Raw genomic sequence first — 72,089 nt, forward strand, 5'->3', positions numbered from 1 at the left:
AAGGATTGTTCCCTCCATACATATTGCAAATGTTCTATGCCAATTTTTGCCCTCTTGGAGAAACTCGCCAGAGTGCTGTCTTCACGGAGCAAGTCACTAAGTCACAAACGGGTTAGAGCTGTGGGCTTGTCACTCCATCCCAAGTAACTTTGGGCTTCCCTTCATATCTTGGCAACCATCCCAGTGTGCGGTGGCAGTACTTTGGTCATTTTCCTACAGTTCAGGATCGTCTCATGCCTGCCACGACACATCACATCTCTGTTGACATGGACGGCTGCCTCCTGCCTGTAGGAGAATACCCATTCATTGGTTACCAGCAGTTGGGATGGCCAGTATTATTTATAGATATCAGGGATTGCAAGCCCGCTGTAATATACTCCTTTTTGCAGTTTACCCAGTGCTATGCGTGGCATATCTCCGTTCCTTAGGTATAAACAGAGCTCCTTGTCTTTTTTACTAAAGTACTCTGAAGGAACCGGGAATGGCGTGTTTTGAAGCACATATAGTAGACGCGGAAGGGCCATCATTTTGTAGAGAGCAGCTCTTCCCATAAGCGACAGTGGTAAGGTAGGCCACTGTGCCACGCCGTTTTGGAGACTATCAAGTTGGGGGACTATGTTCCTGCTCATAAACGCTCGGGATCGCAAGTGACATAAATCTCCAGATATTTAAATCCCTCTAGCACCAATGGTACTGTGCACTCGGCAGGGAGCCGCAGCATTAGTTCCAACAAGGGAAAAATTATGGACTTATTTGGTAGCCTGAATAGCTACCTAAGAGATCATAAATTGTCAGTATTCTGATCACCAAGAAATATGGTTGTGTAACGTATAGGAGGACATTGTCAGCATAGAGGGAGGCATGCCACTCCTATCCTCCGTTTGCCCTGATTCCAATATCAGTGGGTACTGCTGAATCCAGGCCGCAAGCGGTTCGAGTGCCAAGGAAAAAATCATGGGCAAAAGTGGGGAACCAAGCTCAGTTCCGTTTTTTAGGGCAAAGAGAGAGGATTTTGTCCTGTAGATATGCACCCACGCCAAGGGGGTCTGATAGAGAAGTCTGACCCACCTGAAGAATTACAGCCCGAATCCCAGTCTGACTAATGTGGCGAAGTTCTAGGGTCATTCTTTACTATCAAACGCCATTTTGGTGTCCAGGGCCATCAGCACTGCCTGCTCCACCTGGGGCGTGCCAGTCATGTGGAGCACTCAATAAAGACGTCTCACATTAGAACAGGTGCTCCAGTGCGGCATGAAGCCAGACTGATCTGGATGCACAATGCTAGGGATGAATTTGCATAGTTGAGTCACCAGGGTGTTTGCCGGAAATTTCCCTTCATCTTTATAACCGCAATTGTGGCTATTCATTGGTCTTCTGGCGAGTAACCATTTTCAAGTGCCACCTGAAACATCTCAAGCAAGGGTTGGGCTACCTTGTACGTTAACCCTTTGAACATATCTATAGGCAGGCCATTGGGCCCTACAGCCTTCCCAGACTGAAGGTCGCTTATGGTCACTGTCAATTCCTCTTCTGTCAGATCTGCCTCTAGGGCCTTCCTTGCATCACTGGAAAAGTGTCTAAAGTGTAAGGTGTTTTAGGAACTCTTCACAGTCAGCGTCTATCCTGACGCTCGTGGGGATGTATAGTTCCTCGTAGTTTGTTGCAAAGATGTCAGCTATGGCTGCTTTGGTCTTTTGCAGGTCACACTTCTTGTCTTGGATACCCAACACCTAGGATCGGTGTCTGTCTCTTTTCTCTAGCCAGGCCAGGAGTTTGTTGGCCGTGTCTTCCACATCATATAACTGCAGCTGCGCCGCTAGTGTATGTCTGCAAGCTGCGTTTTTGGCCAAGGCCCTAAGTCCTGCTGGTGCAGGTTTAGCTGGTGGTGCAGGTCAGCCCCTCTTTCCACCAAGGCCCTTCTCTCTATGGCTTCTATATCTTTCTCTATTGTCTCATATTCAATCTTGGTTTATTTCTTCCCCCCACCCACCCCCTATATGCCCCTGGATAACCGCCTTGAATGTTTCCCATAGCACACAGGCATATTATATAGTCCCCTGATTCTCTTGGAAGTAGAAATCCATAGTGATTCTGAGTTTCACCTTGTTATCCCTATCAGTGAGAGAAGCCATGGGTCAAGCTTTGGGATTGAGTTTGGGTCACGTGCAGGCCCACTCAGCAGGAATCCAACCGGGAATGATTAGAGATCCTGCATGCTTAATGTGTGGCTGCCCGGTAAGAGCCCATTTGGGCACGGTGGGTAAAAATGTGATTGAGTCGGGAGAAGCTTCCATGTGTAGCGGAGAAATATGTGTATTGTAGTTGTTGTGGGTTGTGCTCTCTCCACAAGTCTGCCAGGCTCAATGCGGACACGAAGACCGGTAGTGGTCTCGCATCACCTGTGTGGAAGCATCGTTACTTCTGCCCATCCCAGGCTCCATGACATCATTCATATCTCCCCCGGTATAGGGGTACCCTTGGGAATTTATAGGAGTAGGGCACTTACTCTCTGTAGAGTTGCAGAGTGCAGCCTCGGAGGACCATAGAGAGAGCAAACATTTAATGTGATGCCCTCCCAAGTTCCAGACAAAGATACATAACACCCTTGAGGATCGTGTCAAGTGTGTAGAGGAGTGAACAGCAGAGTCTTTCTGACAAGTATACCTACTCCTCTTGAGTCTGAAGTGTCACAGTAATTTATAAATAAAGAGGTCCAGAGCTTTATAATGGTTACCTTGGAGGTGTGTTTCCTGCAAAAGTATTAGGTTAGGAGCGTGCCACCGCAAATATTGAAGTACTAGTGTACATTTAACTTTGTTGCCTAAGTCGTTGACATTCCATGTCCAGGCATTCAATTCTCGCTTTGTGTTCCCTGCCATTGGTATGTCTGCATTGTGTGAGTGGGGTTGTATTTTCTAAGGGCAGTGGTACCCTGGTCCGATCCATCACCTAGCCTACGTTGCAGCAGCACTCTTCCTAGCCCTCTATCAGATGTAGGGCAATGTAGATGAGCCAATAAACTAAATAACAAAACAAAACGTTTCAAGCCCCTGAACTTCCCCGTCCCTGCGTCCCTGCGTCATCAGTTTGGAAGCATCCACAGCCCCAACTTGCAGAGTGCCTGTCGTCCTAATACAGACATCTAACAGCGAGGGTGCGCTGCTTTCGCCAACGTGAACAGGGTTAGGATTGGTGTACCCAGCATTGCATCCCCCTACATCCTGTACATAAAACAGCTAACAATATCTAAGTGTCCTGTGCCCTATATCGTACTCACAGACGGTGGTCGCCACAGCCCAGGCATATATGTCTCTATCAAAGGTTCAGTGTTGGGTATTTGTACCCCTCCTCCTCCCATGTCATGCCACTATTTTATCAGTATCAGATGACCTTGCAGATATTCACTCATGGGCTCATGTGGGGGCCTCGAGGTCCTGGACCCCCAAGGTGGTCCAATCTTGGCACTTTGGGATCACTGTCAAAGGGTGGAATCTTGCGCTGCCTGCCCCCTCTCCGACTAGTCACTCTCCAACCTTTTATCCAGTCCCACGCTTCATCCGGTAAAGTGCTGCGCCTTGCCATCTGCCACTACTTGGAGCTTGGCTGGATACAACTTAATGCACTTGATCTCCTTATCTCGAAGCAATTTCTTGATGTATTCAAAGCTTTGCCTCTGATGCTGCACCTGGAGGGTGAAGCCAGGAAAGAATCGGATAGTCGAGTTCTCAAAATGGTGGTCACCATGGGTGCAAGCCGCCTGGGGGATTGCGTCCCAATCCCTGTAGCTGAACACTCTGACTATGATTGTGTGCTGGGGGGCACCCGGGCACAGTGGGGGCCCAGCGCCCTATGTTTCCTCTCAATCGAAAAGTATTTAGACAGTTTCTTGGGGCGGAGTGTCCTTGAGATGAGGTCGTCCAAGAAGAGATCAGCAATTGGCCCCTCCGTGTCCCCAGGGACTCCCACAACGTGGATGGTATTGCGCCAGGCTTGCCCCTCTTGGTCTTCCAGGTGGGCCATGGTAATGGCATTCTCTTTTGTGAGCATTTCATCTTGTTCATCCAGACTCTTCATCTGGGAAGCAGACAATTAATGTGCACTTCGGCTACCTTTTTTAGGATTATTTTGGATATCTGCTCACAGTAGATTAGTATGCACTGCGACGGTGTCTAGCTTAGAGTCCAGCGTGCCTTCGAAGTTCCTCCCCTTTCCCCAGTCTCACCGGGACTTGCAGACTGGTGAGTGGGTGAAATGCAGGGAAATGCCGGCTCCTCCCAGCAGTGGGCTCCTCTGAATGGGGGTCCCCAATAAATCGCCTCCTGGGCGGGCTGACAAGCAGTGGAGGGAGGGCACCATGCCCATCCAGGCGATCGCTTTCAGTCACAGCTAGTGGGTGTGACAGCTCGGGCAGCGGCCACGTCTGGCCGCCCCTGTTTTTTTTTCCAAAGCCCTTAGGATAGTTGCAGTCTGACAAGTAGGCCTGGGCAGATGATCAAAGCTAGAGGAGGGGCTCAAGCAGCCAAGCCACCAGTCACAGCCTCCACCCCCTCGAGGACCCGCCACTTCAGTGGGCCAAGGACTCAGGCTCATGTAAGAGCTGCAGGCCACTGCTGTGTCCCCTTCTCAGTAGTCCTTCGGCAGAACATGGGCGGCCTGGTAGCCAGTTACAGTGCAGGTCTTTGTGATCAGGCCAGTGGGCCCAGTTGGATCTTAGCTGGGGGAGGGGGCATAGGCTGCCGCGCCCCCAGTCATGCCCCCCCCCCCCCAGGGCCCACTTACTTCGATGGTGCTGATGGAAGCTAAGGGCCACCTCCGAGTCCCAACAGCAACGGCCTGCTGGTAGGGCGCAGCAGGCCCGGCAGCTGGTGTCAGTCACGATCAGCCCGCTTTGTAGGGTCCACAGGCTCTCGCACGCTAGGGTGTGGCGGGGAGGGGGATCAGTCGAGCTCTGGTCAAGAGTGGACCCGGCAGCAAGCCTCTGCTGTAGTAGATGAGCCACGCGCCTCCCAGACCACGATCCGGTTCTCCGCTCCCACGGCTTCCCCGAGAGTCAGGAAGCCTGCAGATGCGAGCCAGAGTCCCCACAGCAGTAGGCAGGCAATTTGTAGGCACAGGTCGGACGGGAGTCGGACTTCTGGGGATTAATCATTGGCGGCTGCGGTGCTCACTCAGTGTTCGGCCATCTTGGTTGGTGAAGTGAAGGTATATTTCATTTTGGTTATAACACCTTAACATATATATTTTTAAAGCTCATAAATTCACTTTAAAAACACAGTTAAAATGCAATTAAGTTTACAAACTAAAATGGAAAAGCCACTGCAATTCAAAGGTTATGGTTCTGACCGTAATTCATAACTCCCACTATAGCCATTGGTTTGTACTGTGTTAATACCCATAAATGCTTCTGTTTATTTTCATGAATTAGGCACTGCAACCCAGAAGATAGTGGATGAGGTTATGTCCTGTCAAGAAAGAGTTAGACTCAGCTTAAAGATTGCAAGCCAGCATCATGGCATTGACTCACACTAACCTCTTTTAGGCAGCAGTCATTATCAACTATCTACTCTAATCTCTTTTTCTATGTCCTACACAGTGCGCTTCTTATAAATGAGACAGTGCATGCTCTGTGTGCTCTTTTTATTCCGTGGGTTGGTAGCTTAGTTGTAGTTATGGTTCTGGGCTGGAGTCTCCTGTCCGTTCCTGGGCCAGCTTCATGTCCAGTTCCCGGAGCTGGCTCAGGAAGCCCTTATTAGGGTAGATGGGACGCTTGGCCAACACAGTCTCCAGGGCCTCGACAAGGTTCATGTCTGCATAGATCATCAGGAAGGCGAGAACCAGGGTGGGTGCACGGCTGATACCCATGGCACAGTGCACTAACACCTTACCTGCAGAAATACCAGAAAGACTGATCAGATCAGGGAGAGATGCATGAAGGGGACTGGAGCAATGAGCAAATAGGCACAGTTAAAGACAGAGTGGGGCAAGGAATATAGAAACTGGGACATTGTGACAGCCAAGAATAGGAAGGATTGATATAAAAAAGGCAAGAGAAGGAAGAGACGAGGGTGGTAGACAACCAAGACTAAACCTAGGAGAGATGGAAAGGGCAACAAGGCAAAGAAAGAATGGATACCTCAGTGAGAGGGAGAGCAATAATGCAGCAAAAGGTGCAGGGAGAGAACTGACACCATACTAAAGAGAAGTTAAGGTCAAGTGGAGAGAAGGAATAGGAAAGCCAAGCAGTAGAGAGGCAATCCCGACCTCATCTAGGAGTGCTAGACAGAGAGTCAAGAATGGTGCAAATGGGAGGAAGGAGATAAACCGAAAGAGGGAGAAGCATGGGGAAAGCTGAAAATGGAGAATGAGGGTGGAGATAAATGGAAGCAAAAGCATGAATGGAAGAGAAAGGAGCATGGAGATTTGGAGGAGCAGAAGGGATAAGGAAAAAAGCAAAGACGAGCACAAATAATGGATTTGCTATGCATAAATAAGAAGAGAAGGCCGATGTGCAAGTAAGAAGTACGGGAAAGGTAAGGTGGTCGTGGGAGGCTCAAGGAGAAAAGGGTATAGGATGGTTAAATATGGGCGGGAGGAGATTGAAAATGGGGGGAAACTGTGGGAACAGCGTGAAGATGGGGTTGATGGTCAAGGACAGAACACAGACCAGTGAGAAATGGGGAGGGGGGGAGAGCAAGAACAGAAGGGAAAGGAGTGGGGTAAGGAGGGATATGTCTTAATGGTCTGGGACAAAGGCAAGTCATTGTAGGAAAACCAGAAGCAGATGGAATTCTGGAAGAACTGGAATAAGTGGAATCACAGGAGAGAGTGAGAATAAGGACTCTTGGGATGGAGCAAGTAAAAGAGAGCTTGCTTGGGACAGTAAGGCTAAATGGGTGGTGGGGAGTAAGACTAAAAGAAAAGGTGTCCAGGAAGAGAATCAAAAGAATGCTTTAAGCAAAGGAAACGAGTAAGAGAGATTGAGTTTCTCAGAAGTCACAGTTTATGAACCAACATTCATTCAGTCCTTGATCATTCTCTTTGGAAGATTACTCAGACCGGGAGGTACTTCTACACCTCCTCTTGTGGCAGAGATCACTCAGACCACAAATTTGATACTAAGATTATAGAGTTCCTGCCATCTCTTTTTTGATTGGAATAGACCACAGGTTTCTATTTTCCTATTCATAAACAAAACACCTGGCAGCGTCATACTTTGAACTCCAGTTCGGTCAAATTACCAACATATCAGTGGTTTTGGAGAGAGAACAGCAAAATGTCAAAACAGTAGACAGCCTAAACATTAACTTGGTAAGTAGCCAGGATGACCAGGTATGCTCAGTTTTCCCACCAAATGTCATATCCACCTGCTAATTGGTTACCCCTACAGCAAGACATCAAACCCCACTTGGAAAACCAGGCCTGCTGAGAATCAATTAGCCCTCCCGCCTCACAGTCAATTCCTCCAATGAACATTCATCCCTCAAACCAAACAATCAGTCATCCAGCTGAAAGCTAACTTAATCTGCAAAATATATATATTTTTGTGCATATTTATATAGCGCAAACTCGACCCAAAGCGCTTTACATGAGCTCCAGTTACGTTACACAAGGACACATTCATTTTTGGTAGGCACGGGGAGATTATGTGATTTGCCCGGAATCACAGGATATGGAGTCGGCCCGAGGCTCGAACCTTGGTTTCCCTGCTCCAATATCGGCAGTCTAGGGTGGGCCTTGAAAGTTAATGAATGGTCCGCCCCCCGCGGCGCCACATTACATAAATAAGTTTGCTGTCTTTCAGCGCAGCGGCAGTGCGTTTACTGTAACTTTTTACATAATCCCGGGCCGCACCCGCACCGATTTGCAATCGCATGCGCATCGCATGGAAGGCGGGGTGGGCCTTGAAAGTGAATGGAATGGCCCGCGGCGCCACATTATAAATACGTTTGTTGTTCCGGCCTCACCGGCAGCTCATTTTTATAATCCCGGGCCGAGTCGCACCCGGCCGCACTGATTCGCATCGCATGGAAGGCGGGGTGGGCATTGAAAGTTAATCCATCGCCTCGGGTGGACATAGCATGCATGGATGCCATTGCCAACTAAACAAAATAATATATTTCCTGGCTTCCAGTCCAGCCCCGGGCCAGCCGAGAGCTTCATAGGCCGGCCAATGCGGCCATCAAGCATAGGTGCGTTAGCTTGAAATTGAATTTACTGTTTTAATATATACAACGCCTGAGATTTTATGGGTGCATGTTTTTTTTCTTTTATGTAGCGCTGGCATTAGTGGATTCATAGCGCTTGAGTGTCCTATAATACAGGTTTAGTTCACCAGCCTCAAAGCGCTGGTAAAAGAGAGCCGTGGTTTATCAAGTCAGGAACAATGATGGCTATTGTGACCAGATAGTGATTTCTCCTGTATCAGTCTGAGGGGGGGGGGCGAGGTTCCACATTCACCAACCATTACGCTTATGTCTGACAAAAAAAACGTGGTCAAATCCAGACTGCTCATGGTTTCATGAGTTCACAATCCACTAGAATTGGGGGTCCATTTATTTATGCTCATTTGGCGCCCGACTCCTCCTTAGTGTTCTAAAATGTTCCCCAGGCCAGTGTAACCACGCTTAGCGCCAGACACTAACTGTTTCCCCTGTGTGCCGCTTAACCACTGCACTGATGACATGTGGGTTAGACGGTGACCATTGTTGTCCCAGAGAAAGGAGCCAACACACACAGTCATTCCCAATCCTCAAAAGTGCTGCTCGGTTCCCCTCGATAGCAGTAAGGAAGTGGAACATACTACTGTACATATGTGTGCTATGTTTTCATCAGCACAGTCCTCCTTTGCAATATTCTATGTGTGCGTGCCCCCCTAAGGTGTTACCCTATTTGAAGAATTTGTATATAAATAGTTAAAAACAGCATGCGCCGCAATCATAAACTCATTTGCATGTGCAAGTCCTGTATCTCGAAGTCTGTTATGAAGCTCTGTGGTTATACGGAATAAGCAGCTACCTATGTTACATGGCATCCCTTTATTAATGTAATAACTGCACTTTCACCATTGTTTTATTAACTTTCCTGCTTTCTCAAATTTGCTTGAAAAAGCACCATTTGTCCACTCTTTATAAAAACTTTTCTTAGAGGGAGAACCCCCCCCAAAACCCCCGTAGGTTGTTTCAGCTCGCTCGCTACGCTCGCTCGCTGGGGTGCAGTATGACAAGATTTTTATGCCTCACCACTTTCGAATGCCACCAGCCGCCACTGTCTAGCCGTGAGACCACATCCTCTCCCCCACTATGCACCGATTTGGAGAAGTGCTCAGCACCGTCCCCTGCCGAAGGTCCAGCCCTCACACCGGAAATCTCAGAGCCTTTAGAGATGCTGCTGCCTTGGCTACCCCTCTGAATCCTCGCACTCATTGCAGCACTGCGGCCGCTCAGCAAAAATGTTTGTTTTTGAAAACAAACTCCCAAAGCCCGAGTTTGTCTTTGGAATTCAAAAAGCTAATAGCACTGACAATCTGGGGTTTTTCTCCAAAGATGTGGGGGTCATTATGTTTTATTATTTTCTGTTGAGGAACAGCAAAAAAAGTATGTCAGAGCAAGTATGTTCTAGGTGGAGCTGTCAGTCAAAGGTTCCTGCTAGTGGAGCCAGCAGGGGCCACCGCCGGCAGAAATTTGACAGTTCGCCTGACTCTAAATTGAGTAGATAAGCTGACATTTTAGTTACCAGGGTAGACGGCCATGTTTGTGGCAGAGTACTCAGTCTACTAAACTCCAAATAAGCTAGTTAATGCTCAGCCTTCCAAGGGCCAGGTGCCTGTGTTTTGTGAGGCAGGGCACTTGTAGACCGTCTCTGATGCATGAGGTCTGATTAGACCGTAATTTCTTGCCCCCTTCGTGTAGGTACCACTGAGCTTTATTAACAAACTGACAGACGTTGTGTGAAGATATTGATGGAGATTGTCGTATGGTAGATGGTACCTTCAGCCAGTCAGCACAGATGGGCAGTTTTAATGATATTGGTGTGGCCTGTCTCCTCTACTTATTGTTGCCAGCAGTGGGTACTTCGTTTTTGTTCAAGTCAGTGGTTTATTCTGATAAGGATGCCCCAAACAATGAAGAATATTACAGAGTCAAACGGCTGCTTCGTCAGCTATGGACAGCTTGCTTTCCTATAGGCTGAGACGGGAGATCTCTAGTACTGAATCATGTTTTTCTGTGCCCATCATGAACATCCCATCCTCCTGAGCTTAATAGTTTTAATTAAAATCCTCAAAAATTCTTTCAAAAGAGAAGAAAAAGGACGTCTGAAGGTCAAACCAACCCTTTGCAGCAAGCCTGGTATGGAGGAAATGGCCAACGCTCTCCTTAGTACAGGTCCTTCATGCGGGAAAAACCCTACGGTCCCTTGACACTGCATCATCTGGGCCAGAGTCAAAGGCCTCGCCTGTAGAAGCAGGCACCTGTCTCCCAAATGACCCAAAGCCTTATATGACATCTTGAGCCAAGTCTACCTTTTTTATCAACTTCACATTTCATGCTGTAAAGTATAGGCGAATATATGTAATAGGAAAACCAAACTTCATGTACCAGAATGCAAAATGATGTTTGTATAAAGTTGAGGCTTGGTTGATTGAAAGTCTTGACTAGGACCTGGAGCTACTTGGCAGCTAAGAGATTACATAGAGAACATGTGGTAATCTCTGAATATTCTATAGGACCTTACTGGTTGTTTCTTCCTCTCAGGCTTCTGATTGGTCATGTGGTAGCTTATCTATTGAGGGGGATTTGCTCATGGTCTTTTCTGAACACTGATAGAAAGGACTGGTTCCTAGGAATTGTACGAATAAACGTATTTCATTCATTACTTGGATGACGTGTTCAGTTGTGAAACACAGTGTTAACCGAGGGTACCAACTAGTTGTGGCTTTTTCAAAACAATCATGTATCATGAAGGAAGATGCCAAATCTAGTGATCCTCAGCAAGAGTTTGTGAATTCACGTGTTTGACTGAGGAGGAAACACGCATGTCACTCGGACCCGTGAAAAAATGGGCGAAGTGTACTGTAATAATTAACAAGTTCATGAAAAACTTGGAGAAGAAATAAAAAAAGGCCTTCCAACAGATCTCTCTTCCTCTTGTCTGCAGCTAGGAATATTCGGCCTACATTAATGGCTTTTCATCACAGTGTATACAAAGAAAGAGAGAGAGACACACTTTCAAAGGCGGCAGCAGACAGCATCATGTCGGCTGCCACGGAGTATACCCACTGACTTGAACACCTGCCTAAGTACATTGGCACATGCCCATGTCTCAGTGGGATTACAGTTCAGGAAACAGGAAAGTGGTAACCTCCTTAGAACAGGTGGCATCTCAAATATCTTCCATTGGTACTATGGTGTGGATCGAATATCCACCAATGACTTCATGCCACTTGACAATATATTGTTCCAAATGTCAGGTCAATTCTGATTTCTTGGCACTCTTTGCCAAGAGCCTTGTAGGACTCCCAGGCATACATATGTCAATCAGAGCCTTATTCTCGATCTCAGGTGCCCTGGGACTTTGGCCCCTTGAAACATCTATGCCTAAGAAGCCCTCTATCTGTGATACTGACGTCACAGGAAGAATTATAGCCCCACAGATAAAAGGCGGTACCAAGACGCTATCAAATGTTACCATAAAGCTATACAGTCGACCCGAGTTGCCTTTCTCGCTAATGAGATAGCATCTAGTAACAACCCCTTGAAATGCATCTTTAAAATACTCAGTGATTTTAAAAGGAGGAAGGATCCGCCCACCTCAACTATTACATCTGAGCAACAATGTGAGGATCTAGCCTCCTATTTTGTTCAAAAAGTAGAAGCTATTTATAAATTCTTCCCTAACTGCCCTAGGGACCCGGTGAGCCCTCTAATATCAAAACCTAATACTACACTGGAAGTTATACCTTCCATCTCCCAGGAGGAGTTTCTCACCTTGAGCACCAAAGTCAAGTCAGGCTCCCCTCTTGACCACATGAGGCCGGCCCGATTCAGAGACTGCCTACCCATACTCCTTACACCTTTACGGCAGACTATCAATTCCTCCTTTAGCAAGGCAATGGTCCCTTTGGCTTGGAAGCAAGCCAAAGTGCTTCCTCTGCTAAAAAAAACGTCACTGAACCCCACCAAGCCTGAGAATGTTCGACCTATTTCTCTTCTGCCTTGGGTTGCTAAAGTTGCGGAGGCTCACGTCAACAATGTCCTTTCGGACTTTTTAAATAATAATAAGATCCTAGACCTTTCCCAGAATCGTTTTCAGTACCGAAACAGCGCTCTTAGCTGTAAGTGAACATCTGCGGACCATCCTGGATGAAGGTCAAATGGCTGCGCTCATATTGCTTGACCTGAGCGCCACGTTTGACACGGTCTCCCATCAAATCCTACTGCGCCGTCTAGAAGAAGCTGGGGTAAAAGACCTGGCACTGGATTGGTTTCGGTCTTTCCTGTCCGATAGATCATTTCAGGTCTGCGCCCCCCCTTTCGCTTCTTCCGTCCAGCTCATTAAGCAAGGGGTTCCTCAGGGCTCGGCTTTAAGTCCAGCTCTGTTCAACCTTTATGTCCAACCCCTGGCAGTAGTCGCGCGTGACCATGGTCTTACCATGGTCTCCTATGCGGATGATACCCAGATGGTGGTGGCTCTTTCGGATGATCATGCCAAAGATGCCAACCAGTTTCGGAATGGTCTTGAGGCGGTTGCAGGCTGGATGACGAAGAACTGTCTCCAGCTTAACGCCAGCAAATCAGAGGTGCTGCTGGTGGGGAAGGACAAGGGGCTCTGGAACACACAGTGGTGGCCTCTTTCTTTGGGCCTTGCCCCTACCCCATAGCAGGTGGTAAAGAACCTAGGGTTTTGGTTTGACTCTACTCTGGGTTTTCAAGATCACACCAAGAAAATCGCGGGCACCTGTTTTGGTCTTTTACAGGGTTTGAGGCCTATTCTAGGGTTTTTCAACTCAGCTACACGTCAACTAATCGTCCAGGCAACCATCTTATCTAGACTCGACTATGCTAACTCCCTGCTGTTAGTCGCCAATAAAGCAGAATTGAACCGCCTTCAACGTGTCCAGAATACAGCCGCGCGAGTCTTACTTGGACTTCCAAGAACGTGCTCCGGGTCGGGCGCCCTACGTCGCCTCCATTGGCTCCCTATTTCAAAAAGGATAGAATTTAAGACCTTATGTCTAGCTTTTAAAATGTTAAAACTTTCCACACCCGAGTTCTTTTTTTTTTTTTTAATTAATTTTTTTTTTTATTCATCATCACAAAAGAAAAACAATCCATACATTTCATTTTGCAGATCCATACAGCGGATTATAAAGCATATTCAGCAGAAATTACGGGGTAATATATACACATACACGGTATTAAATAAAAAGAAAATAAAAAAGATTAACTAAGGAAGGGGAGTAAAGGATAAAGTAGTCTTTACTATTTCAATCATTTTCAAGTCTTTCTTTCCACTCAGCTATTGGAGTCCATATCCGTATCCCCATTTGCTGTATCTTCCAACCTTTTTTATCATATAAAACTTTTTCTAATGCATATATCGCTAATAATCGTGCCATCCATTGTTGGAATGTTGGCGGGTTGGGGTCTTTCCACATCGCTGCGACACATATTCGGCATAGGGTCATTGCTATATAAATAAATTCGTAATGAGATACTTCTATATCATCCCTAGTTACTCCCAGTATCATAACTTCATTGGTTATATTTATTTTAATCCCAAGTGTATGAACCAAAAATTGCTCTATTGTATTCTTAAATAAATCCAGGGCGGGGCAGGCGGAGAACATATGGATGGTATCAGCCTGTGTTGCCCGACATCTAGGGCAGACCACTCCCGTTGTTCCCCCCCATTGAGCAATTCTATATGGTGTATAATATAACTCATACATTGTCTTATACTGCTGGGTTTGTAGAGTAGCGACTCTTAACACTGAATTTGATCATTTGATCGCTTTTTCAACCTCATTGCCGTTTAGGTTCAGCTTGTTATTCCATTTATCAATGAGTTTTCCACTGTCATCCTCCTTAAACTTGACCAATTCTCCATAAACCTGGGAGATTGAACACCCTTTATTATCCCTAAGGACTTCCATAATTTCTACTCTTTTATAGTTAGTAACCCCTCCCTGTTTCTTTAATAGAGCCGATCTTATCTGCAGATACTTAAAAAAATCCCTGCGATCTAGGTTATATAACTGCTGTGCTTGGTCAAATGTTATAAGACCCGTTATTCCCACCAAGTCTCCTATTATTTTTATCCCCTGCCTATCCCAACCTTTCATAACTGAGTCATGGAATACCGTTGATAACGACTGATTATTAAATAGCGGAGTATAATAATTTGTTCTCCCAATTTTCATTTTCTTCCTTACAGCCGACCATATTGACACTGCTGCGCCCACTATTTTGAACTTCACCTTCTTGTAATAGCTGCCTTCATTAAATGTAAGAAGCCATTTATTAGAACCCTTAATCAATAGCTCATATATGTCGGGAACTCTCTCCCCCACATTCCATCGATCCTCCATGTTTCCGCCCACTAACCCGCGGGTGTATTGTAGGACAGCTGCCCAATAATATGCCCTATAGTCGGGTGCCGCTAAACCCCCTCGCTCTCTCGGTAATGACAAGAATTTCAATGCACGCCGCGTTTTGCCTTTGGCCCAAATAAAATGATTTGTAAGTCCTTCAATTTCGCTGAGCCAGTTGTTATTGAATTTCAGCGGAATAGTTCGAAACAAGTATAGTATTTTAGGAAGAAAAATCATTTTTATTAGATTGCATCGTCCAATTGTAGTTAAATACAAATTATTTAGTCTATCTAAATCCCCCTTAGCCTTTTTGATTACCGGTACCAGGTTTATTTCCACTATCCTTGAAAGGTCAGAGGTTATTGTTATTCCTAGGTAAGTGGCTGAGTCTGTTATTCTTTTATCAACCATCCTTACCCTTTTATTAATTACTATTTGGGTTTTGCTCTCGTTTAATTCACACCCTGAGAGCGCCCCATAGACTATTGCCTCTCTTTCTATCTCTGGCAAGGCTATTACCGGGTCCACAGAGATAACAGCTAAGTCATCAGCATACCCTAAGATTTTTGTTTCATGTCCGTTCAGAACAACGGGCATGATGTTTCTATTTAGCTCTATCTTTCTTATAAATGCATCTATATAAAATGCAAAAAGTAATAGAGAGCATGGACACCCTTGTCTAGTACCCCGTCCAATTTTTATAGCCCCACTCTGCTCCCCCATGATCCTCAATCTTATTGTAGGATTCAAATATAAAGCTTTCAACGCCCCGATACAGACATCCCCTATGTTTGCTTTCTTTAGAGCCGCCCAGAGAAAGCCCCACGAGACCCTATCAAATGCTTTTTCTGCATCTAATAAAATTAGGGCCATAGGGTCTCGTGAAGCCGCTGTTCCGTCAAACAGTGCGCAGACTCTGCGAATGTGATCCGCTGTGCCCCTACCTGGGATAAACCCATGCTGACGGGGGGAGACGATTTTCCCAATAAACGAACTTAGACGATTAGCTAGCATTTTAGAATAGATCTTGGTGTCGCTATTCATCAAACTTATGGGCCTATATGACCCGGGGTCAGTTGAGATTTTATTCTTTTTAAGAAATACCACCATAGTTGCCTCTCGCCAAGACTCAGGAGGGATCGCCCCTCTTTGCGTATCGACCATTAATCGATAGAGATCCTCTTCTATACTAGGGAGGAATTTTTTATAAAATTCAAGTGGTATAAAGTCGGGGCCTACCGCTTTCCCGGCTGGTAAATCTTTAATTGCTCCTCTCAACTCTTCTAACGTAAAGTTGGAGTCCATAATCGCTCTGTCCACACTTGTTAGTTTCTCTACTTGGACACTCTCTAAATAGCTCTCAATTTCACCTTCTGCAACACCCGAGTTCTTATCTAATCTGCTTGTCCCATATGTTCCTGCCCGTCTGTTGCGCTCGACCGAGCAGATCCTGGCTACTGTCCCTCGAGTGAAACGATCCAGAGCAGGTGGCAGATCTTTCCGTTTTCTGGCCGCTAAGTTGTGGAACTCCCTCCCCCTGAAGATCCGTTGTTTAGACTGTCTGCTATTTTCCGAAAGGCTATTAAGACCTATCTTTTTCCCATGGCCTAACCTGACTCTACTTGGAAACTGCTGTTAGCGCCGGGACGCCCCTTGAAAGGGGCAGCTGCGCGCTCTACAAATGGTATAACATAACATAACATAACAGTCCTTGAGTCTATGTCTGATATCACCTTAGTCCTCATATTCATAAGCCATCCAGGGACTGCCACTCTCACTCTTCCTGGGAACTAAAGCAGTTCATGTACTGATGCGAAGTGCCTGACAATTGTGTTCAGATCCCCTGCAACAGTCTACAACAAACATGCTGCCAGAATCGTGCTGAGAAGTTGAAAAAGTACCATAATTGACACAGGGTTTTGGGATGTCCTCACTATTATTCCTGGCTATTGGAACTATAATCCAAGTACATAATATCACCCATTTGTAGTGATCTCTGAAGAACTTCCATCTCTATATTTCATCCTGAAATATGCCTTGGGGATCCCTATTTGTAATACCTTTAGACTCCCAAGATATCACAGAACTGTCATTCTATATAATGTAGTCTCCCTGCCGTGAAGAATACCCTAGGGTTCTTGCCTACTATACATTTAGTCTCAGTCCCTTTTGCCTATGTTAATCAATCTTCTAGGCATACACTGTGTCCTAGGGTTTATCTTATGTATTTTGTATTCCTGCTATGCAGCAGGTCCTAGGGGCCACTTTTTTCTATACACTCTGATCTCTCCAACTTGTCAACCAAATGGTACCAGGGACCCCACTTCACTTACCGCCAGGAGTGCTTAGACCGTGCTTGATAAACTTAGCCGCTGGGTAGAAGTAGGCATACATGTTAAATCTGCTTTCATCGAGAGCTTGCACCCCATAGTAGGCTATGTGCATGTCCTTGTAGAAGTAGGCTCCGGTGTTAACACTGTTGAGACCATCGGCTGCATTCAGGATGTGAGTGATGCCTAGGCGCTCCAGGTTTTCCTTGTCTGTTGCTGCATGTCTGTCAAAACAAAACAGCACACAAGATCAAGTCAACTGCCAGTATCAATATCCCACCTTTATTGATTCATCTGACGTTATCAAGGGTAAGGAGCTCTGTATGGTGGAGAGAAGCCATAAGAGCTACACATATGTACTCGTAATGTGATTGCACAGTTGAGTTATATTGTGCCACGACGAGATAAAACAGTATTGTTGATGGAGGGAGGAGGCTCTGTGATTGCTGGGGTATGCCATCTGTTGTTACCTATTGCACCTAATGCTACTGTTGTGACCTTGCAGATGAGCTGCAGATTTGTAAGTTGGTCCTGACTAATTATCTACTGGTACTGAATGATAAGCTCTATGATGACATATTGTCTTTTTTTTCTTACTATATGCACAAAACTTTAATAAACAGATCAAACAAAAAAAAATCAAGGGTAAGGAGCTCTGGAAATCTTTCAGGTCCTCCAAGAGCCAAGAAAATTATTGTATGCTATGATGCCTTTCATCCCAAAATTCCAATTAATAAGTGTGGGGGCACAAAGACAACTATGCATGCATTTTACTATTACTACAATACTTCATACCCATCCTCCTCATTACCTGGCAGCATATATTCTGCCGATTGCATACTGCTGCTGCAAGATACTCATCCCAGTCCATAGAGTCATTCACTGGATAGTCCCAGACTCCCTCACCCTATTAGGGACGTGCCACACACTTGCTCATTCCCAACAAACAACAAATTTGCATTTCTCACTGGCCATAGACCTCAAGTTACAGTTCTACTAGTTGCATAGGCAATTACAATAGAATACCTTCCATTAATGAGTGTGAAATAACTCTCAAAGTAAGCCTCCTCAGTCTTGAAAGACCCTACCGCTATTTTACCGGGGCACCAAGTATGAGGAGCCCATTTTTAATTAGCGATGCACCTGAAGGACACATTTCCAAATCGTCAGAGGCCCAATGGTTTCCTAAGCCCATCCTCATAAGACTAATGGAGCACCACACTCTAAATGTAGAAGCTTCTTTGAAGGATTTCAAATATGGTGTGAAACATTTCAAAATTCTAAGCTTGGCATTTTTGTGATGCAATGAACTGGTCAACTACAAGCATTAAGCTCAATATTGGTTTTAAAGAATTGGTAAAGTCTCTCAACACCATAGTCCTGGAAGCATGGTCGGATTAGAAACTGAAATCAGCCCTGTTAACCGGCTCGACCAGACCCCAAGGGGCAGAGGGGGGTTGCGAGTGGGAAGCACCACTTCTGCTGCCGCTTTTATTACAAGCAGCTGAGATTGCAGCACTGCTGCAAAACCGGCCACCTGTAAGAAAACCGACCCCCATGAGACCAAAACCGGCCCCCAACCTTCCGGCCCCTCGGGGAAATGCCCAGTGCATGCTACGGCCAATCCGGCCCTGCATGGAAGCAGAGCACTCGGCTCAAAGGGTGAAGGTCTTTTAACAAGAGGTCTTGAGCTTGACACAAAATGTTAAAGCACAGCCCACGTCTAATGCCAATCAAAACTTTGCATTACAAAGGATCCATGTTTGAGTAGGCCTACAATGACAGAAGAAGTTATGTTGCAACGATTTTTCACTTTCTTGAGTCCTAAATAAAAGGCGTTTTCCCATTTTTTGTGTACCACAAAACCTCATGTATTTAGCCCCTTGGATCAAAAGTGGCCCATCTGCTGGGAAATATATTGACAGAACTAAGACCTATGAAATGCAGGTATTTCTGTGCTAGAGCCAGTTACATGTCAGGAGTAAGAGGTATATGGTTCGCCATCCCCGAGGGCCCGGCAATTTTCTGGTTTAGTGGGTGAGCCTGTCTGAAACCTTCTATGTGGTAAGAAAAACACTACATGATAGGTAATTTTGAAGACTCCACAGTACAATTTGGGCCATTTCCTGTTGCAACCACTATGCCTACTCACGCAAGTGAGGTATAATTTTTATCAGGCGACCTGGGGGAAAGCTGGGTGGGAGGAAATTTGTGTCAGCCCAGTGATCCCACAACTTTCCCACACAGAAAAGTGAGGAAAATGTGATTTTTTTCAGCTACATTTGAGGTTTGCAGGGAATTCTGGGTAGGGAATTGTTGGGAGATCCACGCAAGCCATACCTCACTGGACTCCCCAGGGTGTCTAGTTTTCAGAAATGTGTGGGTTTTGTAGGTTTTCTTAGATGGCTGCTGAGCCCCGGGCAAAAAATCCAGATGCCCCCCCTTTCAAAGCCATGTCGTTTTGTGGTAGGTAATTTTGATGTCTCCACAATACGTTTTGGGCCCTTGCCTGTCGCAAGTACTGGACCCACCCACACGAGTGAGGTACCATTTTTATCGGGAGACTTCAGAGAATGCGGGGTGGGTGGAAGTTTGTGGTCCCACACAGATTCCAGAACTTTCCATCACAAAAATGTGGGGAAAATGTGTTTCTTTTTACAAAGTTTGAGGTTTTCAAGGGATTCTGGGTAACAGAACCTAGTGAGAGTCGCACAAGTCACCCCATCCTAGATTCCCCTTGGTGTCTAGTTTTCAAAAATGAATAGGTTTGCTAGGTTTCCCTATGTGGCGTCAGAGTTAGAGTTCAAAATCTACAGCTAGGCACTTTGCAAATAAAGGGTCAGTTTTCACTTTAAGATGTGGTGTGTCCACGTTGCATTTTGGACCGTTTCCTGTCACGGGCACTAGGCCTACCCACACAAGTGAGGTATAATTTTTATCGGAAGACTTCTGGGGAATGCGAGGTGGGTGGAATTCTGTGGATTCATGCAGATTCCAGAACTTTCCATCACATAAATGTGAGGAAAATATGTTGTTTTTTTTTACAAAGTTTGAGGTTTGCAAGGGATTCTGGATAACAGAACCTGGTGAGAACCAGACAAATCACCCCATCCTGGATTTCTCTGGGGGTCTCGTTTAAAAAAATGTATAGGTTTGCTAGGTTTCCCCTGGTGCCGGCAGAGCTAAGGTTCAAAATCTACAGGTAGGCACTTTGCAAAAAAAGGGTCAGTTTTCAGTGTAAAAATGTGGTCTGGCCATGTTGCATTTTGCGCCGTTTCCTTTCGCGGGCACCAGACTTACCCACACAAGTGAGGTATAATTTTTATCAAAAGACTTTGGGGAATGCTAGGTGGGTGAAATTTTGTGGATCCACGCAGATTCCAGAACTTTCCATCACAGAAATGCGAGGAAAATGCGTTTTATTTTTGACAAAGTTTGAGGTTTGAAAGGGATTCTGGGCAACAGAACCTAGTGAGAGCCACACAAGTCACCCCATCCTGGATCCCCCTGGGTGTCTAGTTTTAAAAAATGTATAGGTTTGCTAGGCTTCCCTATGTGGCGTCAGAGCTAGAGTTCAAAATCTTGAGCTATCACTTTGCAAAATAAGGGTCAGTTTTCACTGTAAAAATGTGGTGTGTCCATGTTGCATTTTGTGCCGTTTCCTGTCGCAGGCACTAGGCCTACCCACACAAGTGAGGTATCATTTTTATCGGAAGACTTTAGGAAATACAGGTGGGTGGAATTTTGTGGATCCACATAGATTCCAGAACTTTCCATCACAGAAATGCGAGGAAAATATGTTTTCTTTGACAAAGTTTGAGGTTTGCAAGGGATTCTGGGTAAGAGAACCTGGTGACAGCCACACAAGTCCCTCCATTCTGTATTCCCCTGGGTGTCTAGTTTTGAAAAATGTATAGGTTTGCTAGGTTTCCCTAGGTGCCAGCAGAGCTAGGGTTCAAAATCTACAGCTAGGCACTTTGCAAAAAAAGGGTCAGTTTTCACTGTTAAAATGTGGTGTGCCCTTGTTGCATTTTGCGCCGCTTCCTGTCACGGGCACCAGGCCTACTCAAACAAGTGAGGTATCACTGTTATTGGCAGACTTTGGGGAATCCAGGGTGGGTGGAAATTTGTGGATCTACGCAGATTCCAGAACTTTCCATCACAGAAATGTGAGGAAAATGTGTTTTCTTTTTACAAAGTTTGAGGTTTGCAAGGGATTCTGGGTAAGAGAACCTGGTGAGAGCCACACAAGTCACCCCATCCTGGATTTCCCTGTGTGCCTAGTTTTCAAAAATGTATAGGTTTGCTAGGTTTCCCTAGGTGCAGGCAGAGCTAGGTTTCAAAATCTACAGCTAGGCACTTTGCTAAAAAAGGGTCAGTTTTCACTGTCATAATGTGGTGTGTCCACGTTGCGTTTTGGGCTGTTTCCTGTCGCGGGCAGTAGGCCTGCCCACACAAGTGAGGTACTATTTTTCTTGGAAGACTTTGCGGAATGCGGGGTGGGTGGAATTCTGTGGATTCATGCAGATTTAAGAGCTTTCCATCACATAAATGTGAGGAAAATGTGTTTTTTTACAAAGTTTGAGGTTTGCAAGGGATTCTGGGTAACAGAACCTGGTGAGAGCCAGACAAATCAGCCCACCCTGGATTCCCCTGGGGATCTAGTTTTAAACATTTATAGGTTTGCTAGGTTTCCCTAGGTGCCGACAGAGCTAGGGTTCAAAATCTACAGCTAGGCACTTTGCAAAAAAAAGGGTCAGTTTTCGCTGTAAAAATGTTGTGTGCCCACGTTGCGTTTTGGGCTGTTTTCTTTCGTAAGCACCAGACCTACCCACACAAGTGAGGTACCATTTAAGTGGGAGACTTGGGGGAACACAGAATTGTAGACCAACTGTTCTTACCTATTGACTTTCGATGCCTTTCTGCCTTCCAAATGTAAGACAATGTGTAAAAAAGAAATCACTTTGAAAAATGTCCTGAAATTCACATGCTAGTATGGGAACCCACAATTTTGGAGATGTGCAATTAGCTACTGTTTCTAAATTCTATATTTTTCCCCATTTCAGAAATACATAGGTGTCCTTCATACCGATTTTTCACTGTTTATATTTTCCCAAATTAATTGCTATATACCTGGTACACAATAAAAAAACCATGCAAGACGCTGCTCAGTTATTGGCTCCGGGTTCGTCCGGTTCTTAGTGAGCCTACCAGTCCTATATATCCCCACAACCAGAAGGGTCCAACGGATGTAACGGTATATTGCTTTACAAAATCTGTCATACTTAGAAGAAGTTGCAGGTGAAAACTCATTTTCAATTTCTCCTATTTTCAACTGTTAGTTTCGATTAAAAAAAACCTTGAAGGATCTACACAAATGACCCCTTGCTGAATTCAGAATGTTGTTTACTTTTACGGAATGTATAGCTTTCCAGGATACATTATTGCTTTCATACCCATTTCTACCATTAACTGGAAGGAGGTTGAAAGCACAAAAAAATTGCAAAAATAGGCTATGTCCCAGTAAAATGCCAAAACTGTGCAAAAAATGTTGTTTTTCTGACAAAAGTCAGTCTGTTCCTGAAAGCTGGGAAGATGGTAATTTCAGCACCGCAAACCCTTTGTTGATACAATTTGCAGGGAAAAAAACAGACGCTTTCACCTTCAGCACTTTTTTTCAAATTATTCCCCCAAAAAACTAAATTTGTCTGTATTGTGGCTAATTACTGGGTCCCCTCCAAGGGAATCAACGATGTTGGAAGAAAAGAATGCACATTTGGCGTGGATACCTTATGTGGTCAAAAAGTTACAGGGGCCTAAGTTCAAACTACCCCAAATAGCCAAAAAAGGCTTAGCACAGGGGGGAGGCCTAGCAGCGAAGGGGTTAATATCTGTGTTTAATTCCTCGCTTAGGTGTGAGTTACTCATGTATTTTCAGAAGTGAATCATGCTTGCTCACTCTAAAACTATTTATGAATTACAAAACTCATAAGAATGTTTCGAATATGTCACATCTTTGCCAGAAACAGGACACAACTAATTATGATTTCTGTAGCAACAGTCAGCAGGTTTTGTTGTATTGGTGCGATTTTTTTAAGGCTATTAATTGAGTAAGTACTAAAATAATAGTCACTAGGCTAGAGACACAATATTTTTCACAATAGCAAATGTGCATTACATTAGTTGAGATAAACAATGAAATTCCCTGTTTCAATTCTTACAAACTAAAACAAGACTGTGATTCTCCAGACTTTACTTAGTTGGAATTCATCATTTTGAAAAAAGATCTAAATTATCCTAATCAATAATTACTAACGCCATTGACTTGCAATAAGCCTTGAAATAGTTATCATATTTATCATGGTGAAAACCTAAATTAAGTACATATTTACACTTGAGACAAGATGTAAGAAGTCATTTGGCAGTTTCAAAAGCCTGTTTTTTGCTGAATCACAAGGTTTGTGATCACTAAATGGCTTTTACAAATGTACTAAACCCCTTTTACAATTCGGTAACTGACATCCAATGACAAAATGGATTTACAAATGTATTACGAATCACAATTTGGAAGGGGGGCGTTTAGGCCGTCCCTTCCAAGTTCCGATTTCTAATGCTATGTACAACTGGCTTCCAATCGCAATTCAGTCACAAACCTACTCCTCAATGGAGGCAGTAACCCTTTCTCAAAGGGGAGGAGTCCCCGTTGGACTCTTCCCCTTTCTGAATGACATAAAAATTTGTATGTGAGTGGACAGAGGTTACGGGCATCACTGCAAACTCAAACCTTTTTTTCTTAAATGCAGTCATGCTTCCTTTTAGGAAAACGGGCTGCAATAAAAACTGTATTTAATTTACATCCCAGATATGGTTGTACGCTGACCCCTGCAGGCCACCATCCCTGTGAAGGCATCTAAATGGAGCAATATGTGACCTACCTCATTAAGCATTCCAAAAGGTCATTTTGCTAACCGACCAATTGATACATAGGTCGGTTCGCGAATTCTGATTTAATTCACAGAAAAGTTGGTGTATAGTTTCTAAACAGTTTTTGCATATGAAAGGTTAGTACATCTAGCCCACTATTCATAATAACTTCTGGCTAAGAGTTACATTCCTAAGGGTGAAATTTGTTCATTTAGTATTGGCAGTATTTGATCATCTAAGCAAATTTCATTACACTCTAATTGTCCAAGTATTATAACGCAGAAGGTTCTATTGTATTATTTACAAAATAATGAGCATTATTATTCATACCTCATTTTTAATGCTAATCATTCTTTTATATCATATTCAATAATTCAATTGATTGCATATTGTTGCTTTAGGTGGATTGCAGTCCACTGGAAAATAAAGAATCGTAAGATCTGTTATGTTAAAAAAAAGTTACTTTTTACAGTTGTCATTTGATTCCATAGATCAGTTGGTTTAACTCCAGGTGCATATAACTCACCGTGCATATGCAAAACATGTAAATGTCACGTTTGCATGCTGGAGTGTTACATATACATTCTGAATTGTGATACATATGTACTTTTTGTATTGTTTTTAAAGCTCAATGAAGCACAATTTTAGTGCAGCAAAACACACATTGGTTGTTTCAGTTTGAACAATTATAAAGAGAGATGGAAAAGATCAGCTCCTCCTACTTAATGGAGAATGTTTATGACTTTTTAAAGAATTTTTGTAAACATTTTTATTATTGTTGAATTAGATTGAAATAGATTTTTATATTAAAATATTTGCAAAATTGTTGGTCAATAATGAAAATGATGTTATTTGCTGCTCTCAGAAAAAACTCCCTACCTACAATTAGGGTCTCATTACGATGACGGTTGGACTTTCGTCCGACAGGCATCGTGGTGGTAGCAGGACCGTTTAACTAGCTGTCGACGGTCCCTCTACCCATATTAGGATGCAACCGCCTTCAAGACGGTCGCAATCTTTATATTTTGTATTGCGGCATGTGCTGCGGGCTGCAGCACACGCAGCAGTCCAAAATATACACTTTTTAAACATCCCTGCACTCTGTGGCAGGCACCATGCGGTGCCTTCCTCAGGGTGCAAGGATGTTTAGGGGGGCGCAATAGGTGCCCCCAGAACCTATAGTGGAGGACCAGGGGGAAGGGAGGCCAGCTAGGGGCCCCTAAAGTCACTTTCCGCCTGCCTATTCATGGCGGGCGGACCGCCATGAAATGGCAGGCGGAAAGGGACTTTGTAATCTCTACGGCGGTGCCTGAGCAGGCACCACCCATATTGTAGGAATTACAGTCCCTTTGACGGTCCGACAGGCTCCTTGAGCCCGTCTGATGTGTGGCGGATGGTCTCCCCGACCCTAGCCCACCATCCGGGGCAGGGGCAGATGGCGGTGGGACTGCCACCAATGAATGGCCTGACAGTGGCTGTCCCATCACTATCGTAATCAGGCCCTTTGTATCCTGGGGTACTATTATTATTAAATGTTGCATATTTGTTGGTTCATGGTCGTTGGCTTGGTTGATTTGAGTTATGACACAGGCGACTTTTGAACACTTTAGTGAATGCCTTTTATTCTCTTCAAATACCATGAATAGGAAAAAGATAGTTACAAATGATTAAAAGCTTTTAAATCTGTGTTTTCAGGGGCCTTATCATAGGCCAGACTGCTCAAGGGTGATGGTTGGAAATACTTGGTGCAAACAGCTTAAAATGTATTTGGATTTACTTTAGTTTATTTTTAGCAAATTTAAATCATGTAGTAAAAACACAGAAAATAATTGTGGAACAATCTGTTTACTTATGTAACTTATTTTGCACACAAAAAGTGAGCAACGTGACTTGAAAGTGAACCATTGATCTATTGGGTCAAATAGCACCTCCAATTTTTGACAACTTGGACATTAAGGTGCCGATTAGGATCCTGGAAAAAATTTCCCCAACCGAATTGAATCTGGACTTTTTTCCTTACAAATGGTAAAAGCGCCGTACAAACTGCCAATTACGATTCGTATGGGAAAAAGTCCCTACAAATCGCATTGGGAAAATTCCACCACACGTCCTCGGGTCGGGAAAAGTCTCCGACACGTCCCCGGACATTTTTACGTACAAATGGGAAAACTGAAGTCCCAATGCGCAATTACGATCCGTCCCATCCGTCCGATTGTACAACTGTATGGAAAAAAGACCGTCCGGAGCGAACTCCCATAGCAACCATGGAGATGTCCAAACAAGTGCCTGGTACGCGCCGTACTCCCCCCCGTCCCCCGTATGTTCGCGCCGTACCCCCAGCCCCCCCCGCGGATGGGCGCGCCGTACCCCCAGCCCCCCGTATGTATGGAGCGTACCCCCACCCCCATATGTACGGAGCGTACCCCCCAGCCCCCCGTATGTACGGAGCGTACCCCCACCCCCACCCCATATGTACGGAGCGTACCCCCCAGCCCCCCGTATGTACGGAGCGTACCCCCACCCCCACCCCATATGTACGGAGCGTACCCCCCAGCCCCCCGTATGTACGGAGCGTACCCCCACCCCCGTATGTACGGAGCGTACCCCCACCCCCCCGTATGTACGGAGCGTACCCCCACCCCCACCCCATATGTACGGAGCGTACCCCCCAGCCCCCCGTATGTACGGAGCGTACCCCCACCCCCATATGTACGGAGCGTACCCCCCAGCCCCCCGTATGTACGGAGCGTACCCCCACCCCCACCCCCATATGTACGGTGCGGACCCCCAGCGCGTAGCGCTGGGGGTCCACACCGTACATACGGGGGTGGGGGTACGCTCCGTACATACGGGGGGCTGGGGGGTACGGGGGTACGCTCCGTACATACGGGGGGTACGGGGGTACGCTCCGTACATATGGGGGGCTGGGGGGTACGCTCCGTACATACGGGGGGCGGGGGGGGTACGGCGCGTACCGGGCCCCCTAATCAGCTCGCATCGCTGCGTACTTAGCTTTTCCGGCACTTTTTAGGTGCCGTAAAAATTTTCCCATCCGGACTGCAGTCGGTGCGAATCGTAATTGCTGGTACGTAAAAACATGCCTAACTCCGTCCGGACGTCACGTCCGCGGTGTCCCAGATCACATTTGTATGTATTTTTCTGTCGGTTGGTCTTTTTTCCGAATCGTACGGGAATGGTGTTTCCGAACGAATCGTAATTGCATGTTTGTAAAGTTTTACAACCCGGTACGAGTCGGACGGAGAAAAAGCTCCGACCCACGGTTTGTACCGGGTTTTTCCAGGATCGTAATCGGCCCCTAAATATTATATTGGTTTTTTATTTTCAGAATACTATGAGTAGGCTGAAATCCTCTTAAAACCAATGTTGATGATAACTGAGCATTACCTCGACAATTGAATAGCTGATAATGAAATAATTAACATTGAAAATCAGGTAAGGATAACAATGTAATTGATGATTTTGTTAAAAAATAAATACAAAATAATTTTTTGGATAGCGTTTTGAGAATTAGGGTATTGCGAAATGTGTTTCGCTGATAGCACACTGCAGATATTAAATGTGCAATATACTAATGTCACTCTCAACAGCATTTGTCAGAACCAAAAACTATTAGGCATTGAAAGGGAAAATGTTTAATGTACTGAGGTGTTTACTTGATTAAAGCAAGGAATGTATCACCACTTTTTACATGTCAGGAGAGTTAGAAAATATTGATTAAGATTTAGTTCATATTTTCAAAATTATAGTTTCTTTTTTGTAATGTGTGGGGTATAGCAGTTTTGTTTTGTTTCGTAAGAAATAAAACTAGGAATTTTGAACCAGATGTACTATTTACTGGTAGCAAAGACTAGTCGCAAAGCCCAAACCCATCATTTTGCATCGCCCACTGATTCACCAACACCCATCACTTCAGAGTTTGTCTGTCACAGCCAAAGAATGGTGCTTATCTTACTCATCTCCCAGGTAGAGGTTTTGCCAGATCTGGTCCTCCTGGTTGGGATAGCCTCCTTTTGACTGGAGGATCCTCAGGAGTTCGTAGATCGGGGGAGTCACGTAAGAGTCCGAGCGCCTCATGTGGAATGCTGAGTAGTTCACATAGGAATTCAAAGAGTTTCTTTTGAAAAACTGATGTTTCAGAGATTCATGAGAAGGCTCGTAGTAGGGAGGAATCCGGTGGGTACGTGGAGCAGTTTGGTAGAAACTACTGTAGGGTTTGTGGTGCTTCCAGTTTCCGGGCGGTGATTGTGGCGGGTACTTTCTTGCACTCTGTTGTGGGCTCGTATCTGAACCATCCCTGGAGCCTATCTGGCGTCTGCTCTCCTTCATGAACGTCAGTTCTTCCACACTGGGGTTTCTAGTGTGGGCGAAGCTCATTGCCTGAAGAGTAATAGTTGCATATTGTTATTGTAAACTCAAACCTTGTCTCAGCAATTATAGCAGGATTTTTAAGATTACTTTTTCTAGACCCAACACAAAGCTACTATTGAACCCCATCTCTAACGTCACTGTCCTCCATTCAAGGCACAGATTGTTACCTTTCTAACTATTCTACCTCTCCAATGCCTGCATTTTGTTCCTGTTTGCTGCATCTACTTCTCCTCTGTGCCCCTAAGAATACTGTATCTCTAAGGTTCTCTCTTGGCCACTTGACCTTTTTCGTGCACATTTGCTGTACTACAATATGTTCTTCCTCCCTCTGTGGTTGTGATGGCTTCCATCTGTGTTCGCCCACTTAAAATGCATCATCGCTCATTATTCCTTACTACTTAAAACATTAGATAGCTCATGTCATCAGGGAAACTCTGTTCTTTAACAACTTAATGCATTCTGTGAAAATTGCAGCCTAAGTTTATCAGTGAACCAGTTTGTCTAAACCGCTAGAGCACAATAACATGGTACAATCAAAAAGAGGAATGGAATAAAGTTTCACTGAAAATATGGAGTGATCTGGTGCCCTTAACCAAGAGAGAGGGACATGATAACTAATTTGTGGCTTATCCTGATGTAGAATTTCCCACCATCTTGGAGAAAGATTGAGGTTTTGCTACAGGGACCCACATGAGAAGAATACAAAAAATCTTACCCATCCCTGTTTAGTAGTACTTGTCCTAACAATTGCATGCACTTATAGACTCTATTTGGGAACCTGTGGTGGGTGAGGAAGTGTCCTTGAATCATAAATGTCTTTATAGCAGAAGGATGGTCAGTTTTTTCAAGGTTCTGTCAGTTCTTTCTCTTTGTGTGGGTAAACCTGGACCCTGGATACCAATATAGGTTCTCAATGTCAAGAAAAGCAGGGAATCATCAGGATTGGTGGACCTGGCAAACCTCGTCAGACATCACGCTATATGATTGTGCGTACAGGATCGAGTGCAGAGGAGGTACTGATGAAGAGCTTCGGGGTGTGGGGGTAGGTGGGGGTGCAGAGGAGGGCAAATGTAAATAAGTTACACATGGAGCGTGAAAGGGTGAAAGAAGATTTGAGGAAGACTAAGGACCTCCTTACTAATAGGGAGAAGGCATCTGAGATATGGGTACAGTGAATAGTGGCTTGTTGGATCTTCAAAGAATACAATATGTCCCTGACTTACTCATTTGCATTTGGATCTGAAAGTGCAGTACCAGGTGTGGAATTATTTCCTACGGTGAAACCCCGAAATGTAGTAGAAGATCACCACATTGTGCATCTATAGTGGATCAGAGTTAACAAGAGGAACAAAGAGTCATTTATGGCCCAGAACAGCCCACTCATTTTAATACTGTATTATACTATTTTTTTAATAATATTTAAAGCTTTCCATCATCCTCATTTCTCAAAATTTCTAAACTCCAATATAAGTCCACAGGAGGGTGAGAATATGTATTTGATCATTTCCACCAAAGCTTCCATTCTAAAATATAGATTTGAGAGGTCAGCTGGCATGGGCAAAACCACAACACTCATGGACCACATGGTCTATTCTGGGTCTCAAAGGAGCCACTGACAAGACAACCAGTCGTCCCTCCGTAAACCAGAGCTATCCACTTTCCCTCTACCTCCATCTACCTAAGGCTGCTTCTCTACCTTAGGTCTCACACCAACACATTGAAGCTTCACCTTTCCTAGAATTACCAACTTAAAATTAGGGGGTGCTGGAAATGCTGCTCACAGTCTTCCCAGGTTTCTGTATCACTCCCAGAGCATAGTTGCATCCCTGAGCTCATAGGCTCAACAACGCAACAAGGAGTCAATAACAAAAGGAGGGAGGGAGCACGCTGCCGACATACCAGCACACAATTCGCCCTAGTTGTTGTTGCTCTCTACTGAAGAAGGACAAATATCCTGAAATATATGTCTAGAAATACTCAGCACTGGCTGCAATAACAATGGTGAACACTAAAGATGTTCATGCACTCCATTTACCACAATGCATCTGGGCAAATTGTGTTTTGGTATGCCAGACAGTATGCTCCCTCTAACAGATAGACTTTTACTCTTTGAAATTAGACAACTACAAGCACATATGCTTCAGCTTTAGTGCTTATTGACCAACATTCCTTATCAAGCCCATCAAGCCCCCCTTACTATGCGAGGCATGTTTTTCCATTCAGCTAGTAGGAAGAGAAATAACAGTCATAATCACCAAACTATGACCTGGAGGCACACCATTAACTCGTGCTCTTTTCAATTGGATACATTGAAAAGCTTCTCTTTTAAACAAATTCTTCAAAATTGACAACTAGAAACCCATTTCTCAAAGCTCAACTTGTTAATCCCTCTCCCAGTCACAATGGCCTCTTTCTACCATTCCATTCAGAGGTTGCCCTGAAACGCACAACAAAAGATGTAACCCTAGTACTCTTCTGAAGTATCCCGCTACTAGGCTAGAAGTACAACAAGATTCAGAAGGACTTGAGTGATACAATATCCACCCTTCTCCAGACTCTTATCTTACATTTGAAATGCACTAGTGATTCAGCCTGCCAATAGCGGCTCATATAGGGCGTGATGCGGGCGGTGGGGTGGGGGGTAGCAAGCACGGAGATAGAACGGACCAGAGGAACGTAATAATTACTTTCCTCTGTTCCATCCTGTGTCCATGTTTGCTACCCCCCTACCCTGCCCCTCCCCGCCCCACCCTACCGCCCAACAGCACGCCCTATACGAGCTGCTACTGCAGCCTGCTATGAGATTCCGATAACCAAGGCTATATGGTGATGGTAAAGACAACAACATCCTTTTCACGTTTGACATGCTGATTAAAACACATCTTATTATTCATATATTTTAGAATGAAGGATAAAAACATGATACAGATGACAATGTGTCTAGTGCATTGGCCAGTGACTGAGATCTAAAAGTAGTTGAGAATGTGGTAGTTAACAGGTAGTTGTTTGAAAGACCTCCCTTCTCTGCTGCAGAATGCAACAAATGCATGTTTATATTGTGAAAGAAGAGAATAAATGATGATTTATTTAAGCTAGCTCTTATCAAATCTATTTAGAATAGCTTTTGTTGTTGATCATACACAATATAACTGATTTGGTTTAGGCATACAGACAAGGCATTAGCTTGTCAGATAAATTAGCTGTAAACATAGGGTATCTTCATAGGATTGTGACTCTTAAATTAATAAGGCTGACAAAGGAAACTGTCACAGGTAAATTCAGTGTTCTCAAAAGTGGCAATTATTGTTTTAGATTTGGTAGACACTTAACATCTTTTTAAACTTCCTGCTTCATACCCATTATAAAAAGGAGGTTTCACATCTCATATAAAACTTATGTGCTTTATCAGACTTATTTGTCTAAACAGCTATCTGAATCTCCCCTTCTCCACCTGTGGGTCCACACATCTTTTATAATCACCCGCTCATATACACTATTGATCCAGAAATTCTTACCCAGAGAAACCCTTAATAATATTTTACATGATAGTCTCTGGAAAAATGCACAGCTCTTGAAATACTAGAATGGAGTCCAGGAATAACAATAAAACATTAAAACAATGAAAAGTCTTACGTTTTATCGAAAAACATGTATGTGAGCAAGAAATGAAATGTCTGTACTGTAATGGATCACACAACAAAAGAAATTAACTCAACCGTCCTTCTTAACTCTAATTGAGAATTATATCAGAAGAAAGAAAGCACAATTTCTCAAGAAACAGAAATCTTATGATAACAACAGAATGCGTCCTCCCTGACATAGAACAATATTCCCAAAATCAAATTTCTTGTATGTTACTATGAGTACCAATCAAACTGCCAGAGGGATTCCACCTGAAAACCAAAAGAGAGGCTAGTCGCACTTAGTGTGGCAACCCTATTTACAACTACCCATCTAAACTACATGTGCTAGAACGATATTTGGATGCCAGATCTCAACCATATTCAGAGCATGTGCGGCGCTCCCAATTAGTAAACACTGTTTTTCATAAAAGTAATGAAAAAACTACAAAATCACAGGTATCACAGGAGGAGCCATAGCTACTCACAATCTATCTTCAAACAATCAATCTAGTAGGCTATTCATGAAATGGGGAAAGTATTACTCACGATGCCTTGTCATAACGTCTGGTTCTCATTGATGTGATGTACCTCTGGGATCATGTTGAGCTGCCAGACTCTGTTAACAGTGCCCACAGGAACCCATGGTTTTATAAAAGAATCTGCTCTCTTGCCCCACTATTTGCTCCTCTCCCACAATCTCCTGAAGATTCAGTCCTTGGGATGTCGGTGAGGTCACAGCTTCTTTGTGACGTCAGCAGACATCACTGCTGGCCTGGCACCTGAATGATGGCACAATCAGGGAGACATGTCAAGAGGGTAGATATCTATGGACCACTTAGGAGTTCTCTGGTTGTGAGTAGAGGTGCACTGAGCTGCAGGGAAGTTTGGATAACTGTTGGAAGGCTGATGCCCTCAACATGTGACTGACTGCCTCAGACCTACTTGTCATATTAAGGCACCAGGTTGACAGGAGGCCTCTCCATTTTTCTGCAGACCAGTCTACCGCTAGTTGTGGGTGAGAGGAAAAGAAGCCAAAAAAAGTGCTTGCAAAAAAAGCTCTTCAACACTCCATCAGGTGTAACAAGCGCTATATAAATGCAAACCTTTTCCCCTCTTCTATCCCTCCGCTAGCCTTCTGAATCCAAATAACTGACTAACCTATCCACCACTCAAATTACTTTCATATTTCACTATTCTAATTCAACATAATCCTTTATGGGTTCCGGAGTAGTGTGCTACTCGCCAAAAAAGCACTTCGATGCCTCGTCATTGGTAGTAAGCGCTATATAAATGCAATTACAATACAATTACAATACCATTGCAGATTCTGTTTGTAGAATGGGATGTTTGCCTGTGATTCACTGTAACTCTATTCGTAGGCGGGAACAACAGTTCAGACCAAACATTTCAATGTAATGGCACGATATAAGAACTCCAATCCTTTGTATTTATTGACAAATGTTGCTTGAAGGCCGTTTACACAAAGAAGTCTGACTAAGGAAAAAAACACAGTAGCCCTCTGGAAAGGATCTCCAGGCAGTGGAACATGCAGTAATAGGATTTGTCCCCACATAGCTTTGTTTTCTGATTGTTTTAGTTTGTGGAAGCCTAAAATTGATTGAACCTACGTAGAGGCCTGACAAGTCTTGTGGTCTGATTCTTAATTCATTTTGTACAGGCAACTCTGCAGGATGGCCCATGCTAAAGACCCAGTGCCATAAACGAAACATTTTATGGGGTAAGCAATGAAGATTGGAGAGACCTTGCTTACTATGGATGCTTGGAATAAGCATTATGCATACCAGGAATCCTGACTGGATAAAATGACGGCCATGCTTACAAACTATAGACACAATGGGGGATTTGTACAAAGAAGTGGTGGAGTGTGTCGTTAGCCTCCTGGCCTTAACGACACGCTCCGCCACTTCGGAAACGCAAGACTGCACCATATTTACAAGAATGTGGTGCAGCATTGGGTTTCCCCCTGCGATGGCGCTACGTTTTACAACGTAGCGCCAACACAGTCACCCTTGCACTAGAGTGCAAGGGTGTCTGTGTGCAGGGGAGGATTGGTTATGTATAGGAAGGTGTCCCTTCCTGCACATAAACAATCCTAAAATGCCATTTTGTCACTTACATGTGTGCTGCTTCATGAAGCACACATGAAAGTTACAATATGGCATTTTTAAAAAAGGTTTTGTATGTACAGAAAGGGACACTTTCCTGTACATAAATAAACCATGGCATTTTTCTTTTTCCATGTGTGCTGCACAAGGCAGCACACATGGAAAAAGCAAAAACGAGGAGAAATAATGCATTTCTCCTCGTTTCGCCATCTTAAGACCAAGATTTCCTGGTCTTAATTTTGGCGCTGCCTCCTATGTACGCCACCCTTGTACATAGGGGCAGCTTCAAATACAATGGGTGTTGCGGTGGAACGCCCACCAGAACACCCACTGCACGCCCCTTTCAGGCTAAACATAGCATGAAAGGGTGCCTTATGTACAAGGCAGCGTTAAGCCACGTTAAGTGGGCTAATGCTGCCTTGTATATAAGGCAAGGCCCCTACCGCCACGGGAACGTCACAAAAAGTGACGTTCCCATGGCGATAGGGGCTTGTACATGTGCCCCAATATTTCATTATCTGTACTGCAACTCCATTTTGGGCAAGCCAGAGGGACTGCTAAGCAGACTATATGTCAACAAGACATAAGGAGATAGATCTTCTGTTGGAAATTCACGAGGTTGTCATAGAGTTCTTGGAACTCCTACACCTACATAAGTTGGCACCCCTGCTGTTTGGCATATACATCTATCACCCCTCAGGATTCCTGACCACAAACAATACTTTACCGCTACCCTCAGGCCCAAGTCATGCTTGCTGATCTCTGGGCAATATTTGGATGTAGCTAGTAAGGCAGAGCGTCACTTGCTGAGATCTCAGCAATGTTAGATTTTGTCTTGTCAGGTCACAAGTCACTGGTCATATTGGGCCCACATTTCATTAAAAACTCTGACCTATGCAGATGACTAGTTCTCTTATCAACTAGGCATATTTGCACTCAGAGGTTACTTACTGACCAGAACCCTTGGAATAATTGCCAGAAAAATCTTTAAACAAATACATTTATGGTGTTCTGGAAATCAAAAGTTACCTTGAAATGGACAATCAATTAACCTAGAGTCATTCCAATTAAATAATATAACCACTTAGGCTTGGTGACTGAGCATAGAGTAGCGGGTACAGCTCGCTTAAATGCATTGTCACCTAGATGTCAGTGTATAAAAGGTTGGCTGAAATAATTTATTTTCTCACATGCATTTGCAGAGACACTTATAGCTTTCTCAATCAAAATTGATCCAATAATGCCACATGGAATGCTGAAGAAGTGCAAGCTAGGTGCCTGGGAATCAATATTTAATCTGTCCAAAGATGAATGCCAACAGCTCCTCAGGGAGTCACTACCCAATGGTCATTGCAGTCTGATTTAATAAGAGCATTATAGAAAAGCTTTTGGATTTTTTTTTAGCTTAAGAGAAAATTCAGTAAGCGTCTGGTGCCTGCTGGGGCACAAAATTGGTAGTCTGTGCCCCAGAAATGTGGCAAATGCTGTTTGTACTTCTGCTTGCATGAAGAAAAAATCCAACTAGCGCCTTGCTCTTTTTAGGGCATAATTACTGTAGCAGCGATTTGGGCCCTTTTCTATACTTTAGTTATCAACCACTCTCTTGGTCCTCCGAATGACTTGCTTCATGCCGAGAGGGGTCGGATAAGAGGGGTTCATTCAGCCATCCAACGAGCACCAGAAATTGGACAGCTGTTCTACAAACTGATAATCAAATTCATATATTTGACTCTCAAAACTACACTATACACATATAATATTAGGACAGGTAGACCAAATCTCCAAAATAAATTTAGCCAGGTTAATATGATTCAACCAATACCTCAGTAAAAGCTATACAGAACAACAACATCTTTATTCGAGATCTTGTACAATCCCTTCCAATCATCAATAAATCAATTGAAATGCACAATCAAATGGAAATAAGCCATAGTGAGACAGAGGCAGGTTCATTCAATTAGATTTTTTTAAATCAAATTTAGTACTAAGTACAGTACTTAAGCTCAATTCACAAGTAATAATAATCAGGTAAAATCAGATTGCCATAAAATGACCAAAGCGCTGGAAATTTCAGGAAGGGATATGAGTTAAGCCAGTTCAAAGCAGTCTTGCATGAGGAAGAGACTCCCAAGGTGCACACAGCGTATGCGTCAATCCAGAGTCTACAAAACAAGTATTAATCCACAAAAAGATAAGCAATGAAGTCCGCAGAAAGTAGATGAGTGCTTCTCTGTACTTCTTTCTGTATGCTTTTCCCCGTTTCCGTCAAATCAATGTATAATATAAACCACGTGTCTCAGGGTGACACCTCCTCAGTCACCTTATTTTGGCAGATCACTCAGTCCATTGGTCAGTTCATATAGGGTAACTGTCATGAGGCATAAAGAAGACATTTATTTGTAGGAATATAGGTGGTGCAGAATACGTAACTGTCAGGCCGTCCGGTAGAAGTATACTCTTAAATAAAGACCCTTTAGCAAAGGCACACAAGCAAGATCGAAAGGAGAGTTTTTCAGGCAGTTGTTCCCAAAGTAACAGAACTTGTGTCGAATAGTCCTTGTATACAAGTGGGAACTCTCAAAATAAAACATAGTTTCAATTCACTTTGCAATTTCAAGACCCTTACCCATGAGAACAAGTCGAGCAATCAAGAAATAAATGCGTGAAAGCAGTCAGGCCTGCATTAAATTTAGGCTAATTAAAGCAAGAATATAAAATACTGCAATATACATTTTCATTGAGAAATATAAACATTCAGATATTGTTTTTGTCTTATTAGCACCTAGAAAGCAAGTTAATTTAATTGTAAATGGCATGTGTAACTATAACGTATTATTGCATTTTCAAAGTACCAATGTATAAAATCTTAGGGGCCGCCATCGTGGTGTTGACCGGGACCGTCCGCAATACATGCGGCGGTCCCGCACTCCCAATTAGGATGGGACCGCCACCATGGCGGTCACATCTTGCATTTTAACATTGCAGCGGGTACTGCTGACTGCAGCACCCGCCGCGATGTCCAAAATGCATGTTGTGCATTTCATTGCACTTCTTGGCAGGTACCACAGGGTGCCTGCCACTTGGTGCAGTGAAATGTAGGGGTACCAAGGATACCCCCAGTGCATCCACACCTCCCCCAACACAAGGGGGCCCACAACAGGCTCCCAAAACCAATCCCCACCAGCCTTTCCATGGCGGTTTCGCCGCCATGGACAGACTGGTTGAAGACAGCATCCTAATTTGGCGGACGGTGCCTGCAAGGAACCGCCACCATTTTAGCCTATCTGGACCGTCCCCCAGGCAATCGTAACGATTGCCTGTGGCGGTTCATTGGCAGACGGTCATTGCGTCCGCCATGGTCGCAGTCCGGATCCCTCCGTCATCGTAATGTGGCAGGGGGAAAATCGCGGTCCGATGGCGGAAGGCCCGCTACCGCACGGCTGTCCTTCCGCCATCGTAATGACCCCCTTATTCCAATTTCACAATATCTAATATCGTTTTAGGTTAATTTCATTAGTACATATATGAATATCATTCTATGAGAATTTCAGATCAGTCGAGTTAATGTGGAGTGTGCAGCACCATTTTCTTTTTTCTCACGTGTTAAAAGATAGAGTTTAGAATGAAACTCTCCAATAAAAGTTCACAGTGTCATCTAGTTTGCATTTAGTTTCATTCGTTTTTTCTCATGCATTATTTATTACTAAGAATGGTTAATAAAATCTACATTACATGTGAATCATCATATTCACATTTTCTATTACACATTAGAAGAATCCACCAGTGCAACTTTGTAAAACCTGAACTTATGTTATTCAAACAACTAATTTAGTATCGTCTGCACTCTTCTGCATGCTTTCACGATACAGTAACTAATTTTTCTCAAGATTTTCCTCCTGTTTTCTCTAACATGTAAATTGTTCACATTCATCAAAATGTTTTTAAAATGTGTCAAAATCGATTTACGTGTCATTTATAAGTTTAGCAGGTTTTCAGCTGTATCAGTCCCCCCTTTGATGGCGAATCAAGCCATCACACCATTATCTTATCTGATGTCACATCTTACAGCATTGTCGTCTTCATGATCTTTAATCTAGTCTGCTCTAGAGAGCCTTCCTTTCATCATAGTACCTACTTTGTCTGTCTTCCAATTCTAGCTCAGCTCTTTTCCTGTTCACCCCGCTTATTTTTTTCTTTGTTTTTACTCGTCTATGGATCTTGTACAAAATAATCAGAATCAGTTTGAAGGCAGAAAATGTCAAGATGGGCTTCAAGATTTTCCCCAACAGCTCACTTCTCAAATTTGCAAACCATCTACCTATCGAGGTAAATCCCTTCTCAATTGATTCCCAAGCACCATCAGCTTTTAACTCATTCAGGTTCTTTTCCAGGTAGGTAAAGTTCTTAATGTACCCCTTCAAATCCTTGCTCTTGTCTGAAATGGGAGTGCAACAATGTTGCGCCTGAAACATCCGTCAGACTCCGGCTTCTTTTGTAAGAAGAACATCAAGCTAGTCAGTTCCAAATAACCATAGATCTCATAGCCATCATTTTGGTGTCTTTTGCGAAGAATGCGCCAGCAGTGTTGGTAGACAGTTTGTTTACTACAGTGGAAAGTTTTCGTATTTTATGAGAGTTCAGTATCACTCCCACAGATGGTATTAGGGCTCCAAAAATATCTCCTACTATCTCTCCTGCACTTGCATGTCTTTTAAGTCTTTTGTGAGAGCCTTAGTTGGTTTCGTCAGACTGACCCACTTGATAGATCTTTGGAAAAACTATTGCCATGTAACAGAATCCATACCATTATTAGGCAGCCTGTAATAGGCATTCTTCCTACAGATGTAATAGACTCCAGGAAATACAGGATCCACACCTCCCCAAAACAGTCCCTAATTTCCCATAACTTGGAATGTGTGGTCACATGCACTGGAGCTAACACATTTTACATTAACTTCAGTTCTACACCATACTATACATAGCTTTCCTCCATGTTGACAGTCTAAAGCTATAGCAGCTTTATTTCCTGTCATTTTTAAATCTGTTTCTTTAATTGCCTAAGGTGGTATTTTCATATGATTTGCAGGTTTAGCCATAAAGTCTCTACGTCTATCTTCTATCGATTCTTCAAATTCCTTTTCTACTTCATCTAAATTGCATGTTAAATTGTGTTGATGTGCATAAGCAGTATCCAAACTTTAGGTTTAAAGATCAGCTGTGTTAGAATCTGGCACAGGATTTAAGGATCTCCTCCCAGTCACTTAAAAAAATATTAGGTCATAGTTAGAATACTAATGCTGGAATTGTTATTTGCCATAAAACAAGCTTGTTAGAACACTGCAAGAAATTCCATAGGTTACAGGCAGGAGAGGATAGGTCACCCTCTCAGAGACTGAAGAAGGTAACTGCAAGCACAAATAGCAATCTCAAGCATCCATTAATTCTACATATTCATGCAATAATTTGGTTAACACATTCATAGAGAAATCACCAGTTGGCAGGTCTCCATGCAGGACCTTGTCAGCGTACATGCTTAGTCCATTATGATTCATTAAAGGAGTTTTAGGCACCTGCTTTTGCCATATACACATGATGAGGCAAATTCAGAATTATGAGAAATATTACAAAGGTTATAGAAAATATAGCCAGTATACGGGCACATATATGTTTGCGTGTCAGTGATACCACATTTGGATCCATGATTATGATCAATTTAGATAAGATGTTAGAAGCGTTTGCAGCACATGTAGAATTTAAAGTGAATTTTCTGGTAAGGCTTTGTAACATTTCCTATACCATAGTTCAAGTTTACTCTCAGCCATGTAAATTCAGGCTCTGTGTAGATGTACGTTCTTTGTTTCTGTAAATTATCCAACGGAAAAATGATTTAATCTTTTAGTTTGAAAACATTTCATAGTGCAAATGAAACACAACACTCCTCAAGGTGGCTCTTGCAAACTCACATTGTTGTAGCAAAGGGTGTGATACACTTTTCCCCAATCATTTAATGCCAAATAAATCCATTGAGGTGCAGCATATTTTCGACTTGGTACCTTTGCTCTTTTTGACCATCTTACTGACGGTCATTCACCATCACTGTTGCTTTGCTCAGACTGGCTAGAGACTTCTGTGATGGATTGTGGTACTTTACCCTCAGTTAGAATGCATCTCAATCTCTCTTGTCTGTGGGCCAACAGTCTCCGATTACCACTGGCGTTTCACGAGAACAGTTCTCTTTGGTGGAGGCAAAATCACACGTAGTCAGCCCTTCCTCTTGGGACCCTTCGGTACTTACAAGAGCTGGCTCTCTCAGACCTCCCCTTTGAAGCAGTGCACAGACAGCTTGGTTAACCTGAGATGGCTGTCTTACTGTATCCACCGGCAGAGCCGAAACAGGCCCTGTATCTTCAAGAGGACATGGGACTCTGCAGGTGTGTGATGCATGCACCCAATTCGGAAGACCACCACAATTAACAGCAGTTGTGGTTACCACAATCACTTAGAATGGCCCACGCCAATGAGGCTCCAAACACGGTTTGCACACATGTTTCTTCACCAAGACCCAGTCGCCTGGACGGAAGTCATGGCACAGCTTCTGTTGAGGCGAAGTTGCAGCTTCCCCAACCTGCTGAGACACAGAATGTACCACATCAGCAAGTCCTTTATAGTAATCAAGCACCAAATCTTCTGTAATATTCACCAATTGATTGGGAGGACCTGCAGGTGGTCTCATAGCCCTCCCCATAATAACCTCATGAGGCGATAGTCCTATTATTTTGTCTGAGGTACTTCTCAAACTCATCAACACAAGAGGCAATGCATCAGGCCATTTCAGAGAAGACGAAGCACACACCTTTGCCAACCTACACTTCAGTGTTTCATTTATCTGCTCCACTATTCCAGAGGCTTTTGGACGATAGGCACAATGGAGCTTCTGATCAATTTGTAATTCTGCACATTACATCTTTAGGACCTCATTGTTAAAATGCGTCCCTCGGTCTGACTCCAAAGAAGTTGGAAATCCGAAACGCGGTATGAGCTCCCTCAGTATTAGTTTGGCTACAGTTAGACTGTCATTTCGTCTGGTGGAATAAGCTTCTACCCACCGGAAAAATATACAGACAATTACAAGCACATATCTCAAACCATTATATCTGGGCATCTTAATAAAGTCAAGCTGCATTTGGTTAAAAGGACCTCCTGACCTCACAATATGACTCATTGTGATTTGTGCTCTTCTTTCTCTGTCTTGTTGTTCACACACCACAAAGCGATGGCACAAAGTTTCAGCTACTGCCAATCATTCCCAAAAACATACTGACTTCTTTTTCAGTTCTAGGCGCACTCATGTTCAGAATCACAGTGATTCTGTCCTGGGACATCTTCCTTGATCCTTCCTCAATGTGATGTCCAAGATACAGAACGTTTGTCTTGCAAAACTGCAATTTAGATGCTGAAACCTTATGTCTATTCTCAGTCAAAAGATTCAGTAGAGTGATAGTATTGTGAGTGCAAGCCTCCTGAGTACTTGACGCCACCAATAGGTCGTCAATGTATTGGACAAGGACAGAGTGACTTGACATCACCAAGGACTCCAGATTTCTCTTTAGAATAATTAAAGATTAAGTGGCTCTCTGTATACCCTTGTGGGACTCAAAACCATGCCAAGACATGACTGCTGAACCGGAAAGTGAACAATACTGGCTGTCCTCATGCATTGGAATGGAAAAGAAGGCTTGTCACAAATCAATGACTGAAAATCATTCAGCTTCACATGGAATTTGAAACAATATCACATCTGGATTTGATACCACAGGACAACATGGGACTACAATTTGGGTAATCTGGTACAAGTCCTGAACAATGCAGTATTTGCCGTTGGGTTTCTGTAAACCCCTAATAGGAGAGTTACATGGACTTCCCATTATTTCTTTCAGGATTTCTTGCTCAATCATAGATTCAATCACAGGATTAATCCCTGCAATGGTTTCACGTCTCTGATGGTATTGTAGAATGTGTGGAAATTTAGCATTGGGCTTCACAGTGATTTTCACTGGAGCCACACCCTTAATCAGACCAATGTATTTTTCTGTGAAATACCAAACCTCTAGGGATACAGTTTATCTTAATTTCAAAGGATAATCTTCTGTAGTCAGCAAAGGAAACAATCCTTCAATCTCTGAATTTTGTTTTGCCAATTTAAAAACATCTTTATCATTTGTATGGAATTCTATTCTCTATGGGGTACAGTAAATTGAGCTTGCAAAGCAAGTCTCGTTCCAATTGATTAACTGAACTCGAATGGCATACAGCAAATTCATGTAAGTCTTCGAAGGACCCTATTTGTACCGGTATGGGTTTAGTTACTGGGTTTGACATTTGTCCGTTTTCAAATCCTACAACTTGGATTCGTTCTCCCAATAGGGATAGGTTTGGACTTCTGCTGTTCGCACAGTGGAACAGGTAGCACCAGTGTCAACAAGGAATGAAATAGGAGTTCCATTTACCTTGCCATCCACATAAGGACAACTCTGGTCTACCTCTAAGGATGCGCCAAGCATGCATTCCTCCTCCCCTCTCAGGCACCGTTATTGTGACCGGTCTAAGTCTGTATAATCAATTTTGTTGGAACACATTTTGGCTTGGGTTGAGTCTGTACGTGTATGAAATCCTTTATTCGTATTGTATTTTTGTACCTGACCATTCATTTGGGGCATCAGGGCTCGGGGGATATTCTGATTTCTCTGAGCCTGTTTGTTCTGTACCATGTCATTTCCCTGTGACTATGAATAAATCAACATTTGGGCTTCCAATGTCCGAACGTGCCACACATGTGACACAGGTTTGTTTTCTTTAACATGTCAATTGAAACACCGCGACCTCCATATTGTAACTGCATACCCTGCTGTGGTACTTCACCTACCCCTTGCATCATAGGGGTTTGTTGATAGCCTCCCTGCAAAGCAAGTATATGATCAACACCTGTTCCACCTTGACCCTTCGGTACAGCCTTCATCTGGGCTATCATTCATTTCTCCTTGAGCTTCTTATGTGTGGAATCAATTTATCCCCCCAATATTTTTCATATCAAAGATTTCATCTATGGGCTTGCAAATAAGATGTCGTTGAATCATGCTACTAATTACAGGTCTCAAGCCATACACAAACCGATAAACAAAATGTCTCGTATCCTTTTCGGACACATTTTCCATCCCGCTGTACTGCTTAAATGCCTGCAATAGGCTCTCATAGTAAGCATGAACTGGTTCCTTCAGCTCTTGAGTTGTCCAGTCAATCTTTACACAATCAATCTCTTTGGGAGAAATCTTTCCCTTCAAGTAGGTGATGGCTTGGTAATATTTCTTCATCACCTCAGGAGATGGTGCATTTGTGTGAGCATTCCTAACTGGTTCAGTCTCAGGCCAATCAATAGCGATTTTACACTCTTCCCATAATTTACTCAGGACCAAAATATCAAATAAGATATCCAAATCCTTAAGCAGAAGCTTTGAAATCTTCACAAATCGCTCAACCTGTTTATACCATTCAACTGGATTCTCTCTTAATTTGGGGAAGTCATTTGCAAAGGACAATATATCTCGCTTAGTCCAAGGGACATGTACATCTCCTTCTCTATGTACCTCTCTCATAGGAAGCATTCTTACTCTCACGGCCCCATCATCTTCAATGACTGGGAACATTGCATTGTGACTTTCTTAGTTTCTTTCCTATTAGCCCATCAACTTTGCCAACTCACCCTAGTTCCTTAAGATAGCCAGCAGGTCTTTTATTTGTAATCTCATTTCAAAGGGTCTCATGTTTTCGATATCTCTGTCACTAAAATCCACCCCATAAGGTCTTTGCAGCATCTTTGACTTATGTACATTCACCACATATTTCTGTGCCAATTCAGGCAACTTCTCATATGTGTTTCAAGCACATATGGTAATGTCTTTGCAAACAAACAATAATTCATCATCCTGCTAAGCTACTATTTAAGCAAGGCTTATTGTTCCCATAATCATTTCTTCCAACTCCACTTTAAGTCTTGCAATATCAAGGGACTTATCATTTGTTCCCAAGGCATTTATTATGTTACTCCCAGTATCCTGGTCATTTGCAGGAGTGGCTATGCTCCTAAGCTAATCATCTAATGCATGAGATGTGGGGCCTGTCTGTCCTATAGAAGCATTCCCCGGTATATTCTCATGCTGACTTCTGTCTCAGCTGTGTGGGTCAGATGTAAAAGGCACACGTCAGAGTCTAGCAATCCCATCAGGAGAGTATTTCCAGCATCATTTTGTTTTACCAGTAAAGGGATTACCATATCATTGCCAGGTACATGAAAGGTCTGAACTTGTCCCGACCTTCCTCTTGATGAATTTAATGGAGTGGTTTGCACATTTGAACTAGTGTTTGTTCTATAGGAAACATCTCCTGAGGTCAGAATTAAGTGTGTTTTTGTAAACAAGGAAACCCAGAGCTATGTTAGGGACCATGTGTACAAGTATTTGTAAAGGACAAAGTGGTCCCTTCATATAAATTCAGAACTAAATATTAACCATAGAAGATAAATAAGCACTATGTCAACACAATTTCAAACTGAAAAAATATAAGTATGTATTCAATCACATAACACAAAAAAATAAAGTTAGTAGGGAACAACAAGGAAAACTGCAAAGTTATTTTACAACGCATAAACGTTTGTTTGTAGTCACAATTGCTAAAAGTACCAATACTATCAATTTATAGAACCAAGTCATTTGTGATAGTCATGGTACTGTATGTCTACAACGTTTTGATCCCACTTAGAGATATGGGGATCATCATCAGGACTTAATTTTGTATGCCTGAACCTGGGCTTCTATGAGAATTCACAAGGGCATATTATCAAGCTCTTTATTGCCCTTTATCGCCGCTTTAGCGGCAGTTTCCTGCCACTAAAGCAGCGATAAGGTTATCGCCGGTCTTGATAATATGGCCCTAAGTAGTTTTAGAAAGGGGACAAAACTGTCGAAATAGATTAGAGCAAGGAATAAGTTTCCCGAAAATTAAACATCAACCACAGTTTGGGTGAAGAATTCCTAAGACAATTGGTGAAAAGTCGGTCGTAGGAAACTGAGGTCAATGGAATGTCAACAAGAATGGACAGTTACAAAAGTCAGGGCAGTTAAAAAATGTGTTACAACCTGCTACAAATTTGCTCCAGCAATGTGAAAAAAGGAGAATACGGTCGGCTGGCAATCTGGAACGAGAGGAGTTAAATAGGGTAGAACACAGCGATGCGTGATTCTTTCCTTACATACCAAATCGATAGTTTTTATTAGGAATGCCAAATATAGGCTCTGGGTGTCAGCCCGGTAGTGTGTGTGGTGTCCCCAGTAGGTGTGAGAGCCAAGACGCATGTGTGTTGCTCCCAGCAAAAAAGAAAATGATGTACCATAAGGAAATACCTAAAAGGTAGAGTGGCGAAAGTATAAGCACGAAGGGGAATCCTGCACCTACCCTCAATCCACAGTGAATGGAGGAGGCTCCTAACACCCGTCGTCTGCGTGAGAGAAGTGAGCGCAACAGATGCCCGTCTACGGTTCATATAGAATTTGCAGTGCCAATCCATGCAATGGACTCTCAGTGGAAAGGCGACCGATACATGGAAAACATGGCGGCTATCTTAGTGATGCCAAGAGAAATCGGAAGGTGAAGCAGTTTGAATAAGAAATCAAGGCTCACAGGGGCAAAGTGAGGGGCTAGCTCCATAAAAAATACAAATGCATAAATACTCAAACAACTTTATTGTAATATTGACTGCACACAGTGTGATAGAATATCATGCAGCTGGGATAACCAGTACTCAAAGTAAATCAAGACATGCACATGGGTCCTTCCAATTCATCTGTCAAATAAAGCTGATAAGAGAGTCAATATGGCTGCCAGTCATTACCGATGCAAGCAGAACTAAAATTCCTCAATCGAAATGTGATGGAAAAGTAATGTGTTTATCAACCATATAACATTACAGTGCTCCATATGAGGGTTGAGCATACATTCAGGGCAATGGGTAGATAACACATTTACAAAGTGGGTCAATCTGTTGACATTGTAAACCAACCAATGGGAACATGTTAGAGTTTAGGACCAGAGCAAAGTCTATTCCCAGTATATAGGTGTAAAGTAGCTATCAGATACAGTTAAAGCAGAGTAGTCCAGTCCTCTGCTCTGTTCTGGCCGGTAGGTAAGCTGTTAGTTCGCAGTATCCACATCAGTTCTTCTTTATTCAGAAATAAATTCAGAACTGCGCCTCTGGGTGGGGGTTTGATCACCGTGATCACTTGCACCGTAAGTCATTTTCTGTGTGGCCTTTGAGTTCGAAGTGGTCCACCAGTGGTGCATTGTTCACTGTGCAATGTGTTGACAGATTCGAAAGTGCACTTTTTGTGTTGTTTGCACTACATAGATCAGTCCACAAAGGCAGATAGTGGCATATTTAACATTCATGGTATAGCAGGTAGAAAATTGATTTAATACAATGTTAACATTATTGTGCAAAACGTTTTTTGTCTCAATGGTGAACGGGCAGATGCTGCAATTACCACATTTGAAATGACTCACCCGCCAGGCCACCCCCACATTTCTGGTAAAGTTTGGGTAAGTTTAGTAGTAGGGAGATTCGCGTTATCTTTGATACTTCTATTCTCACAGAATACAAACAATGGTCTATCCAAGGTTAATTCGCCTGCATTCAGCACTGGCCAGTGTTTCAGTGTGCACTTCTTTATCTGATCGACAATGGGAGAAAAGGTGGTTATGTAAACCATGCGGTCATTGTTTTCTTAGTTTCAGGGGTCAAGAGTGCTTCCCTAAGGCAGTATCAAGCACTCTTCATTGACTACCTCATCAGCCTGCGTGGATAGCCCCTGGATTGTAGTTTGGTGCATATGATTTTAGCTTCTGTGAAGAAATCTTATTTATAGGAACAATTTCGTCGAAGTCGAAGGAATTGTGGAAAGGGTAGCCGCGGTCCGTGCAGGTAACAGTGGTGCTGGGTGGGGGGGATTTCGAGGGACGATGCAGAGGGAACATTAATTATTTATTTAATTTTCCTTCTGCATTGTCCATCGAAATCCCCCTCCACCCGCCCCCACCGCTGTTACCTGCTCAGACCGCGGCTGCCCGAGGGCCCGGGGGTGATGACTTGTATAAGGAAGAAGGGTGTTTCTTTCTGTGGGTTTGCGGAACAGAGATGAAAAAAGACCCTCTGGGATGATCTGATCAGTAGGTCAAGGAAAGCAATTTCTGACCTACTTTGAGAGAGTGTGAATTTCAATCTACAACAATGCGTATTGAGCCAAAGGACAAAATCTGTAAGGGTGTTCTCGCAGCCATGCCAAATCATAAATCTGTCGTCAATGTAATGTCCCTAGTGGTTAATCTGAGGGTGATATGGATTGCAATGGCACATACTAACCTCCGTTTCTAAGTGGTCCATGAAAAGTATAGCAAGGTTGGGAGCAAAAACTGCTCCCATGGAAGTACCTTTGATCTGTTGGGAAAAATTCCCATCAAACTGAATAAAGTTGTGAGTTGAGTAAAGCTCCAACAGTGTAAAAAGAAACTTTGTCGGAATTGCATGTGGCCATGTCCTTGATTCGAGGATTCTCTCAATGATCCTTAAGCCCTGACGTATAATGTACATAAGATACTCGAATGGGGTCAAAGAGTGTTCCACCTTGTTAATCGTGTGCATAGTGTCTTTGATATAGTAGAGTGTTTCAGGTACAAAGTTCTTAGTAAAGAGATCAACATATTGGCCAAGGGGCTCTAGTGTTGAGCCATACCCTGACAGAATAGGGCGTCCAGGGGGTGCATTCATATCTTTATGTATGTTGGGAAGCATGCAAATGACTGGTGTTCTTGGGAATTTTTTTGTTAAAAAATGTGAACTCGTTCTGAGTCAAGAAACCTTCTGACTTCCCCTTTTGTGTGATGTCTAGAATTAGTTTTTGTTTGCCCTTAGTAGGTTCCATGTTAAGTTTGAGATAGTGGTCGGTGTTTGACAGTTGTCTAACAATCTCTGCTTTACATGAGTCTATGCTCTGTTTTACCACTCCTCCACCTTTGTCAGCAGGTTTAATGACTAATGCGTTATCCACTGGTTAATGCATTTTTTCCCGTAGGGCTAGGGGAGTTTGCATGGAAAGAAATTGTGTTTCCTCTCTGAACTAGAAATCTCATTAGGAACTAATCTTTCAAAGGTGTATATTTCCAGAGGAAATCAGCTGTGTGGTGGGTTGAAAGTAGACAGTGGTCGGAAGTGGGTATTAGCTGAGGTAGGTAGGATCGGATTTTCAAGAAAGAAGGCATGAAGCCGAATCTTCATGAAGGACCTTAACATCTCAGTATGTAGTTCAAGGTAGTTAGGATGTGTCGTAGGGATGAAGGAGAGTCCTTTACTGAGTAATGATGTTTCTTTTCTCGGGAGTAAATGGGTGGACAAATTGAAGATAGGAACAGTTTGGGTACAGACCATTGTGACATCAGTACTGTCGCAACTGTCACCATCGGTGATATTTTTTATGTGTTTGGGGCTCCCTCTGGTGTACCAATTAGGGGCATCTCTGTAAGGTGTCTTAGGGGTCTATTAGGATGGCGTACGGATCGCGATCCACACGCCAAAACACCCCACTCATTGGCCTTTTACCCCCACCACATTAGCATGGCAGGGGGTACCGCGGTGGACGGAAAGACCGTGCGCCGCTTTTCTGCCGGTAGGCTATCGTTACGATTGCCTACCGGGCGGAAAAGACCTGCAATGCCATCCATATTAGTATCTGGCATTCTCAATGCCTTTCCATGGCGGATACTCCGCAATGGAAACACATGCAGAGTTCTCTTTGGGGGCTCGTAGGAGGCCCCCAGGGGGGTGGAGGGGATGCATTTGGGGGGTACCCATGGTACCTCCCAACATTGGCATGCACAAGGTGGCAGGCACTGCACAACATGCATATATAGCATTGTGGCGGGTGCTGCTTACAACACCGCCCGCCACAATGCAATATATGTGGGATGCCACCACCACCGCGGTGGTGGCATCCTAATTGCCGGTGTAGGACCGCCGCACCACTGGCGTCTGGTCCCAGCACCACTAGGGTGGCGAGCGGACTTCGACCCCTTAGTCTCAAGCAGCCGCGGCCCGTGGAGGGAGTTCCGTGCTGCGGAAAGGCGGGGCGGGGGAGGGGCAGGGTGGGGGGTACTAAACACCGGAATATGGTTAATTGGAGGTAAGTAAACAATTAAATAATTAAAATGAATTTCGGTGCGTGCCCTGCATCGCAAAATGCGATGCAGCGCGCGCTACGAAATTAGTTTAAAGTCCTTTCCTCTGTTCCCAGGCTGATGAAGAGGAACTGGTGCACAGACATAATATGGAGGTTTTTTCTTTTTTGGACTTAACAGAAATATCGAGTTTTGAACATCGGAGGGACAGAATATCGACATCAAGAATATCGGTGACCAGAATATTGACCTGAAGGTAAGAAATTTTGTTTTTGTTAATATCGAAGTTAGTAATGTCGTTTGCAAAAATATCGTTGTTAATAATATCGCTGTTTATATTAGTGTATGTATGTGCTCCATATTTTTTGTTGTTTTGTATTTCTTTTTAAATATATGCATTATATTTTTATATGTTGGTCATTTTTTTAAAGTAAATTTTGCATTTTAGTACCATAGCTGGTTGTGGGTTTATAGGGGAATAGGGTGGGAAGTAATTTTAATTATAGTAAATTAAATAATATTTTTTTAGGAATTATTAATTATTTTTAAGAACATTTTGTGTTTTAGTTCCGTAGCGGGTTGTGGGTTTATAGGGGAATAGGGTGGGAAGTAATTTAATTATAATAAAGTAATTATTAAATATTATTTTTTTGTATTGATAATTAATTTATTGTTAATTAATTGTTAATTATTTTTTATTAATTGATTAATTGATAATTATATTAATTGTGTTAATTTAGTTTAGGAGTGGGTTGTGGGTTTATAGGGGAATAGGGTGGGAAGTAATTTATTATAATTAAGTAATTATTAATTTTTATTTGTTGGTATTGATAATTAATTTATTGTTTATTAATTATTAATTTTTATTTATTTTTTATTAATTGATAATTATATTAATTGTGTTAATTTAGTTTAGGAGTGGGTTGTGTGCTTATGGCGGAATAGGGTGTGAAGTAATTTATTATAATTAAGTAATTATTCATTTTTATTTATTCGTATTGATAATTCATATATTGTTAATTAATTAATAATTGGTACTTAATTTTTATTAATTGATTAATTGATAATTATATTACTTGTGTTAATTTATTTTAGGAGCGGGTTGAGGGTTTATAGGGGAATAGGGTGGGAAGTAATTTAATGTTATTAAAATAATCATTAATTCTAATTTATTGGTATTCATAATTAATTTTTTGTTAATTTATTATTAATTCGTTATTTAATTAAAAAAATATTTAATTGATAATCATGTTAATTTTAACCTTCTGCTATCCAACACTTTCCCTACAGTTATACTCTCTGGATTGGGAATAGTAATTTTTACCCGCACGGTATCCAACACTTTCCCTACTGTTGCACTCTCTGTAGTTGGAATAGTAATTTTAACCCCTACGCTATCCACCACTTTCCCTACTGTTGCAGTCTCTGGAGTGGAAATAGTTATTTTTACCCCTATGCTATCCAACACTTTCCCTACTGTTGCACTCTTTGGAATGGGAATAGTAATTGTAACCCCTACGCTATCCAACACTTTCCCTACTGTTGCACTCACTAGAGTGGGAATAATAACTTTTACCCCTATGCTATCCAATACTTTCCCTACTGTTGCACTCTTTGGAGTGAGAATAGTAATTGTAACCCCTACGCTGTCCAACACTTCCCTACTGTTGCACTGATTGCGGTGGGAATAGTATTTTTACCTGTTTGCTATCCAACACTTTCCCTACTGTTGCACTCACTGGAGTGGGAATAGTAATTTTTACCCCTATGCTATCCAACACTTTCCCTACTGTTGCACCCTCTGGAGTGGGAATAGTAATTTTTACCCCTACGCTATCCAACACTTTCCCTACTATTGCACTGATTGGAGTGGGAATAGTTATTTTTACCCCTATGCTATCCAAAACTTTCCCTATTGTTGCACTCTTTGGAGTGAGAATAGTAATTGTAACCCCTACGCTATCTAACACTTTCCCTACTGTTGCACTGATTGCAGTGGGAATAGTATTTTTACCTCTTCACTTTCCAACACTTTCCCTACTGTTGCACTCAGTGTAGTGGGAATAGTCATTTTTACCCCTATGCTATCCAACACTTTCCCTACTGTTGCACTCTTTGAAGTGGGGATAGTAATTGAAACCCCTACGCTATCCAACACTTTCCCTACTGTTGCACTCTTTGGAGTGAGAATAGTATTTTTACCTCCTCGCTATCCAACACTTTCCCTACTGTTGCACTCACTGTAGTGGGAATAGTACTTTTTACCCCTACGCTATCCAACACTTTCCCTACTATTGCACTCTTTGGAGTGGGAATAGTAATTGAAACCCCTACGCTATCCAACACTTTCCCTACTGTTGCACTCTTTGGAGTGAGAATAGTATTTTTACCTCCTCGCTATCCAACACTTTCCCTACTGTTGCACTCACTGGAGTGGGAATGGTAATTTTTACCCCTTCGCTATCGAACACTTTCCCTACTGTTGCACTGTCTGGACTTGGAATAGTAATTTTAACCCCTACACTATCCAACACTTTCTCTCCTGTTGCACTCTCTGGAGTGGGAATAGTAATTTTTACCCCTTCGCTATCCAACACTTTCCCTACTGTTGCGCTCTCCGGAGTTGGAATAGTAATTTTAACCCTTACGCTATCCAACACTTTCTCTAATGTTGCACTCTTTGGAGTGGCAATAGTAATTGTAACCCTTTTGCTATCTAACACTTTCCCTACTGTTGCACTCCATGGAGTGGGAATAGTATTTTTTACCTCTACGCTATCCAACACTTTCCCTACTGTTGCACTCTCCGGAGTTGGAATAGTAATTTTAACCCCTACGCTATCCAACACTTTCCCTACTGTTGCACTCTCTGGAGTGGGAATAGTAATTTTAACCCTTTCGCTATCCAACACTTTCCCTACTGTTGCACTCTCTGGTGTTGGAATAGTAATTTTATTCCCTCCGCTATCCAATATTTTCTCTACTGTTTAAGTTAATGTAGTGTATAATTTATTTAAAAAAGATTAAAAATATTGTAATTTTTTAATTTGTTATATATATATTTTTAATATTTTTATTTATATTATTGTTGCATGTGTATATATGTATTTATAATTTGTAAAATATTGTTTACCAATTTATAAGTTATTAAAATAATTATTTATGAATATTAGTAAGTATATCTAATATATTTTATATGTATATGTTTAATTTATTTTTACATTATGGGGCCGATTCCGATAGCCGGTCGGACAGCTGTCCGTATCCTTACCGTGCGACCGACACGTACCCGGAGCCGGTCCATCCTGTAGAGTAAGTACCATGCGCATAACTGCCAAAAACCAGACGACACGCAGGGTGTAATTGAAGCTCCATTCTCCGTCTGAGCCGTAATTCCTAACGCTGAACTGAGTCGCCCGGAAGCAGTATCCATAGCAATTTCCGGCATGACAAGTACGATGCGTACTTCCTACGCGCCAGACGGGTCTCCATGTACGGGACGTCACAGCATCCGGAAAACAAGCATATCAGCTACGATTCGCGCCACAACTCAATACACGGCTACGAGACGGACCAGCTTGCACCGGGTACGAGACGGAGCAACAAGCTGATGACACCCAAATTGTGGTGTCCATCTCGAGCAATCCAGAGGGGACAGCCGAGCGCTTTAACCAGTGTATGTCCCACATCAATAACTGGATGGGAACTCACTGTTTGAAGCTTAATGGTTCTAAAACTGAGGTACTCCTACTGGGCTCCGACACATCCTTCTGGTCACAAAATTGGTGGCCCCCCCGTATGGGTGCTGCCCCTACTCCAGTCCAGAAAGTAAGGAACCTGGGTGTTATCTTTGATAACAGACTGACCTTCAAGCAACAGGTCAACAAAGTCGTCTCATCAGTGTTTATCACCCTAAAAGCAATTCGTAAAGTGCTCTCCTTCATTCCCCCTGAAGCTGTAAAGACGCTAGTGATAGTCCTAACTTTGGCTAAAATGGACTACTGTAATGCACTTTATCTAGGCCTTCAGAAACAACACATGATGAAACTGCAGCGCGCACAGAATGCTGCCACCAGGCTGCTGCTGGACATCCCCAGATTTCAATCTGTCTCTGAGGGTTTAGAAAATCTCCACTGGCTTACTGTTAAGAAAAGGATAGACTTTAAGGCCCTGTGCATAGCATATAAAGCTGTACACGGAAATGGACCAACTTTCCTAAAACAGCACCTTACCTGGTACCATCCTTCAAGGCAACTTCGCTCATCACAGAGCAAACTCTTCCAGACACCCAGATTTAAGAAAGCCAGCTGGGGAGGAAGAAGCTTTGTACTGTGTACTGTGAGGCTATGGAACTTGCTCCCACTAAATATCAAAAGCTGCCCAACACTGCTTTGCTTCAGAAAACTTTTAAAGACATGGCTGTTCTCAAACTAAGGCACCTTTTTCCGGCCTCCCCCTCCGCTGAGCGCCTATACGCCCTAGGGCAATCGTGCGCTATACAAATCCCAAATCAAAATCAAATCAAACAAGCAGCGTGTACGACACGAACACATCATGAATCCCATCGTGCAGGTCATACCAGTACTCTACATCTATGACCGGTTCAGGAACCGATGCCGACGGCGCAGGCGGTAAGTCAGACACCTACCACATAAACAAACGACACGTACCCGCAAAATGGAACACACACACATGGGATCCACATCCTGGCCACAAACAACAGGCCACCATAGGGGTTGCATGGCCAGCACCACTAACACCCCCAGCCACAGGGCTTATGTTGCCCATCACTACTGCCACCCCCAGCCATAGAGGACCTGTTGCCCATCACTACTGCCACCCCCAGCCATAGGGCTTATGTTGCCTATCACTACTGCCACCCCCAGCCATAGGGACTATGTTGCCCATCACCCCTGCCACCCCCAGCCATAGGGGACCTGTTGCCCATCACTACTGCCACCCCCAGCCATAGGGCTTATGTTGCCCATCACTACTGCCACCCCCAGCCATAGGGACTATTTTGCCCATCACCCCTGCCACCTACACCAATAGGGGACCTGTTGCCCATCACCCCTGCCACCCCAGCCATAGGGGACCTGTTGCCCATCACTACTGCCACCCCCAGCCATAGGCTTATGTTGCTCATCACTACTGCCACCCCCAGCCATAGGGACTATGTTGCCCATCACCCCTGCCACCCCCAGCCATAGGGGACCTGTTGCCCATCACTACTGCCACCCCCAGCCATAGGGCTTATGTTGCCCATCACTACTGCCACCCCCAGCCATAGGGACTATGTTGCCCATCACCCCTGCCACCCACACCCATAGGGGACTTGTTTCCCATCACCCCTGCCACCCCCAGCCATAGGGGACCTGTTGCCCATCACTACTGCCACCCCCAGCCATAGGGCGTATGTTGCCCATCACTACTGCCACCCCCAGCCATAGGTCTTATGTTGCCCATCACTACTGCCACCCCCAGCCATAGGTCTTATGTTGCCCATCACTACTGCCACCCCCACCCATAGGGACTATGTTGCCCATCACCCCTGCCACCCCCAGCCATAGGGGACCTGTTGCCCATCACTACTGCCACCCCCAGCCATAGGGCTTATGTTGCCCATCACTACTGCCACCCCCAGCCATAGCGACTATGTTGCCCATCACTACTGCCACCCCAGCCATAGGGCTTATGTTGCCCATCACTACTGCCACCCCCAGCCATAGGATGGGTGATGCGCAACACATCCAGCATACTCCAACATAAGGTATGTCAGCAAAATACATCCCCCCTAACATCATGACAACAGTGTGTAGTCTGTGACAAATGCCCACAACAGTGATTATGACTACGAACATACAATGTAAGTAACAGCACGTGTGACCAACACATGAGTGTGACATACACAAGGCAAGCATCACCATAGCACTGTGGCAATGTAAAAAGAACACCCCCTCACTGTGTAGAACAGAAGTTAAGTGTGGGCTTCCAAAATGCAGCAGATGTTGAGCATTGTGGTGATGGGGACTAAACCCCCCCTCATCACAGTGACCAAAAGGTAAGTGTCGTCATGGTCAAAGCTACAAATAACAAACAGCATGTATGATCCCTGCTCCCAACACATTAAACACTTCTGGGGCAAACTAGTGGTTGTGCCCCTTCCCACAGAGATGTGGTGAGGCTAACAGTGCTGTGAAAACATAATACACTCTCAGCCATGTGCAGACAAGCGCCACACATGGGGGCTGACAATGCATACAGTGTACAATAACACAAGAGCAGAAGTGACCATCACCAAGCATGCACACATCTCGAAAATAGACACACCAATCAAAACAACATGTGTAGACTGCAGGTGTCAGCTCACAAATACACATTCCATGCCAGCAATGGCACCTAACAACCCGGATGCATGTGCACAATGATGTGATATGACTCACAGGGACAGCAGGCAAAATCACAGAAACACCATCCAGACAAAGGCCCACAACAGCAATACCAATGCACTGGTGCAGATGCACAAACACAAGCAGGCAACCTCACACTGCACATGACACAGCATGTGTGTGTGTGTCACAGTATCCCCAGGCAACAACACAACACATGAGGGGGGATGAACCACAGTGACACAGATGTGGACACAGTGCCACACAAACGTAAACTATCATTGGGACACCCTCAGTGGGCAATCAGGCATTGGGAGATGAGAGGGAGCACAACAGACACATGTGACACAAGCTGGAATGAACACAAACTTACACAGCAAGAGACTGACACACAACACCACTACCCCCAGGGACCAGACATTGGGGTGACACAAGCATGCATGACACCTCCACTGTGATGACAAAGGCAGATGTTGTACAAACTGGGAAACCCAGACATGTGGCCTGTGCCACAAACGTACCTCACACATACACAAACACAAATCACTCAGCATGGCCCCTCATCCATGGACAAACAGGAGCTAGGGGACCATCCATGCAAACATTTACATCAGTCCACCCTCAACACCACACACCCTGAACTGCAACAATGTGCATCTGTGAAGCCCACATGGACAGGTGACATTGCACATGCACCCATGACAAACACAGGAATGCTGGGAGGAACTAAGGTGCACAGACACATCACACAAGGACCGTTTACAACCCTGGGGAATGACAGACCTACTGCACAGTATGCGGTACATGGCCATGACCTCAAAGCTCACGTAAGTTTCAGAATCCCTGCCACAGTCCCAGGACAATGCAGAAGCCAAGGAGAACCACAAGGCACACATGCTGACACCTGCCAGCATCGCAGCCATGAACCCGACAAGTGGGAGCAGTCACACACACATACAAAGGTCTCAATCACTGAAAGGTACCACCTAGGGACAACTACATGATTTAGCAAACGAAACAGGTGCCTTGGGGAACCCTGACTGTGTCCCATCTGTGTCTGACAACACCATCACCACTCAGAACTGACAAATCCCAATGATGATACACCAATTAGCAGTAGTGTGTCATGCAAACACACATCTGGTAGCCCATTGGAAAAGTAGTGGGATGAACCCAATACCACTCAGCAAGCATCAACAACAGGAACATATCAAGGGAACACTGTCTGTGTATGAACAGGGTTGTGGATACACACACATGCTCATACAACACACACCATGGGCCCAGGCCATGTCACTGGACAACACACTTACTTGAGGGGACCCAACTCCCGTGGAAGCCCAGCTGTGCCAAACATATTCCCCGCACGTCTCACTCATTTCTGCAGAACACTTGGTCAGTCAGCCATCAGTTACCACACAATGAAGGCTCTGGTCTCAACAGCCTGGGTACGTGAGTCTTCCCCAAGTCATCTGCACATACCCAAAACATATGTCTAGCAAGTTGCACAGAGGACCCAGTTGCTCCCATACCAATGATGCCCACACCTGTAGGTCTACTGTTGAGGAGCACAAAGTCTGTTGAAGTGACACATTGGACAATAGGAAGCACATCATATGTGCAGGGGTGCAAGCCACAGATGTGACCATGCAAATGATATGTTCACAGAGATGTCCACAAATAGTTGATCCTGACACACCCAGGTAGCTGCAAAGTATGACATGGATACCCACCAAAATAGGATACATATTTCATGGACCACAGGGAGTACCTCACAGCAACACATCAGTTTTCAACATTGGAAACCAAGCATCACAGGTGCAAGGGCATGTTAAACATCAACATAATGTACAGCTAATTCAAGTTCACAGGGATATAGAAAAAAGCTTTATTCAGCATATTAAAAGTTAAACGTCTGTTCAAACAAAAGGCCAATGGCCAGTCCATGTCCAAATGCCAAGGAGTGAAGTAGAGTGACAACTGTCACACCTTGCTTGCCTGCACTGCTAAGGACCGGGGTCATCCCCTCGGAGGGGCATACATGGGGGCAGGCCAGGCACCGCAGGGACAGGATCAGGGCGCACAAGAAGGAGGCAGTGATGGGGTTGTGGATGCAGGCAAGACACTTGCTACTGCAGTGGAGCTGACTGAAGTGGTGGGTGCTCTTACAACTGTGGGGCACAAGTCAGATGGGGTGGATGCCAGCACAACTCCAGTGGGCAGGTCAGATGGAGCGGATTGGGTCACCACTGCAGTGCCCAAGTCATACGGGGTGGTCGTGGACTCCAATGCAGTGCCTACATCCATGGGAGTGGAATGGGGGGAAGGTGAGGTCGGCAGGGCAGGGGGACACACGGCCCCCACATCAGTGGCACTAACCGTCTGACCAGGTGTGGAGGAGCAAGTGCCAGGGGGGAGGGCCTTAGCATTTTGGGGATGGTGTATCTGTGGGTGGGGGAACCCGAGGCAGGGAGTGGCGGGGGAACCTCTGGAGTGGTGGCCTGGGGGATGGAGGACGGAGACTTTGCCTTGGAGCTGCGTGGTGGCTGGGGGGCCTTGCTCGTCTTGCGCCGGGGGGACTTGCGGGTGGGGGTCTCTGTCTGACTGCACCTGGGGGAGGGTGTCCAGGTGTGAGGGGCACTCCCCTCTGTGTGTGGGGACTTCCTCTTCCCCTTGTAATCATGATCTGCTGGGTCGTTGGGGAAGAGGCCAAGGTCACAGAGGAGGAGCTTCTTGGGAGATTGGGTTGCAGGTGATGCAAGGGAAGGGGGCTGCAGAGTGGTTGTGGATGACTGTGTGTGTGTCTGCAAACCAGTCCCTGTGAGTGTGTCATCAGTCCCCTGCGATTGCTTGAGTGCACGTCTAGACCTTGGTTTGGGTGTTTCTGTGCTTGGGACCAGTAGGCTGCTAGGAATCGTGGATGGTGCAGGGGTAGGGGGGGTGCGGGACTGTTGGAGGAGGGACACTGCTGCCGTCGGGAAGGAGGCCACGGACTGATTGGTCCTCCGTAGGGCAGACATGCCCGAGGAAATGCCCTCCATGAATGACACCAGTTGTGTCAACAGACCCGTGTGTGCATGGAGGACCTTCAGCATTGACGCCTGCCCTACATGGATCTGTCGAAGTAAGTCCACAGACTCCTCACTCAGGGCAGCAGGGGACACAGGGGCAGGGGGTGCGGTGCCGGGCACAAAGGAGACATGCTCACGAACACAGGAGCCCACAGGGACCTCTGGGAAGTGAGCCGATGGGAGGGTGGTGGTGGTGGTGGTGGTGGTGGCGGCGGTGGCGGGGACTAGCTGGGGTTTGGTGGCTGCTGACACCCGCCTCCACAAGGGAGTCATCCTCAGAGCTGCTGTAGCCCTCAGCTGGGGGGGATGGTGCTGACGACTCCTCTGTGTGACTCCACTCGCCATCCGTGCCACTGGGTCCACCCGACTCCTCTCCTTTCTGTCCCTGTAAGGCTCTGTGGCTCCTCCTGGTCAGTGGAGCTGCCCCCTCCTGTGGCTATGGATGTATCTGGATAGGAATAGGAAGTAACAGAACAACATCAGTCACCTGCACCGACTGCACACACCACAGTGAGTACATCACATCACAGGGCAAGCCCTGGCATCATCAACTGAACACAGCTCAAAGTGCCAACACTGTTTAGGATAAGCCAATTGTCATTATCAACATCAACCATGGCACACATATCCTTCGTTGACTTTCACACATATGTCTGTTGCATGTTGGATGCTAACACCCCAATGTGCCAACATGCACCACCCACACATTAGTTGGACATGCAAGTGAACATGTAGGAGTATGTCACTATACACACAGCACATCTCTTGCTACTGACTCAGTACAGGTGTCCGGATGAAGGGATGGGCAGAGACTCATTTCACATGCTTGTGATGCATGCCAGCAACACACACTATTATGTTCTCATGTCCTGATGGGCAACGCCACAATGGTGTGCATGGTGCACACTTGAACACAATGCAGGATCACTCATAGCAAATTAAATGCCATGGCACTGGGATGCCCTGAAAGTCAGTCAACACTGTCTCCTGTCACAGGGGCAGGGCATCCAGACAACAACAATATGCACTGACTCACAATCCTAGCTCAGGGGTAAAGCTAACTCTGCAGATGACCGGCACAATTGCCCATCCCATGCAAACAACATGTCCAGGAGCTAGAAGACCCCACATCATGCAAATCAGACATCTGAGTCTCTGCAAACACAAATCCCTGTACATTAACACGTCACACCATTGTGCGCTGTCAGATGATCACACACCTATATGTCACACAGGTCTTGTCTCTCAAAGTCACATCTCATGCTGACCCTCTGAATCATGGACACCCCAGTTGTACGTAACAACAAGCCACACCCTAATGACACAGAGGCAGACACCTGAGGGCACATGTCACTAAGCACAACCTGCAATTTCATACACAGGAGTGGGATTACAGAGTGTTTCTAAATGCCTGTGAGGAGGCATGACTGGCAAGGTCTACGTGAAACAGTGTTTAGCCCAGGACAGTAGTCAGGTGGCTAAGCAAGTGTGACATACTCGATATACATGCTCCTGAAGCCCAAGAATTGGAGTGCCCTGCTGCATGGGTTTGTTTGGAATACCCCAGCCACATGTTGCGAGTCAGACCAGCAATTGGAACACATCTCAAGGGCACACACATATCACATGTCAAATCTCAGGCATTGTGTAAACATTTGACCCACCCATGAAACACACAACAGAGTCACGGGAACAGATGCTGACCGGTAGCTGAAGCATAGCTGACTGCAGGGACACAATGCCCTAGTGACACAAGCAACAGACTGTAGGGGCCACACCTGTGGAACAGATGAGGAGGGTGCATCACACAATTGAGGGACATGAGTATTGGACTACAAGACCTACATAATGTGGAAGTGTGACGAGGCCAAAAGACTGCTATTAGCATGCCAGCCATAGTACAGAGACCAGGTATGGACTTACCCCCTTCCTGCTGCTGTCTAGCCTTCAGCTACCTATCCAGGTCTGGGAAGACCACTGCCAGAATCCGGAGCATGTGGGGGGTCAGGGTACGGTGTCTGCCCCTCCTGCGTGGAGGTGACAGCTTCAGCTGGACTCTAGCTATCCTCCGGGTCCAGCCCCGAAGGTCCTGCCACCCCTTCTGCAGTTGCGGATCCGGCGCTTGTAGACCCCCACCGAACGACCAGACCAGGCGATGGTCAGCCAGATCTCCTGCTTCTGGTGGGCATCAACCTGTGAGGATGACAACGTGAAAAGTACATTAACACACATGAACCAGATTTGTGCAGCACACATTTGGATATACATGTCATCATCACAAAGGGAAATGAATTACACAGGTAGTGCAACCATGGGGAAGGACAAATCACCTGCATGTCTGACATGTTAACAATGCCTGGATAGTTTAAGCTTGCACTAATGCACTTTAGCAGCAGGAAACCCATTCATTACATGTACCTACACACTTTGGGGGATGAAAGTAGTCAGTGAGAATGCTTGCCACTGGTGTACACACTGCTAGTACTGCTAGTCAGACAACATGCATAATTAGGAAGGCAATGGACTGCACACTCACCTGCTCCCCTGGTTTCCCATAGAGCTTGCTGTACTGTGGAAGGAGCCCGTCCAGCAGGGCCTGGTTCTCCTCCTCAGTGAAGGCTGGGGCCCTCTCCAGAATACGTGCCATAGCAGGAGCCAGAGGATGCAGAGACAGCAGCAGTGGTAGCGGAGATGTGGTCCAGTAGCATGTAGTGCAGGCAAGTGAGCTCCCTGGGGGCTAGCCAGCCTTATATCTATGCTGCAGAGGCAGACTCTGTGCCATGTGTCCCAAGTGATAGGTCCAACACGGTTGCATTCTATGAATCTGGCCAATCCATTTAAATGTACGACTCGTACACGCCTTCCGCATCGTTCAAATCTTCACCTTCATGGAACACTTGAAATTGCAACATTGTTGTGGGCATCCAACTGAATTTCCAGTGCACAACTCGTACAGGTGTTAAATCTGCATCCGTCTCCATGACAGTCCAGAGCCAATGGGTGCGCCCGGCTCGTTCAACTGACTGTACAAAGCGTATTTTTAATATACACATGCACCCGTCTCCATACGATTCAATGACAAAGCGTACGCACAGCTCGGACATGACCTGTGCAATGCGTACGCATTGTCACCCACGTTGGACCTCATTGCATTCAATGACAAAGCGTACGCATGGCTCGGACATGACCCGTGCAATGCGTACGCATTGTCACCCGCGTCGGACCTCATTGCATTCAATGACAAAGCGTACACACGGCTCGGACATGACCCGTGCAATGCGTACGCATTGTCACCCGCGTCGGACCTCATTGCATTCAGTTACAAAGCGTACGCGCGGCTCGGACATGACCCGTGCAATGCGTACGCATTGTCACCCGTGTCGGACCTCATTGCATTCAATGACAAAGCGTACGCACGGCTCGGACATGACCCGTGCAATGTGTACGCATTGTCACCTGCGTCGGACCTCATTGCATTCAATGACAAAGCATACGCACGGCTCGGCCATGACCCGTGCAATGCGTACGCATTGTCACCCCCCGTCGGACCTCATTGCATTCAATGACAAAGCGTACGCATGGCTCGGACATGACCCGTGCAATGCGTACGCATTGTCACCCGCGTCGGACCTCATTGTTGTGACTATTATACCAATGCAACACACATATACTGGCAAGGGACACCTGTGCACACCTACCACACTACAGCATTGGCCACACAGTGTCCCATGGCCTGTAAGGCTGCATTCCCTGGGTGTTTGGGGGGCCACATCTGGTTTTTTGGCTGGCACTTTGTGCAGCCACTCCCAGGCTGTGCACGTGTACATGGGGCCAGAATCCTTTGTGTGTTTTGCACATTCCCACTGTGATGTGCAATTGTACAGTAATGGGCATGAGTCACGGACACAGTGTCAGGTTGGATATGTTTAGGACATGTCACATACACCCTGAGTCCTGGGGGTGATGGCATGTACGTCACAGTGAGACCTGTAGCCACTATACTGATGTGCACCCACAGTCTGTGTGCATGTTGTGTCTCAGATGTGTCTGATCAAATGTGCCCAATGGGTGACAGTCTCCACATCCATGTGGTATATGCATCACCCTTGATGGGGTGTGTGTCTAAGAGACGTACATGTAGGGCCGGCAGGAACAACAGTGGCCACTACCTGTGGGACTTACATTGCCTTGTGGTGTGTATGTGCTATGCCATGCCCATTGCTGTGTTGATGTGACAATACAGGGACCCTGGGTTTCTGCATGGCAAAGATCTGTGATGCCTGGGAGACATGAGGCCTCACTTGTCACTGTGGTGTGTGTTTGGAACATTGCAGCAGCACATAGGTTGGGTGACACAGCCAGATGATTGGCTGTTGCACTACATGGGACTCATGTGGACATGTGGAACTGAGATGTGAGGTGGTGGTCTTGTAGGTGACATATGTGTCCATGCCCAACAGTACACACCTCAGTACATTGTGTAATGTCATGATCTAGCATGTGATATTGATCGTGGTCACGGCCACATGGGTGGATGAACTGACACTCTTCCTTTGTGCATCTCTGTACTGCAGGGCACCAGCTGTCCATAGACCGTTCCCAGACCTTGCAACCATGCAGGAACGCGACTGCAGCCGACGGTACCGCTTCACCAGGCCACTGATTGAGGAGTTGGCGGAGCAGTTGGCGCCACATCTGCTACTTGGCCGGACATACCCTACAGCACTGACCCCAGAGGTGAAGGTGATGGCAGCCCTGCACTTCTTTGCTACTGGTACCATCCAGTACACTGTGGCTACTGCTGGTGGGATGTCGCAAACGATGTTTAGTCTGGTGCTACGCGATGTCTTGGAGGGGATGTTGCAATTCCTAGACCTGTATATCAAGTTCCCGAGCCCAGCTGAACTCCCTGAAATAAAGGATGCCTTTTATACACTGGGGAGGATGCCAAACGTCATCGGATCTATTGATGGGACACATGTTGCCCTGATACCACCATAGGCACATGAGCAGGCATACCGTAACAGGAAGCACTACCATTCGATCAATGCTCTGGTGGTCTGTCTTGCTGACATGTCGATCACACATGTGTGTGCACGGTTCCCTGGTTCTGCACACGATGCCTACATTATGAGGCATAGACGCATTGCAACGCTGATGTCACAGATGCCAGCTCAGCATGCCTGGCTTGTCGGTGTGTACTGACTGTTTCTCATTGTGTGTGTTTGTCAATGTTTTATTCCGCACTCCTACAAAACTCAGCTACTTGTTCATTTTTGTGTGTGTAGGTGACTCCGGATACCTCAACATGCCGTGGTTGCTGACACCCCTCAGGAACCCTGTGACACCAGCCGAGCTGCGCTACAATGAGGCACATGGTCGGAGCAGGAGGGTGATTGAGCGGACATTCGGCCTCCTGAAAAGCCGCTTTCGCTGCCTGGACAAGACCGGAGGGGCCCTCCCATATGAGCCTGCAAAGGTGTGCAAAATAAGCCTTGTCTGCTGCATGCTACACAACGTGGCACTGTGGAAGGAGGTGCCTCTCATCTAGGATGACGATGACGATGACCAACCTCTGGCACCTGTGGAGGATCCCGGCCTGGACCAAGATGTCAGTGATGAGGATGAGGGTGACGTCCGCTCACAGCTCATCAACAACTTCTTCACCTGAATGTGAGTTTCCAGAGTTGTTATGTGAATGTATGGAGGTAGCCTGGAATGTGTTGTGCCAGCTCTGTTGCTGTCTGAGTGTGTTTGTGTGCCACCTGACTGGATGTGTGCTGTGATGTGTCCATTCAGCTGGTGTGTACTCCACAAAAGGGTAGTACTGCTAACTAGTGTTTATGTAGGTGTCTTGCAACATGTTTTATGCATGTGTATTGCATTTCTCTCCTGTTCTTCTGTGCTTTTGACTGTATCTTGTCTGTCCTTTCCAGGGTACTTTGTCTGTTGTGTGGTCAACACTGACCCCCCAACACCCAGAAGCCAACACCAGTGTGGAAGTTGACAATTCCCATCAACTGATGTACCACACATCCCTGGACTTCCATTCTCCAACACATTGAGAGCGTGTGTCCACTGTTACGTAGCATTACCGTGCAACTATTGTGGAATAAACGTGTTACTGATGTGTAATGGACCTGTGCTACGCTTTGTTATGTGCGTTGTCTGTCTTCCCACATCTGAGTGACATCTGCTTACCTCACCTGTGGACTTGTTACCACTGACTGGGGTTGGTGTTGTGTCTGTGCATGCCAATGCGTTTCAGGTCAACATCATTGTGTGTGATGAGTAACATGGCAATGGTGAGTATGTTTTGTGTTGCCATAGTGGTGTGTCTCCCTCACATGTGTCACATCACCATGACTCACCTTACTTTGGTCACATTGTTGCAGTATTTGGCATGCACTGTGTTGTGTAGCAGATCGACATCTCCCTGCACATGACAAGTTGGAATCACAACAGAGGCAAGTATGGTGTACTGGTGAGTTTATTTACAAACATGTGTGAGGGAAGTGCACAGGATGGTGGGTGCTATACATTGGTTTGGGAATCCAAAGTTCACATTGGAGTTGGAAAGTGCTGGTAGATGAAATATCCAGAGTAAAGTCCACAGTCATCTGATACATTGGCCCAACATGAACCCTCCATGTCATGTGGGCGAGTTGTGTGCGATTGGACAAGGTGAACCGGTTGCGCACAAAGAACATTGTCCAGAACAGGTTTAGAGGCCCTGGGGGATGTGCTGGGACATCTGTCTCTCACATGTCCTTCTTCGGACGACCCCTCTTCTTCCGGGGGGGGGGGATCCTCAGGTGCAGGCCTCTGCGGTGCAGGGGACTCTCCACCAGAGTCCTCCTCCCTCCCTGTGTTGCGACAGATGTTGTGGCCACACAGGGGTGTGTGGACAGGTTGGTGTTGATCTGGCGGAGGCATTGGAGTATGTCCCGATGCACCGCAGTAATGTCATCCCACTTGGCCTCCATGCGGGCATGGTGGGCGACCTGCTCATGTTGCATGTCCTTGAGGATCCCCACTACCTGGCCAAATCCTCCGGTGCTATCCTAGTACGCATCTAAGATGCTTGCCAGGTGGGGGTCATCATGCAGTCCAGATCCCTCTGCAAGGTGCGCCCTGCGCCTCCCACACCTCCCAGCACCCCTCTCCACACGGGCAGGACCAGCGGCAGGACGCACAGGTGACACTGGGACCCCTTGGGTAGTGTTGCTGGTGGTGTTTGCTGTAGCTTCCGGGGGTCCAGTGTCCCTGTGCTGTGGGTGTTGATTGGCCTTGGTCTGTCTGTGCTGGCGGGGGTGCCCTGTCGGTGTCCAGATGCTGGAGGCGTGGGTACAGGGGGTGCAGATGTTGATGCTGCATGATGGCTCTCACCGGAGGGGCCAGGTTGGTCGTCGTCATCCGAAGAGGACAGAGAGAGAGTCAGACCAGAGAGTTCAGTGTCCGCCAGAGTCTGGGACTGGTTATCCTCATCATTTGGTGCTGGGTGCCCAGCACCACCTGTGTTTGGAAGCGACACACAATGTGAGTTATGTTTCTACATGCATCGATGGTTCACAAACGTGACATTTTCTACTTTTCAAACAGATGCCTGCATGTACGCTGCTTTTCCCTGCTTGTCACGGACAGATTTTGATATTGTTGTTGGCCATTTCCCAGCATGGCCTTGTGCACCCCATGACAGAGCCCAGTGTCAGACATCTTGACAGTCCCTTCCCACTCCCTGTGAGGCGAGTATGGTTCAGTGTGAGCTTGCTGGGCCATGTGGGTGGGTGTAGATTGTCTGTGACTGCGACTCCCATCATACTCTTGGCTACACCCCCTTCCCAGCATGCCCATACTTCCTCCCTCTTGACTCTGCTTCCCTGTGAGGGGATGTGACAGCAGTGGCAAGATGACTGACTGTGAAATCCTGGTGTTTGTTTGGCTACAAGTCCAAAGTGAGCCCCTGTGCTTCACACAGCAGCACCCAGTACGGGGTATCTTTTGCTGATATTTCAATGAGGTGTGTGTCAATGCATTGTACCCGGTGAGCTGTGTGGAGTTTGTGTTGAGGGGGGGTGTCTCCCCATGCTGGTAAGTATGGTCAGGGCTGTCAGTCCTCCTTCCCATCATGAAACGTCCTGCCATTGTAGGGCGTGCAAGTTGTCTTTCAGGATGTCAGTCAGTGGTGTCCTGCTTCTGATTTGCACACAACCCCTAGCAGGGCCTTGTGCTCCCCACAGCAGGACCCAGTGTCAGCCATCTTGTCAGTCATGTTCCACTCCCTGTGATGTGGGCATGTTTCAGAGAGGTCTTGATGGGCCAATCAGGAGGGGGAGCATTATCTGTGACTACAGGCCCCATCATGCTTTTGGATACACTCACTTCACCTGCATCCCCACTATTCCTTCCTGACAGTCAGCTGCACTGTGGTGGTGTGTTTGTGGTGGCAAACTGTCTGGCAGGGTCTATTTGGCTTTGTGCCACTGGCTTGCTCTATTTGTTTGAAGGTTGGTGCATGTCATGACACAGTTCCCAGTCACTATGAGATGGCAGGTATTGTGTTTGTCTGACTGGCATACACATCTTGGGCTGATTATCTATTGGTTAGTGTAGCTTTGCTTGCGGTTCATGGTTTCACTGTCCCCTTGCCACACAATCTTGGGTATGTTGTTTGTGTACTCACCAGGCTCTGGGATGTCTGTTAGGCCATGAACGCTCTCTGGTGGTAGGATGTCCCGCGCCTTCTCCTCCCAGGTCCTGAAGTAGACTGGTTTGGCAGGAGGGCCACCGCCGGTGCACTGACTCAGGGCGTGATCTTTTTCGATGAGTTTCTTGATCCTCCTGCGCACGTCATACCACCTGTTCAGGATATCGTCCTTTGTGCGCCTTGCTGGTGCTTGAGCGTTCACCTTGTCCATAATCCTCGCCCACATCTTGGTTTTCTGTGAGATGGGGGTCCTTTGGACCAATGTACCAAACAAATGTGGCTCTACTCTGATGATCTCGTCTACCAGCACTTCTAACTCACTATCTGTGAACTTTGGATTCTTCTTTGGGGGATGGTGATGGGTGGTGGTGGTGAGGGATGTGTGTGTGAGGGTGCAAGTGAGGGTGGTTTGGTGTTGGTTTTGCTGGGTGTATGTGTGTGCTTTTGTATGAGGTGCTGATGGTGTGTGAGTTGTGTGATGGGTGAGTTGTGAGTGTGTCTGTGGTTGCTGTGTACTGGTGTTTGCTGCTGGCTGTGTCTCCTGTTTGCAAGGGATGATGGTAGTGATTGTATATATTTGGAGTTGTGGGTGTGTCTTTGTCCCATGTTTTTTTCTTTGGTATTTGTTGGCTTTGTCATTGCTTGTTTGGTCCTTTTTTTGTCTTTTTTCCTTTGGGTTTTACAGGCATGAAGGAGACGTTCATGTGACGGAAACGGATGCTGCTGTTGTCTCGTGCGGACTTCTCCGCCTCGTTCACGCTGCCTATCTTCTGTGTTTGATACGCGTCGGTCGCGGCGGTCTCTATTGCTTGTGTGCTGGGTTGTCTGTGCATGTCGGTCATGCAGCTTGGTCTCCGTGCGAGTCGGTCTGGTTTTACATGCATTGCATCGTACTGCGCAAATCGTACATCGCGGGTACGGGTCAGTCGGGTTCAATCCGGGTTCGTGTCGGTCGGTGATAGTCGCGTCGGTTTTCCGGCCGGATCACTATTTTCCCTACGGCTCGGTCGTACGGCTTGTATTCCGTACGTGTCGGTTGTAATTTACTCGCGTTGCATCGTACTGCACGGGTTGTACGGCTCTGGTCCGTGTCGGTCGGTATTCGGTCCGGGTCCGTGTCGGTCGGTTTGTTTTGCGGCCAGAATCGGAATCGGCCCCATTATGTATTAGTTATAATTTTTAAACATTTTAAAATATTTTTACCTGTTTCTTTTAAATATATGTATTATTTACTGTATTTTACATTATCTGTTAACATAAAAAAAGATATTTTTAACTACGATATTTTTGACAGCAATATTTATTTCTGATATTTTTGTACTTAACATGATGTAGATAGGATGTCGATATTCTTGACTTCGATATTTTTGTCACGATATTTTTGTACCTCGATATTGTGGTAGTCGATATTGTGTCAGTGATTCAGAGGAACTACAGGACCTATGGCCAGTGGAACGGTCAAAGCGTCAAGAGCATTAAAAAGAGTCTGATTATTTGCATCAGGTATCCCTGTAGTGCCACTCATGGGTGTGAAATGAGTGTGGGATACGGGGTTTATAGACATAGTATGTGCATCAGGACTTTTTCCCTCCCTATGGATCTGTTGTACTCTGGGGCTGGTCCTCATTATAAGGTGGTGGATGATTCAATATTAATTGGTTCAAAAATGTGTCATCAAATTCACCATCACTATCTCAAGCCGGAGGAAGTGTCTGTGGATCTATAAGATGCCTTTTTTTCCTTATGCTTCCCTTCACCTTTCTCTGTAACTAATACAGGATACATTTGAGTTCCTTCTGCTATATCTGTCCTCCAAGCTTTCAGTTGTGCATCCCATCTGGCCTCAAAGTATTCTTCTACCTTCTCTGAAATTTCTGCCTCTCTCTTTGGTGGGCCATATGTTCCTATTTACAAAGCATCTCAAATTACATAGGCATAGGAGGTGGTTTAATCTCATACAATTGTCTCCTGAACTTCTCAAAAATTCTAATGTTGAATGTTCTGTATTGGGCAAAAGCTAAGGGCCCATCATTCTTGGTATATTTCATCCAGTTTTTGAGTCATGTAGAAGTATGGTACGTTCTCCCTTGTGCCATGCATAATGCTGGTGTACCCTCAGATGGTATCCGTAGGCCATTTATAATGGATATGGGTGCATCTACTTGTATCAAGCACTTTAAATTCTATAAAATTTAATTTGACTTACTTCAACTAATTTCCTTTACACTTCCTTTCGGCACCCTGTTACGTCTTCAACCTATCCCAGGATGGCGTTACACCAACCGATCAATACCAGCGCGGCACACTGACGTCAACTCTTTGCAGCGCTAGCCCTCCTTCACAATCCTTCGAGCATGTTTTCTTCTAGGCAAAGATTTTCATAAAATGCAAGCTATTTCAACAATTCTGTCTGCTCCTCTAAAGAAAATATAGATTCTTTCACACAAAGAAGTTTTAACAAACACTATAGTCTACCTCAACGTAACATACACTTCAAGTGAAATCTCAGCCAGCACGATAGCACTCCAATCATCACAACCACTCCTGTGCACTGAGAGCACCTGTAACAACCGTATTCCTCAATCTCGCTAAATAATATTTTCCTTCTCCCAGTGGTACTGTCACCCATGTCTCACGAACAGCACCTTCTAAATACAGCAGACAACTTGCTCAGCGTATGCCACACTGAGACCACCCATAGGTGTATATTCCGGGCTCTTGGGCCACGTCAGACTTCAATTTTTGTGCAGAAGCGCATCACCCAAACCTGGACTCTAACCATTTCACATAATCTGACACAGCCAATTCACTTTACCGTAATCTAAGCTTTAAGCACTTGCAACGTGCAACCCTATTGATACTCACACCACTTGCCTTAAATCATCTTCGCCGCAATCCTCCAGTACTGGCACTCGATCTCCTTCAACTCAACATGGAGCTTTGTATTTAGACAAATAGGGCAAACTTATGTTTACAGGAATCTCAAAATAGGTGTCTCAGCATAAATTCCCTCTTACTCTAACTTCATCGGACGGAAAAACAGCCAACATACTACAATAATTACTGTAGAAGCCTTTTGGGCTCTTATCTATACTTTGGTTATCGACAACTCTCTTGGTCTGCTGATGGACCTTGCTTCGTGCCGAGAGGGGTCGGATAAGAGGGGTTCATTTGCCGATCCAATGAGGACCAGGAATTGAATAGCTGTTCTACAAACTGATACCCAAATTCATATATATGAATCTAAAAACTACACTATACACATATAATATTAGGACTGGTAGACCAAATCTCCTAAATAAATGTAGCCGGGCTAATATCATACAAACCAGTACCTCAGTAAAAGCTGTACTGAACAACAACATCAGTATTTGATATCTAGAGATCTCTCTTGCAGGATCCCTTCCAGTCATCAATAAATACATTGAAATGGAAATAACCATAGAGACACTGAGACAGTTTGATTCAGTTAGTTTCTTTATCAAATTTAGTAGTAAGTACATTAGTCCTTAAGCATAATTCAAAAGTAAGAATAATCTGATAAATTCAGGTTTGCCATAAAATGACCTAAGCTCAGGAAAGTTCCAGAAGGGACATGAGTTAAGCCAGTTCAAAGCAGGCTTGCATGAGGAAGAGACCCCCCCAAGGCACACACAGGATATACGTCAGTTCAGAGTCCACAAAACTAGTATGAATCCAAGAAAAGATCAGCAAGGAACTCTGCAAAAAGAACATGAGAGCCTCTCAGCACCTTTCTCTGTGTGCTCTCCACCATTTCCGTTAAATTAATTTATAATAACATATTCCACAAGTTTCAGGGTGAAATCTCCTTAGTCACCGCATTTTGGTCAGACTACTCAGTCCATTTTTCAGGTTGTATAGGGTGATTGTCATGAGGCATAAAGAAGACACTTTGGTGCCGATTCCGATACGGGTCGGAAAGCACTCCGACCGAGTCGGATCCTTAGTGTTTTCCGACTGAGCCGGACCCCTACAGTCCGACCGAGCGAGTACAATGCGCATGTATGCCGTCGGACTCGGTTCGGTCGGACTCCCATAGAAGTCAATGGGAGCCAGTTGTACAAAGCGTACATGCGCTCCCATTGACTGAATGGGTACATCTCGAACAAGTGTGCCCCCTACAGTGGGTATGCGTCGGTGCCATCCGTGCCATATATGCCTGTGTGAGGGAGACCCATGGGTCTCCCCCTGTGTGCGAGTCGTACGGCTGCGGGTGTCGGGGGGCCCGACGTGGACCCCCGAAGTCCGACTCCGGGAGCTTTTGCAAGCTGGACGCTCCGACTCGGTCGAGCTGTCCGATTCGAGCATCGTACTCGTTTGGTCGAGAATCGTCTCCATTGCACGCGTCGGTTTGGGTGCGACCGTATCGGACGGATCGGGTCGGAGCCGGGAATGAGTCGGTCGGAGAATTTGCGCATCTTCGCATCATAGTTCGTCGTCTGGACCCGTGTACGGATCGGTCGGAAAAGAAGCATCGGAATGGGATCTGCTACAGCCGAAACCGATTCGATGCCCTTTCGACCGAGATTGGAATCGGCCCCATATTGTAGGTATATAGGCAGTGCAGAATAGGTACCTGTAGGAGAGTAGGGTCTGCAATCCTATGATCACCCAGATATTTTGCTTTTGCTTCATTGGTTTACGAC

The 72,089-nt window shown here is 45.1% G+C and overlaps 1 protein-coding gene across 2 annotated transcripts; it reads right to left on the reverse strand.

Moving 5' to 3' along the window:
* Window positions 1–5,620: 5,620 nt before the first annotated feature.
* LOC146867981 (dual specificity phosphatase 29-like) lies at window positions 5,621–32,577 on the reverse strand. 2 transcript variants are annotated; one of them, XM_085615149.1, is made up of 5 exons: window positions 32,403–32,577; window positions 29,457–29,552; window positions 27,818–28,242; window positions 16,924–17,144; window positions 5,621–5,885 (listed from the first exon to the last, which is right to left on the reverse strand). In XM_085615149.1, the coding sequence occupies exons 3-5, from the start codon at window positions 28,237–28,239 to the stop codon at window positions 5,668–5,670; spliced, it is 861 nt and encodes a 286-aa protein (XP_085471275.1). In that variant the 5' UTR covers window positions 28,240–28,242; window positions 29,457–29,552; window positions 32,403–32,577; the 3' UTR covers window positions 5,621–5,667. The 2 variants fall into 2 exon arrangements, with proteins under 2 accessions (XP_085471275.1, XP_085471274.1); XM_085615148.1 differs by lacking the exon at window positions 29,457–29,552.
* Window positions 32,578–72,089: the final 39,512 nt, after the last annotated feature.

The sequence above is a fragment of the Triturus cristatus genome, chromosome 1_2, assembly GCF_964204655.1.
Source record: "Triturus cristatus chromosome 1_2, aTriCri1.1, whole genome shotgun sequence".
In the NCBI taxonomy this organism is placed as follows: Eukaryota; Metazoa; Chordata; class Amphibia; order Caudata; family Salamandridae; genus Triturus; species Triturus cristatus.

Excerpts from the sequence above, each read along its gene's own strand:
- LOC146867981 (XM_085615148.1), bottom strand. The coding sequence starts at position 28,239 with ATGAGCTTCGCCCACACTAGAAACCCCAGTGTGGAAGAACTGACGTTC. Across the intron at positions 17,145-27,817 it reads AACCTCTACCTGGGAGATGA|ACATGCAGCAACAGACAAGG; the intron begins GTAAGATAAGCA and ends TTGTTTTGACAG. Across the intron at positions 5,886-16,923 it reads CGGTCTAAGCACTCCTGGCG|GTAAGGTGTTAGTGCACTGT; the intron begins GTAAGTGAAGTG and ends GTATTTCTGCAG.